This window comes from Pyrus communis, chromosome 13, assembly GCF_041283825.1.
Source record: "Pyrus communis isolate YQ-2024b chromosome 13, ASM4128382v1, whole genome shotgun sequence".
Taxonomy (NCBI): Eukaryota; Viridiplantae; Streptophyta; class Magnoliopsida; order Rosales; family Rosaceae; genus Pyrus; species Pyrus communis.
In genome coordinates, this window is record NC_142577.1 from 14,034,318 (window position 1) to 14,090,496 (window position 56,179).

Here is a 56,179-nt window from a genome sequence, read left to right on the forward strand (position 1 = left end):
GGGAACTCACGAGCAACTTCCCAGTGGGTCACCCATCATAGGATTGCTCTCGTGCGCTACTCGCTTAACTTCGGAGTTCCTACGGAACCTAAAGCCAGTGAGCTCTCAAAAGGTCTCGTGTTAGGTAAAGATGAGAATATACATATAAGGATCACTCCCCTGGGCGATGTGGGATGTCACAATCCACCCCCCTTAAGGGCCCGACATCCTCGTCGGCACACCACAGTCAGGGTTAGGCTCTGATACCAAATGTCACATCTCGGCTCGGGGCGGATCACTTCCCAGGCCCGCTCCACCATCGTAGCACGATATTGTCCGCTTTGGGCTTAGCATTCCCTCACGGTTTTGTTTTTTGGAACTCACAAGCAACTTCCCAGTGGGTCACCCATCATGGGATTGCTCTAGCCCCCTTCTCGCTTAACTTTGGAGTTCATATGGAATCCGAAGCCAGTGAGCTCCCAAAAGGCCTCGTGCTAGGTAGAGATGGGAATATACATATAAGGATCACTCCCCTGGGCGATGTGGGATGTCACAATACTCATGACCAGGTTAGGCTCTGATACCAAATTGTCACATTCCGGCCCAGGGCAGATCACTTCCCTGATTATGCAACAGGGAAAATCCTTACCCAAAAACCACGATGTCTTCTCTACCCACTTCTCAACAGGGAGATTCCCCTGATTATGCAAAACACGAAAAGTTTTCTCAATATGTTCTAGCCACCGCTCCGCACCCTCAAAACCCTCGTTGCCTTCGAACTTATCCAACTTCAAATTATACATAGTCTCCAGAGGAGTCCTCTGGGGAGGGCGGAGCGCCGAATGAATATCTGTAGCGATAGCTTCCCCTAGCTGAGCTACATCGGGGAAACTAGGCTCAGCAGAGCGACGTGGTTCCCGACGAGGCGGCATAATTCTGACAGAAGAGACCAAAACCATTAGAATACTCACAAAAGTACAGGACTGCGAAACCTAGGCTCTGGTACCAAACTGACACACCCCGACCGAGATCAGGGCATGCTGGCCGTCACGTGGAAGTGACGTAACCATGTGCACAGTGAGGAAGCTAAATAAAATAATAATAAAAGTACGAATAAATAAAAACCAGCTTTACACAAAGTAATAACATACATGTGCAAGTGTAAGTGTGAGGACAAAGTTCAGAGCACGAAGACCTAATGCAGTCCGGGCAAAAACAACACTATGTGAACACACCCGAAGGTGGTCCCACATTGGTGATAATCTGTCAGATATGCCAGGGAAATCCTCTGGGGAGCCAACAAGAATGCTAGCAAACTAGAACCTGGAGGGGCGCAAAACAAAAGTGTGAGCGGGCAAAAACAAAGCTTTTCAAAAATCATTTCAAAAACAAGATTCTAACCCCTCGCCGTAAAACCTGTATACTTCCCAGAAACATAATATACAAATATATAATCATGCTCAGAAAAATATGCCATGCCAAAGGTCTCTAAATAGAATGTAAATACTCAGGAAATATCAAATCAATGCCACGAATCTGTCAGCCGGAGTCACCTAACGTGACCTGTACGGCTGAATCTAGAGCTCAAATCTCCATCTCACTAACTGTACCTGCACACGAGTCGGAACCACCTAAAGTGCTCTGTACGACAGGACTGGGTGTAATATAAGTACGTTCAAGTGCTACGATCACGTGAAGGCTGGGCGACGAATCGCAGGTCACCTACGAGTCGGAACCACCTAAAGTGGTCTGTACGACAGGACTGTGCACCTAACTTGGATCCAAGATGAGCGTGTGGTGCGGGAGGTGAACATCACGTGAAGGACTGTGCCCAACTCTGGGCAGGAGCACTAACACCGGGGGTGCAGGTTATGAGCTCTCAATGCATCTCTAATCACTACTGAACGTAAACATAAATCATAACTCACCTGGCACTTACCTGGGCGTCCGCAGCACCAAACATATATATACATATGCAACTAATAATGTATAAATACATGGCAAACAATAAGCATGGCATAAAAACGTATAAATGTTTCAATTCCTTTTCTGGGAAAAACATAAGTATATAGGTATATACGGAAAACCAAAAGCCCACTCACTGGTATGTAGAAGGGTCGTAACTCCCTTGCCTCGAGTGACCGCGCTCGTCCTCGGGATAGGTCTCACCTATATGCGAAACAACTACAAAAACGTTAATTTTAATGCACATAACCAACCTTATGAAATAACTTCTCATACAAAGCTCAAATGGGGTGTATGAATACACCAACGTGACTTACTCAACCTCAGGAACATCCCCATATTTTTAGAAAAATTTTCTACCGCCGCACGCGCCCCCACGCGCCTGCCACGCGCAGGCACGTGCTTGGCACACTGACGGCGTCAGTTAACGCCGTCAGGAATATTCCGTCAACCTTAACAGATTCCGTTAACGCCGTTAGGAATATTCCGTCCAAACTGACGGAATATTCCGTCGTCTTCTCCGGCGAAGCTCCGATGTTGTCGCCGGCGCCGGAAAATCGCGAAAATTTTAAAATTTCGTTTTTCAACCAAATTTTACAAAATTGGTACCAAAATGAAGCTTACAATGAGAGGTACGAATCCATACCACTTCCAAGCACTAAAATCCACGGAATCTCGCCGGGAAAACACCACCAACTCCGGCCAACCTTGAAACTCACGATCCCGACGTCCAAAACCTTCAAACGAACCACCTCGAGCCTCCTAAGGACCTCACCAAGCTTCCTACAAGCTTTCCAAAAAACGCAAGAATTAACGTGTGCATGAACAGTGACAAAATCGGGGTATCCCGAATTCGACGTGAAAACGAAGGTATCTTTACCTGAAATGGGTATGGTTGAACTCCTACGGACCTCACGAGCATGAATATGTACTTTGTTCCTTCGATCTGTGAAGGTTTGGATGGTTTTTGGTTGTGTCCGTACATATTGGATAGAAATGGGAGAAAGAGAGGACTCGGGACAGGGGTGCAAAGCAGGGAAAGGGTGAGGGAGGTGTGGGGGAGTGTGTGTGGTCCAAAACCTGCCAACAAAAATCCCAAAAACAACCACACCACGAAATAACCACACTAGGGGCAAAAACATCAATTCACTCCTACGGTTTGAAAATCCGGAGCGGGCTGTCACACATATCTTCAAACACTATAGTTTAGTGTTATTCTCATAATTTTAAGGCCAAACCAATTTTATAATTATTGTAAGAGGGTTAGTACTTAATAGAGGTGTAGTTAAAAATATATAATTATTTATTTATTTATCCTTAGTGAAAGTTGCATAGATGCAAAAAACTATATCGCTAGTGGAGCCTGCCAATTTCCAACAAAAAACATAAGAAACATAAGAGAGTCAACTAATCTCTAAAAGCATATTAAAAGTATTATGTAACCACAAGCTCAAAAACATGACAGTCAACTCTAAAAAATAAAGCATTGTCTCAAAACTACAACAATAAAAACATGTTAAAGCTAATCAGTTTCATTCATCCCCCTCCTTCCCAGCTCTCCTTTCCTTTAAGCTGTGCAGTATGCACCATCCTTATTTACACCAATAACATTTTCAATCAAATTTTCCTCTCCATCACCAAAAATATAAAAATGTTCTATAATTTCTCTTTTTTCTATGGTAATATTTTTAGTTAGCTTATCCGTTGAAAATTTTATGATTCCTCTAACTAGTAATTCATGAAACATGTTGAATCATGTGTTGAAATAATACTCTCCAAGTACGATTTTCCATTAGCATCACTCTCAAAAAAACAAACTATATATTAGTCAGTTCTTTGCATGGCAGTTTTTTTTTTTTTTTTTAATTAACCTGCATGTGCTGGCATTAGCATATATGGACTGTGCTGAAGATCATTAGATTGATTGGGTGGTCAAGTGAGCTTAAAAAATACGGAAAACTGCACTTGTTGTCAATACAGAGCAAAATCCATCACCTGACTTTAATGAAGTAATAATATACAGCCTACAAATTGTTGCTACATAATGGTATTTCTGCGTGGGGCAATGCTAAGAAGAATAAATTTGTAGACAAACTTTTGTAAACGAAATGATATATGGAAGTTGATGATTCGATTATAACTTATGCATTGATAAACCTGCTTATTCCAATTGATGACAAATAATTTAGTTTGCAAATTTTATCTACAAATTTAATCTCTCTAGCATTACCCTTCTACGTGCATCGATTTGTTCATGGGTTTGTGCTTCTTTGGCCAATAAACCATTAATTTGAACTTCTCTAAAATATGTCCGTTACTTTAAGTCCACTTCCTTCCAATCTATATCAAATTCCCTTCAATGCTTCTTTACTTGTTTAAGTTGTGGTTATTTGACGAGGGGATGCAGTCACATACTCAACAGTATATGTGTTTCGGCCCAAAATAATATTGTTGGGCCGAGCAGCAGGTTGCGCTCGGCCCAAGGGTGTGTCAAGTACTATGGGCCGGGTAAATAAGTCCCGGGCCAGTTGGTAGGGTCGGTCGAGTGCTATCCAAAGGAGTAGTCCAGATAAACATAAAAGGGTCGGGGAAGTCCTGAAGCGACCAGGATTCCCGGTCAACAAAGAATAAAGCCTCGAAAGAGGGAAAGTTCAAAACCTAGTGGGAGTAGGTTTGTTCGAGGTAGAGTTGAAACAGGACAAGGACTCCCAATCCAGATAAGGATGCAATTTAAGGAATGAGGTGCTATAAATACAAGAAATCATGCAACGAGAAAGGATATTCAATCAAGCATACAATTGCCCTACGCAAAACCTCTCAAATACCTTGAGATTTTTCCTTTTCTTTTTCTGCCAACACACCTTCAGTTTGGATAAACAGCACTGTGGAGGCACCCGCGCGAGCACCTTCAGTTTGGATAAACAGCACTGCTGCCGCAGAATCAGCCGACCAAGAAGCACCTTTAGTTTGGATAAACAACACTGCGTCGAGGCCAGCCGGTTACCTATCTAAGTCTCGGCCGAGAAGGGTTTTCGAGCCCTTGTTGGTAGAGGTCACCTTGCTAGCCTTCCCGGCGTTGTTAGGTATTACGAATCGTGTTACTCGGCGTACTGGACGCCGAGTGATTTTATGATTGGATACTCGCGAGTAAGTTTCAGGGAAATAATCACAGTAACCGAATCAGGCTCCGACGATTGGTGAACTCCGCAGAATTAGTAGCCTTGTCTTCAAGCTATAGAACCCAGAGACCGAGAGCGTTCCTTCCTCGGTCGCAATCGTAAGATCGTGAAGTCAACGACGCGCTCAACGCGACATCAACGAATTCTACTCCTCGGCCAGGCTCGACCGACGAGTTAACACGCCTCGCATTCAACCGAAGGACGTAGTTAGCTTATTAGTTACTCGGCCTGCGCGCCACGTAGGTTTTGTAATTTTTAGAGTCAACATTTTGGCATGCCCGATGGGACATTTGTGCTAAACCTTCGGAGTTCATGACCATTGAGACACGGTCTGTAAAGAAAAAAACAATCATGGGAAAGTTAACAGCTGACTTACCAGTGCAAGGCCTTGGGCAAGATTTGCACCCTGCAAAAAATCCGATCATTGTTGCGCCACCTGAGGCCACAAGCGCGACACGCCGAGAGAGTGAAATCTACCTCGGCGGACAACCTCACAACTTAGAGGTCCCTAACCAATCAGTAGGCATGTTCGTGGAAGGAATAGTGGAAGATTGCGACGACGATGGTGGGGAGGGTTCTGATCCACTAACTAGGTCATTTCTCCGGAGGCGACTTGATGAACAGTATCGACAGGTCGAGCAGTCGATTGGTCAAAAGATGAATGATTTACTGGAGGCAATACGAAGTAACAACGACACACAGACCAGAATGCTTGAACTGTTGATTAGTAAAGCCTTCGAAGATGGTCAGGTCGGCCAGCCTCGGCAGCTTTCTACGAATGTTCCAATACAAGCCGAGAAAGGGTTCGCCCGGCCACAACCAATCAGCTTGGATAAAAGAGGTGGATCGGGCAATAGATCCGAGGGACCAAGCCAAGGAGAAGAAGCCGCTTCCGTAAACATGACCGAAGTCCAGAGAATGATTGACTCGGCCTTAAAGAAGGGGCTGAAGTTTCCAAAATTCATCCATCCATACCCGGCTTATGTAGAAAGGTTTGAATACCCACGAGGTTTTAAGATCCCTGATTTCAGTCTCTTCGCCGGGGAATCGTCTTTATCCTCATTAGAACATGTGGCTCGGTTCACAGCGCAGTGTGGAGACGTCAACAGCGACTTCTATAAATTACGGCTATTTAATTTTTCACTGACAGGTTCAGCTTTCGCCTGGTACATTAATCTCCCACCCAACTCTGTGCAGAGTTGGGAAGAATTAGTCGAGAAGTTTCATGAACAATTTTATAGGCCAGGGATGGAAATGTCCGTATCATCGTTGGCCAGGATGGCTCAAGCGTCCGACGAATCTCCAATGGAATACCTGACAAGGCTTAAGTCGGCTAGGAATTGGTGCCGAGTACCTCTCCCCAAAGTGGAGTTCGTCAGGATCGCCCTTAACGGATTAGACGTGGAATACAAGAAGAAGTTTCTGGGGGCAAACATTCGAGATACGTACGAACTTGCTCAACACATTGAACAGTATGATTATCTGCTTCGAGAAGAAAAGATATCAAAGTCACCATCCCGGGGGACATTGTATAAGAATCCCACGGTTAGCTATGCATTGGCCGAAAACGATGACCCTCAATATGCTAGTGTGGATGCGGTCGAGATAGTAATAGATAAACCTTACGTCTGCAAGGCTTTGGCTCAAGTGAGTTCCAAAGACACCAAAACCCGTTCGGCCGCCGAAGAGATGAGTAAGTCGTTGAAAGTATACACTTTCGATATCACCAAAGCCGATGCAATTTTCGATCAATTATTGGCAGCAAAGATCATCAAGCTTCGGCTGGGACATACTATCCCTAAGGCCGATGAATTGAAAGGAAAGATATACTGCAAGTACCATAATTCTAATAAGCATGCAACCAATAACTGTGTTATATTCCGAGACACAATTCAAAATTGGATCGAGAAAGGAAAGTTGAAATTTCTGGAAAAACAAATGGCGATCGACGTCAATCCCTTCCCTTCGACAACAATTGGCATGGTGGATGCCCATCTTCCTAAAAATAAAGGAAAAGCCGAATACGTCCTGGTGCAGCATATCCGTAAACGGAATAGTCAAACGAGACTAAAGCTTGATTTGTTTTCAAATGCACCACCTACGGAACGCTCGGGGCCATCCACCGATGAGCCTATAACGGGGTCGGGTTCCGACGAAGCTCATGAATCAAAGGTTTTATGCGACCATTGTAAAACACCAGTTGAACCTGGGAAGAAGACATCTTCTACACCCTCCACGGCCTCTACAACATCACCACAGGGACTTGGTAAAGGTCCACGACTTCAAGTGTTTGATAGACTCGGCCCACAAGTACGGTCGAAAGACCAGGCCCCGGTCAGGCGGCGTCTTGACTTCGACGTACCTTTCTATAACGAGGATTATTACTCGCGCAATACCAGCAGTTCGGGCTCGCCAGCTGATCGCAAAACTTTCAAACCATCCAGGACATCGGATCAACGCTGGTACAGTTACAATTCTCCAACTGGCCTGTATACGGCGTTGTCTAAATCTCAAAAACATCGTCCCCAACGGATAGATTGCATGTCTCGACGACGAGAAACGCAGACCAGCCCTGCCAACCGGTGGCAACCGAAGAAGGCCGTGGAAAGCATTAGTGAACGGCCAACCCCTACTATCATGACCGAGTTGGTCGAAGGGAGAAAAGTAGCAGCTCCCGGCGTTGAAACCACTATCGAAGAGTCTGAGAAACGTATCAAGCTCCTTCTCCGGCCTGGGGAGACGAAAGCTCGTCTCGAGTATTTTAGACAAGAGGCCGAAAGGAAACTTTCCCCGTTACCACCACGCGAGCCGATCATCAAAATACGACGCAATTTACACCCTCTATTCCTTGGTGAATCCCTGGAGTACATGCGAGAATTTCACAAGAAATATTCCGCCAATGACTTGTACGGACTACCCAAGGCGTGCTAGGAAGCCCTCGACCTAGCTCTAACTTGCCCAGATGCCGAGCAAATTATCCAGAAAACTTCCGACCCAGCGATTAAAGCTAGATTTCAACATATACGAGAGGCTCGAGTCCTTGGCTTTGAGGTCGACCCTTACACAGATATTGACGCCGCCGAATTACCCTTTTCCCTCGAAGACCTTCAGCATTTGCGCTATCATTTTGAAGTTTTCTCGACGGTATCTCTCTTCAGCCTCACGGCCGACGAGGAAAAACGGATAGCACGGTTGGATACATATCTAGACACGAGGAACGCCCGTATCGCCTATGAAGAACGAGCTCGTATAACGCAGGACCAACATAAATCTTCGGTAGTAAACATAGTTGAGGAAAATAGTCAAAACAGACTCGACTTGGTCAACACGCCTCAGATGCCAGTTCATGCCGAGGCACTCAAAAGTTCGATTGAGGATGTTCCGCCGACTGATACTAGGGTTACATCTGCAGAAGACGACGACCATAATCCGATGGGTCCCTCGGTCCTTGAACATATGGAGATCAGTATGGTTCACGTCCTACCAGCTGAATTCCAACCAAGTACCCACCAGTCAAATTTCTTGGACGGGGACGTGGTTGCCGAGGAAGCAACACAAGTAGATTTCGTCGCAAATGATGATGACAGGGAAGTCCGAAACGGGGACAACATTAAGGCGGCTTTGGCCGAACTGTTTCCTCGTTCCCCCTCGGTTAATCTCCAACACCTGAAGCCGTTGTACGTCACGGCTCACATCGAAGGATTTCCCATTTCTAAAGTGTTTGTCGACTGTGGAGCCATAGTCAACATTATGCCAATGTCCGTCATGAAGGCTTTACGTCGTTCTGATAATGAACTCATTCCGTCAGGTATCACTATGAGCAGCTTCGTTGGTGACAAGTCTCAGACCAAAGGAGTGCTTCGTTGGTATCACTATCACTATGATGGCGTTCTTTATTATTGACTCCAAGACAGACTATAACGCATTGCTCAGCCGCGATTGGATCCACCAAACCAGTTGCATTCCTTCATCACTATACCAAGTCCTTATCTTTTGGGATGGCAAATCGGTCGTAGTCCACCCAGCCGATAACCAACCATTTGAAACCAACATGATTCAGGCTCGCTATTACGATGATCACGTTGGCTACATCACCCTCCAAGGCCTTAACGAGGATGGGCGGCCGACGAGAATTTCGGTACAGAAAGTGATTGAGGTTGGTGCCAAGACTGTCCAACAGGATTCGACGAGACTTGGCTTGGCAGATTTAGTCACCAATGCCGATGATTGATAACACCAAGCAAGAACGGCGTCAGGCCGCGGTTTCATCTACAATGGAACGTCTGCTGGCCCATTGGTACGCCATTACCAAACACCCAAATTCCGGCATCAATTTAATCGAATTTTTGGCCGAAGCAGATAACGGCCCCGTTCTATCTTTTGATAAAGTTCAGGCCGCACCAGCCAAACTCGAAGACCATCGGCCCCAGGTTAAAGACCCATTAGAAAAAGTTAATGTAGGCACGGCCGATGATCCTCGAACATTGTTTATCAGCTCGTTACTCCCACCGTCCATGAAGGTCGAACTCCGTAAGTTACTCCAGGAATTTAGAGATTGCTTCGCGTGGAGCTACCATGAAATGCCAGGCCTCGATCGAAACCTTGTAGAGCATGAGCTACGCATCAAGGACGGGTGTAAGCCTTTCCGACAAGCCCCTCGCCGATTTTTGACCGAGGTACAACTCGGCATTAAAGAAGAATTAGTTCGGCTTCTAAAAGTCGGGTTTATTAGGACCGCTCGGTACATTGAATGGTTGGCCAATATCGTCCCAGTGTTGAAGAAAAACGGTGCCCTTCACATTTGCATCGATTTCCGTAATCTAAATTTGGCCATTCCCAAGGATGAATATACAATGCCAATCTCAGACTTGCTAATTGATGCTGCGGCTAATCATGAACTGCTATCTTTTATGGACGGCCATGCGGGTTACAACCAGATTTTCATCGCCGAAGCCGACGTCCACAAGACGGCTTTCCGCTGCCCTGAGGCACTTGGTACTTACAAATGGGTAGTCATGCCATTCGGCCTCAAGAATGCAAGCGCCATATACCAACGAGCCATGAATATGATATTCCATGACTTAATCAGTACAATCGTCGAAGTTTATATCGATGATGTGGTGGTAAAGTCTAAACACCGCCAAACGCACCTGGATGATTTGCGGCAAGCGTTCCTTCGCATGCGTAAGAATAATCTCAAAATGAACCCGGCCAAGTGTGCTTTCAGTGTTTCGGCCGGTAATTTCCTAGGATTTTTGGTGCACCATCGCGGCATCGAAGTCGACGAAAATAAGGCCCGCGCCATCATTAGCGCCCCACCTCCAACAACAAAGAAACAGCTCCAGTCGTTACTCGGGCAGATAAATTTCCTCCGCCACTTCATCGCCAATTCGGCCGGTAAGATGAAGGCATTCTCTACGCTCCTTAAACTTAAGGATACCGACAAATTTGAATGGCGCGAGAGCATTAAACTGCATTTGCGTAAATCAAGATGGCCCTTTCCACCTCACCCGTGCTAGTTCCACCTTATCGCGACAAACCCCTTAAATTATACATTTCGGCAGCCGCTGAATCCATTGGTTGTCTCCTCGTGCAAGATAACAACGTAGGGCGTGAGCAAGCTATCTTTTATCTTAGCCGAAATCTGAATTCACCATAGCTCAATTATTCACCGGTCGAAAAACTTTGCTTAGCTTTGTTTTTTGCCGCATCCAAGCTTCGGCATTACATGCTCCCATCAGTTACGCAGGTCATCGCCCAAACGGACGTAATTCGTTACATGCTCACTCGGCCCATCATCAAAGGCCGAATCGGGAAATGGACGCTCGCCTTATCCGAGTTCAGCCTTCAGTACGTAACCCAAAAGGCCGTCAAAAGGCAAGCTCTCGCCGACTTCTTGGCCCATCACCTTTCCCCTTATGGTTTTGAGGGAGGCGACGTCGACATCGGTTTAGTCACCACACGCGATAGTCATTGGACTATACATTTCGATGGTTCCAGTACTTCGACCTCGGCAGGTGTCAGTATTGCAATTCAGTCGCCTGACCACTGCCGATGGTATTTTTCTCTCAAGTTGAAGTTCAGCTGCACAAATAATCAGGCCGAATATGAAGCCTTCATTATCGGCCTCCACGTTTTACACGATCTACTGGCCTCCCGCGTTCTCGTCCTCGGTGATTCCGAACTTGTGATTAACTAACTGAACGACATGTTTCGTTGCATGAGTTATACTTTAGCGCCCTATCACATGGTCGCCACCTACCTGGCCGAGTCATTCGAACGGATCACATTTGAACATATTTCACGTATTCACAACACAGATGCCGAAGAACTCGCCCAGATCGTCTCCGGAGCACAACTCACGGAGGGCAAGCTAGGCCGAATTGCAGCCACAAGTCTGCGATCGTACCTAGCCTTGATCAATCGGCAAACTCTCCAACGCGAACACGTAATACGCACTAGGGTGATGTCGTTCCCATCCCTACTGGAACGAGGAGACTCAGTAGAAGTATGTGTAGTCGAAGTGGAACCAGATGATTGGAGAAAAACGATGTTGCGATACCTCGATAACCCCAATGGGAAACACGATCGGAGAACGAAGGTCCTCGCCACGAATTACGTGTCATATCAAAATGAGTTATATCGCAAGGGTGAGGACGGGTTACTGCTATTATGCCTCGGCCCACATGAGGCTGCCCAAGCAATGGCCGAGGTACACGAAGGAATTTGTAGGGCACACCAATCCGGACGAAAGATGCGCTGGTTGCTTCGACGGCACGGTTATTTTTGGCCAAGTATATTAAAAGATTGCATCGAATATGCACGAAGATGCATATCATGCCAAATTCATGGACCTGTGCAGAGAGCCCCAGCTGAATTACTCCACTCGGTTACTAAACCATGGCCGTTCAGAGGTTGGGCAATGGACGTAATTGGCAAAATCACGCCATCATCAGGGACGGCAAAACACGCGTGGATAATTGTGGCGACTAACTATTTCACCAAATGGGTCGAGGCAAGATCATATACCGAATTAACGGCCAAAGAGGTATGCAACTTCGTAGAGGAGAATATTATGACCAGATTTGGCGTACCAGAAATGATCATAACTGACAATGGCACCATATTCACGGTCGATAGGTTTAAGGAATACGCGGCAAGTCTGAATATCCGACTTGAGCAATCTACACCATATTACCCTCAGGCAAACGGACAGGCCGAAGCAAGTAATAAAGTGCTGATCGGTATCCTCGAAAAAACGATAAGAGAAAGGCCTGGGTTGTGGCATTTGAAGATAAATGAAGCGTTATGGGCATACCAAACTTCACCCCGGTCGACCACTGGAACCACTCCTTACGCGTTAACTTATGGACACGACGCTATGTTACCGGTCGAGTTGAGTATAAACTCATTACGAGTAATCGAGCAGAGTAGTTTGTTCAGTGTCGAATATAGTCAAGCGATGCGACAAGAATTAGAAGACTTAGAAGAAGATCGAATCGACGAGGGTAATTTATTGATAGCACGAAAGAAAATTACCGAACGAGCGTATAACCAGCGTGTAAGACAAAAGACATTCGGCGAAGGAGAATTGGTTTGGCAAACGGTGTTGCCCATGGGGATTAAAGACCCCCGATTTGGTAAATGGTCGCCGAATTGGGAAGGGCCATTCATCGTTCACAATGTTCTCGGCAAGGGGGCATATCATCTCAGAGATCGGACGGGTTCGGTTCACAAATTGCCAATTAATGGAAAGTTTTTAAAAAAATACTATCCAATTACATGGAAAATGAAAGAGTAAAAGAACATTGTATCGATAGCAAAAGAGCCATTGTATTGATAGCAAAAGAACAAGTACAAAAATAATTTCCTAAGGGGTCGAGGGGAGGAAAGTCTCAAGGCCAGCTTTTAGCTCCAGCCACTTCGCTTCGCTCAAAATTATCTCAGCCTGCCTCGTCTTTTTGTTGACCTGCAGTTGCTGGATGTGCCGTGCGCCGGCAGCGAAGGCTGTCAGCTGAGCCCTGTTGGCTTCGAAGTCCTTCTCAAGCTCTGAAGCGGCAGCAGACCTTTGCCGCTGAAGGTCAGAAATTTGACGCTGAAGGCCAGAAATCTGGCGATCAAACTCGGTCAGCTTCGCTTTCTTGGCTTTTATTTCCTCCATCTCCACTCGACCAGCCTCTTGCGCGACCTTGGCCGCCTTCAACTCATCCTCGGCCTGCAGCGCTCGTTCAAAAATATTGAAGTGTTGCTGAGTCCGCTCTAGAAGGTCGGTGAGGAAGGAGATATTCTCCGTGCTCAGGTAACCGCTGCTGGCAAGGTCATTAAGACACTCCCCAACAGAGTCAAGACCCTTGCATCGCAGAACCTGGGAGGCAAAAAGAGACAGGACTTCGTGCAGCTTCACGAAGGCTTGGGCCTCGGGCATGATCCCCGCTGGTTCAGCAGGAGCAGCAGAAGAGCTGGCCTTACCAGTCGTGCTCTAAAGAAGAGCATCGAGCTCCACTTCCCACGATGGCTACACATAAAAGGAAAACTTTGTGAAGAAAAATAAGACATCGTAATATAGTGCATAACAAAGGGATTGTTTTAGACCTGCCGAGAGGAAACTTCGACCATGCCCTCTGGGTCATTGCTCGAACCCAGGGAACTTAATGACCGAGCCTAGTGCCTTAGACCGCTTCTCAATTCACGCGACCGATGGAGGTTATCTACATTCGATGGCCATGACGGTGGCCAGGAAATATAGACAACGCCCGTCGGCGCATAAAATTTTCGGTGAAATAAACCTTCGGGCACCTGACATTTAATAGTTCTTTAAGAACATGCGTCATGATAAGATCAACGCAAAAGAAACAAGACTTACAAAGGCCGAAGAGACTTCTTGCGAAGGAATGGGGAGGTTCTCATCCTGCGGATGGATCGGCGTTTCGACCGTTGCCTCAGGATCAGCCATGGGCCTCTTTCCGCGATCCGCCGTAGGATGACGCGGTTGAGCGGTCGCCTCGACCACCGGAAAAGGATGGACGGGAGGAGAGTTGGCTGGTCGAGGACGGCGCTCCAGCGAGACTTCATCACTCTCGCTCTCGACGTCCTGAAAAGGAAAATTTTTTGTTACGACTAGAAGCCTAAAGAAACAAAGGATGGAAGTAGAATTATACCTCTTCCAGAAAGACCGTCGGTCGCTGAGTGGAGGGTGCCTCGACAGGTGCAGCCGACTCCCTCACGGCAGGCGCCACGACCGGCTCCGAAGCTGGAGCTGATACGACGACTGGATCGGCCGGGGTCCCAAGCAGGGAGACGGCTAAAGGAATCAGGTTTGGAGAAGCCGGTGCAGCCGGTATAGAAGGAGAGCCGGCAGGAGCAGTTGCCCCTGTGGTATCACTGGGAACAACATGGATCTCCCGGTCGCCCTTCTTTGCCAATTTCTTGACGTGTTTAGAAGGACGAAGAGCATCATCCTTCGGCTCGGCTTCTCGGTTGGGGCGTTTCGCGGGGACTGCCTGCTCGGTGGCGATGGTCCTCTTCGTGAGAACCAATGTCTTCGACCTCGCCACCGCGGCGACCACTTCCACCTTCCTCGGCACGCGACCCCCTGAAATGGCAAAGTAATTAATAGCCGAGGACAAGCAATTGAAATACAAAGAACGAAAGGACAATATACCTTGGATCGACTCCTTGGGTTGGGCCGATGGCGCTGGTCTGGGCGGGTCGCCGAAGATTCTGCTTACCATGTCTTCGGCCGAGACACCGAAGAAGTCGCTGGTGTACTCCTCCCACCAGTCCCCGAAGGTATCGGTTCCCAAAGATTCAGGAACCGTCGGCCAGAGCCGGAATTTCTTGCATTTCTCCTGAAACTCCTGCTCCGACGTCTTACATTCCCTCTCAGAGGAACCAGAAAGACGCCCTCGACTCAAGAGGGACCGAGAGGCAAGCAGGGGTACAGGGCAGCCTTGGAGGTAGCCAAGCTGCCAGGCGACAAAGTGGGGATGGTAGACCTCCCAGCTGGCTCGGCACGCATCGCAACCAAGAGGAAGATCGCGAGCCAGAACGAATGACCCCCAGCGTTGACGGATATCCGCATCCTCGGACTCGGCCCACGCTGCCGTAGGGAGCCTGATCGAGGCGGGGTACTTCTGGCGCCAGCACATCAGGAACTCGTCGTCCGAAAGAACGTCGAGGCCGAAGAAGTGTCTGAGGACCTCGTCAGCTTGGTGAGGAGGCGCCGGTCGAGAGGCCAGTTGAAGATCGAGGGCGGCCGAGCGCTGGAATGCGGGAACCTCGGGCCGAATGGTGGAAAAGTAAACTTGCAACCAGAGTTGGAATACCCAGAGGGGTCCGTTTTGGTACGGGTCAATCTTGCTAATAGTCGCCTCGGCCAAGCAACGATAGAGGTTGGCAAGTATAGCCGGGCTGAGCGCCAAGGAGCAACCATTAGCCAGTGTCTGGGCCACCGACATGTTCTCGACCAAGCATTTGTTTGACCTGGTACAACAGATGAATTTGTTGTACCAGTAGAAGAGGAAGGCCTCGTGTTCTCCCTTCCTAAGACTTTCCTTGCCTCGGCCGGCGAAGTGAAGGATGAGAGTGTTATAATTGAAGAAGTTCTTGTGGAGCTTCTGAACTTCTTCCCTTGAGGGCTCCCGGTCGCCCCGACTAAGCGTCTCGACGGCCCGTTCGTCGAATAACGCCTTCAGGTCGAGAGAAGAAGGGCATCCGGAGAGGGCGGCATCAATGGGAAGGCCGGTTAGAGAAGTCCCAAGGATGGCCGAAATGTCGAGGATTGTGGGGCCGAGAGGGCCGAAAGGCAAGATCATGGTGTTGGTAACCAAACACCACAAACTTAGGGCTGCCATGAGCAGCTCCTTATCCATGGCAATCTCCATGGTCGAAAGAATGATGGCATCATAGATACCAAGAGCCCTCCACTCCTGGTCGAAGAAGGTGCGCATTCGGTCAACCCAGGCAGCCCAAGCTGTGGTGGTCGAGGGCCAGGCTCCATGAGGCCGCGCCAGAGTCCATTTCGACCAATCGAACCCCTGCAGTAGGGGTATTAAACACTGCTCTTTGAGAAGGTTGGTGATGGACGACGGCACTGCGTCTTTGAAAAGAGGACCCAAAATCTGGTGGGTGGTGGCTATGTCGTTTTCGAATCGCAGCGTCTTGATAGCGCTCTGATCGATGAAATCCTTGCATTTGCTGCACTCGTCAGAAAGCTTTGAGATAAAGGAGGCCATTGATGGAAGAAAATATTTGGAGTTAAAAGAGGAGGTTGCAGGAAGAAGGGCTTGAAGGCTTTGCATGAACAATCAAGAATGATAAAATGAAGGATTCAAAATTTCTGAAGGCGTGGGATGCAAATGGCAAAAGTTTGGGTATTTATAGGCCTTTCAGAGTGAAGATCAAACGTTTGGTATTCGAAAAGCACTGGTTCGAATTAGGGGGAAATTTAACCGGGAAAAGGTCCCAATCATTTCGAATATTTTGGGAACCTGCGAGGATAGGATTGAGGTTTTAGGACGCACGATTGCGTGCGGTGGCGGTTTTAATGCATTAATTAGGAAAAGATGCTTCGGTAGATGCACGTTTTCGAGGGTCATGATTGAAAGTGGTTAAGACCAACAGAGAATCGACACGTGGCTGTACGTTGGGGGTAACGAGAAGAGTGCAATCATGTGTCATAAATATGCATAATGGTCATCAAGGAAAATAGTCCAAAAGGCAACAGGCGTTTCCGCTTCTTCAAGGTCGAGGCCCGACCAAAAGGTTGACAGTCGTCGACCTCAGAAGCAAGGGGGCAATGTTTTGGCCCAAAATAATACTGTTGGGCCGAGCAGCAGGTTTTGCTCGGCCCAAGGGTGTGTCAAGTACTATGGGCCAGGTAAATAAGTCTCAGGCCAGTTGGTAGGGTCGGTCGAGTGCTATCCAAAGAAGTAGTCCAAATAAACATAAAAGGGTCGAGGAAGTCCTGAAGCGACCAGGATTCCCGGCCGGCAAAGAATAAAGCCTCGAAAGAGGGAAAGTTCAAAACCTAGTAGGAGTAGGTTTGTTCGAGGTAGAGTTGAAACAGGACAAGGACTCCCAATCCAGATAAGGATGCAATTCAAGGAATGAGGTGCTATAAATACAAGAAATCATGCAACGAGAAAGGATCTTCAATCAAGCATACAATTGCCCTGCGCAAAACCTCTCAAATACCTTGAGATTTTTCCTTTTCTTTTTCTGCCAACACACTTTCAGTTTCGATAAACAGCATTGTGGAGGCACCCGGCGAGCACCTTCAGTTTGGATAAACAGCACTGCTACCGCAGAATCAGCCGACCGAGAAGCACCTTTAGTTTGGATAAACAACACTGCGTCTAGGCCGGCCGGTTACCTATCTAAGTCTCGGCCGAGAAGGGTTTTCGAGCCCTTGTTGGTAGAGGTCACCTTGCTAGCCTTCCTGGCGTTGTTAGGTGTTACGAATCGTGTTACTCGGCGTACTGGACGCCGAGTGATTTTATGATTGGATACTCGCGAGTAAGTTTCAGGGTTCGGCATTCCGACGGCCGAACTACATTTACCATCAAGACATACATCACATTTGAGTACCTGTGCCCATATAGTTTGGTCTCGATTCGACGTGCTTATACTCTCACGAATATAATCACAGTAACCGAATCAGGCTTCGACGATTGGTGAACTCCGCAGAATTAGTAGCCTTGTCTTCAGGCTATAGAACCCAGAGACCGAGAGCGTTCCTTCCTCGATCGCAATCGCAAGATAGTGAAGTCAACGACGCGCTCAACGCGACATCAACGAATTCTACTCCTCGACCAGGCTCGGCCGACGAGTTGGCACGCCCCGCATTCAACCGAAGGACGTAGTTAGCTTATTAGTTACTCGGCCTGCGCGCCACGTAGGTTTTGTAATTTTTAGGGTCAACAATATGTCAACCAATTATGTAGCATAGGCTCTCCATTGACAAAGATAGAGAAGGGGTTGTATAATTAGATTAAGATTTAGTTGGTAAAAACTCTAACGCTTGATTAAGTAACCGAAAGGGTTTTAATTTGCTTGTGTAGGTGGGCATTTCACTTAAGTGCTTATGAAGATTAATGATAAATAAATGTTTTTGCTTAATTTCAAAGCATCTTCACTACTCAAGGAATTATTAGCTTTTGTTGAATGTATTTGGTTAAGCAAAAACCTAAACGGAAAGCCAACTGTTTTGTCGGAGCCCCCATGTCGGGATGGGCAAATTACCCATGGATTTGGATAACCGCAGTTACCCGCTCATTTAAAGTTCACGGTTATAGTTATGGGTAACCGTTTAGATGAATAAACGGTTATAAGTATAACCATTTATCCGTAAAATTTAAATGGGCGGTTATGGGTATTACCCGCGGTTATAACAGGTATCCATTGGTTATGAGTATTACTCACGGTTATAACGGATATCCATTACCCATTTAATTTAATATATGTAAAATTAAAAAAAAAAAAATTAAAAACCGTAAATGAAAAATCAGATTAGAATTAACGTCAATTTTTTGCTGCCATGAAGTTGGAATTGAAAGAACCTGAGACGATTTTTTGTTGGTTTTGATTATTTGGAGGAGAAAATGTCGATGGAAAAAAGTGCTTGTGGGATATTTGAAAAATGTGGAAGATTGTGAACCAATTGATATTCTGTACTTTTGGAATCTGGTTAATTATGTTCAAGTTAAGAAAGAAGCTTTTAGTTCCTTTAACTTTACCATAAAGTTACAACTGACAAAGTTAATTCGCGTTATTTTGCAATTTTGAATCATATAGTATTTAAGATAATGATTACCTTTTGTTTTTAGAAGCTTTACGTTGTAATCATATGGATTATAATTAAAGATTTGCGAGGGTGTAGCAGAAAAATATCGTTCGCAAACTATTATTTCAATTATTGGAATTGTATGAGGACTTAAATGAGTACAATTGGGAAATACATGCTAAAATGTACCTATAATGGTGTTTAATTGTCAAAAAAAACGAAAATTATGACAAATTTTTCTTTTGTAATTTTCAAGTTTTTTTAAAAAAAAAAACATGTAGATAGGTGAAAAAGGGGTAAATGGGTAAAAAAAGGATAAACAGGTTCAAAAACGGGTAAACGGGTAAATGGTTATGGTTAAATGGGTAAACGGTTATAGTTAAATAGGTACATAGTTATGGGTATGGTTAACCGTTTATAAATGGTTATGGATATGAGTATAACTATTTATGCAATTACCCAACGGATAAACAGTTATGCGGGTATGAACATAAATAGTTATTGGTAAATAACCGCAGTTACCCGTCCGCCATAACCATTGCCCATCCCTACCCCCATGTCATGTGTTTTATATTTTGTAGCGAGCTTTGCATAAGATTAACTAAAAGCAGGTGAACTGAGTTGGTCCAGTCCCTTAAGTTATGTACGTTGCAGTTGGGCCACAGATCGGCTTGACCCAATCTGAATTTCTTTGACCAACTTCTCATTGCATTCAAAAAAAAAACAATCACATGGCCCTCCTTCCCCCCTAGTAAGTGATAAGAAAGCTTTTTGAAATTGTTGCAGTTATTATCATTAGTAATATGATTGTATAAATTCTAGTGAACATGTGATTTAGAAGATCATTTTTATAGGTTTTGTATTACTTGTAAGGCAAGTGAAGCCCATCAAGTTTAATATAAATAAAGATAAAGCAAGGAAAAAGAAACTTTGTGGAAGTCAAAGCTCGACAATTCTCAGGCTCGTTAACCACCACCACTAGTCGATAACCCAAGAACACAGGAGGAGATCAATGGGTCCCAATCACTCCTCAGTACAGCCACCACAGCTCGACGACACCACAAAATTTCAGTGAACTGTGACTTCTAAGGCGGTTTTCATCGTCCTCCTGCTATTTTCAAGCTTCGGCAAGGTATAAGTCTTACTCCACTTTCCAAGATCTACAACTTGGTATACTTTGAGTACATTTTGTTGTTGGTCCGAATCTGACGAGGTTTTGGTTGCCGGCCACCACATACATGGCGCGTAGCCAGTGATCTGATTCCTAGACTAAATTTCATGCCCCGATTCCATTTTTGCTGTCAACTTGACGAGATTCGACCATCAAAACATAGTTCAATAATTGACTGCCACTTGACCTTTGTTGTAAGCGTAGACCGACCGTTGGATCTCTAGCTATGAAATCATAATATGTGGTTGTGTAAGTAATGTGATGCCCTTATGATTTACAAATAAAAATCGGATGTGTGAAATCTCCGGATTGAAATAATTACGATTGTAGACCTTAGCATGGGTCACTTTGACCATGTGTTGAATTTTGGTTAACATGTTCCTATCATTCTTGGATATCAAAGTTACCATTATTAGAAACCTGATAGAACCCAGTGGGCATACATTCGGCGTGCCATCCTTGGTGATGCTCACTTCAGGTTGCATGCACGTGGAACCTTACCTTGATTTACGTGTTTGTTGGGTTTCTCAACAAATGTATTCGATAATTAGTAAGCTAAAGAATGTTTATATACCTTGATATATTATGTTTAAATGATTTATGAGCTACAGTTAACGTGCTTTCACATTTGCGCTTGCATTGGACGCAAGGTGAGTAGTTTGTTAATTGTCCCTACATAGATTATCAAATGATTATAATGATAAGAATGCTCTATTAAAGTATACATTACTACCTAGCTAGAGATAGAGTTGAGAGTAATGATAATGTGTAATTCTTGGTACGAGGAGATGAGTCGGTAACCATATTAGAATTATTTCTTAGAACTTGTACTTCTGTGTGACTAGATACTTGATTGTCATGTGGGATCGATAGTATGTGTGTACCACTATGTAGATCATGCTTAGTTGATGTGATGTTGATAATGAGGCTGCACCACATAGCAGTGTGGTAAATCGATGATCATGGTTGGTTAATTCGGATGGGGGGACTATATTATTATGCATATGCCTATAGTTCTGCTTGGCTAATCCGTATTGAGGAACCATACGCAATCTAGGAGTGATCGTGCTTAGTATATCTGTGACAGGTGATCATTGTCTAGTATCACAAGGATTGGTCATGCTTGGTTAATCCGCATTTGCGGACCACACTATTATATGTATGTCCATGGTCCTGCTCGATTAATCCATTACAAGGTGAACCATACGCATTTTAGAGGTGATCATGCTTAATATATACGCAATGGGTGATGACTAACTAGTTTTATAAGAATTAGTACCATTTTGGTGCTGCTTAAAAATAAATAAAAAACCGGGTATAAAAAAAAAGCTCCTTTTTTGCGTTTGTTAAACATCCAAAATCAATTTTTTTCACAATTTTGGACGAAAAGAAAGTCAAAAAGCCAAAGCAGCAAAAGCTAGATTTAAAAAACCAGCTTTTGGTGCTTCAACAACTTCTGCACAAACCTAATTTCCCCAGAGGCGTTGAGCCCTTCAATGAAACTTTCAAGCACCCAAAATGACATTAAACAATTAAATAATTTACACATCATACCAACTGGAAGGACGTCCTTCCTCCATCTCTCGTCTGTTTTCTCCCACTCCCATGATAAAAAAACCACACCAACAAAACACCACCATCTTTTCCGGGAGATCAGATTAGGATTTAGATTCCGTTTTTGCATTGTGGACTTGCCCAGATTGCACATACTCATGTGCTCTTCTGTAAATCCGATTATGCCCCCAAATTCAAAGCTTCGCCCATCTGGATCCTTATAAAATTTTCTACTTTTTCATATTTCTTCAAATTAGGAAAGCCCAGGTGACTAATCTGATCCTTATCTTCTTCTTGCATAACCAATCTTCCAGAATCCCCAATCCTTCAAATTGTAGGTTCGCTCCCTTCTCTCTCCCTCTCCCTGAAAAACACTTCAAAACCCAGTGAGAAAGAGGAAAGGTTAGGTGGAGAAAACGAGAGAAAAACCCAATGAAGAGGGGAAGATGTTAGATGGAGAAACGAAGGGAATGTTAGATAGAAAGAAAAAAAAGTGTGATCAATGACTCTAGAAATTCTAGAAGGATTATAAATAAATAAAAATTTATAAATAAAAGTTATAGAAAAAAAGGTTACAAAGACAAAATTATATTAGATTAAGTACATATCCCTTTTAGTCATTTAATATAACCACAACAGTTTTATATAAACTTTTACCCAAACACTGAAGCACTGTTTTTTTTGTTGAAAATACTTTTATAAAAAAAAGTTTACCAAACAACCAATTGTTTTATTTTATAGATGTTTATTCTTATAGCATAGCAGAAGCAGTTTTTTTTTAAAGCATTACAATATCAAACTAGCCCTTAGTCTTACTTAGTTAATTCACATTGGGAATAACACGCATTTTAGTAGTAATCACGCTTGGTATATCCGTGATGGGTGATCATTGCCTACCTAGGGTTGTAAAGAGCGATTATCCTTCGTAAATCTGTGATGGGCGACCGCTTCCTAGTGGGAATCCATTAAGCTAGTATGGAATTCTACTCTTACATGGTTCTGTTAAGTTGGTCTGAACCCTATATCCGATGATTCTGACACACCCTGACCCGGGATGTCCCCCTTGGATCTCGAATCGAGCTGTGTTGGCCGACACCCGAAGGGTGACAAAGTTATAAAGTGTAGTGATGTAAAAAATAAGAGTAAATTTAAACCTAAAAGTGCCTAAATGCAAGAGTGCACATGTGAGTGGGAGTGAACCCAATTCACACGTGATGTCAAAGCATAAATACATTACAGTAAAGGTAGGATAAGAATTATACCGTTGAAGGTACACTCCTATACCAACATTTGCTAAGAATCCTCGTCAATATTTAAGCTCTGCTACTAAAACCTGGAGGCGCAAAAAATAAGGGTGAATGGGACTAAAAATAAAGAACCTTTTCAAAACGTAATAACTCATCGCCGTAAAACAAGTATAGTTTCCAAATATATCATAAATACTAAAAATCACAATATTTCATCTATAAAACATATGATAACCGGTACCATAGCTTGCATAATTGAACATGTAATATCAAGTGCTCATCATATGATAACCGGTACCATATCTTGCATAATTGAACATGTAATATCAAGTGCTCATCGACATATGCTAACACACGAGTTCATGCAGAGATATGCTGACATGAACAGGACAGGGTGTAATAATGATTTATGCTCTAGTACTACAATCATGTGAAGACTGGCGCTATGCATGTCACATACGAGTCCTAATTGCCTACAACAATCTAGGACAGGACTAGCACCTACAATGGATCTAAAGTGAGTGTACGATGCGATGTAAACATACACATAAAGACTGACCCTGGCCCGTGTGAGTACTAACCAGTGTAGCACACGATGATCATATAACATAAATATGATCATGCCACAATAATTCAACAATTCTAGTCAATATAATACTATTTCTGAGCCGTAAATATAATTAAGGCATTCCCTATAGTCCGCTTACCTGTGCATCCCATAGGTTAATCATAATTTGCCAACAATACGACATTTCCTTATAATCGTCAATTTAATTATGGCAATCACGTAGAAAATTCATTAATAAATATATATGTGGAAACTAATAAATATATATACTATATAAAAGAAAAGACTCACTCATACATACTTGCAATGTCGTAGCCATTCGAACGAGTAAATACGGATTGCCAATGTTAACCGTATCTAAGCATAATAGAGACCCATTAGTAAAACTCAATTAAAAATTTTGAATTTGGAGAAATGGACGACAGATTCGGAATCAGCACGTCGAAATATGTTAAGAATAATCTGGGGCAAATTTTCATAAAATGTCAACTAAGCCGCCCCGGCGGTCAACTACGTTAAAAATTTGGAATTTGACTAAATGGATGCCAAAAATGGACTCGGGTGTCGCAATTAGCATAAGAGGTTTCCGATAAAGTTTTGAAAAAGTCAACAAAAGTTAACTAACGGTCAATAGTTAACTTTAACGGAATAGATGGAATATTCCGTTAAAGTTAACTGAATACTCCCTCCAAATTTTGAAATGGATCAGGGTCAATGGGTCATGGGTTTGGATCCGGGTTAGGTTTTTTTTTTTCATCGCCAAAACTACAGAAATAGCTGGATTTTCTGGATAAACTTTAAACAGCGATATCTCACTCGTTTCTCAACCAAAATTGTCCCATAATATATCAAAACGAAGCTAGGAAAGTGTAGAACAAGATTGTGGAGTTCAAAAAGTGGCCAAAGATGGCTGGAAAATGATCTGAAATGCGACTGGTCCGTCAAAAGCTAGGCAACTCACCAGAAAACTAGACAAACTTTAAACGTCCATAACTTTATCAATACTTAACGAAATTGAGTGGTTCAAAAACCAAAATCATACCTCGGAAGGAGAAAAACAGATTGGTAGCCTTTTTGATGGCTAAATCGCTGTGGTTTGACTGTAAAATGACCTGAAAGCCGCGCAGGTCTCCAAAAAACTGGGTAAAGTTTAAACATTCATAACTTCTTCAATTTTTAACCAAAATGGATGATCTTTATATGAAAATGAAGCTCAAAATGAGGAGAACACATTGGTACTAATTTGGAACCGAGTGGTTATGATATGTGATTTCTGGAAAGCGAGAGAGTTAGAGCAGGAGAGATGTGAGGGAGAAAAATAGTGAGAAGAGAGAGAAAGAGAGTGAAAAGGGAGAGTTTCCATGAAAAAGGGAGACACGGAAGTGCGGGGAAGAGTTGGATGTGGTCCCCACGCGGCTCGCAAATTTAGACTAAATATTCCTCAAATATGAAATTATTAAGGAAAATTTTATTTGAATCTATATAACTTCTTTATATACCCAATTTAAACTTTAAATATGAATTGTCTTTCTTATCCTATTACATAATTACCATCAAGTATAAGATGAAATGAACAATAAAACCAAAATTTATCAATAAACCCATATATACCCAATAAGAATCAATCTACTTCTTGCTGCCATCTAGGAACGTGTCGCGCCTTCATTGCATACTGATGGCTGAAACTTGGCATTTTAATCTGGGATAACCTATTACGGTAGTGGAGTTGGGTGAAGATGGAAAAGTCAAGTTAACCTGCCTCGGACCCAATTTGAGAGAGGATCAGCAACCCAGTACACAATGCCTCCAAATGTGTGGTTAATTTGGTTCCTTTCCAACAAAGGACAACAACATTTCATCAGATGGGGCATTGCTCAAAGCTACTCCAAGGGATGCCGAGACTCTCACTACTCTCTTGTGAGATGTACTTATACACCTGCATTTCAGTTCTAGGACTTCGAGTTGGCAAAAACGCTCCAACCTTGTTTCCCTCTTTCCTAGTTACAAGACTCTCATTACGTTGCTTATCTTCCTTGAAAATGCATAAGCCTTTGGTGCAGCAATATTATGCTTGTACTAGCTCAATGTTACTTCTGAGTTTTTAGAGCATTTCCAAATAAGATGTCAAAATATCTAAATTAACAATAACGGTAACAAAAGACAACATTAATGTTTTTCAACCAAGAAGCCAAATCTAATGTGGCATGACATGGAATGACATCTCTCCCCCTTGCTACCAAATTTGACAGCACCTTCAAAAATTTTAATTAATTATTAAATGTTATTATTTTTTATTGGTTTAAAGCATTTTCCTTTTATTTCTTTTCATTCCCAATGCAAAGAAAATACATATGAATTTTTATTTTATGTTTAAAATTTGACATATCGGTTGGAGAGTAAAACTTTAAAAGATGTCAAAGTGCCACATAAGCCTTCAAATTTAAATTTTAAATTTTAAATTTGACATCTCCTTTGGAAATGGTCTTAGATGCTTATGTTATTGTTTATGGATTCAAAGTAACCAAGGGTTCTTCAAACTTCAGATCACATGAAGGAAAAGCTGATCCAACGGACCATGTGAAACTTCTGGATTTTGTATTAAATATTGGAGGGATTTGATGATCCAATTTTGATCATTTGCAAAAAATGCATACTGATTGAACAAAAAATAAAATAAAAACATATGGGATTTCAATTTTTAAATTTTTTTTATTCATCTATATGGGATTAAGCAAAATCAACTGATGAAAGATTAGTTAAAACAGATATGGGATTGAGCAAAATCAGCAAAAAAGAAGGATTAAGCATGAGACAAATATGTGAGAAATATTGTTGTCTTTATGCCTTGAATGATTTTCAAAACACTGATTTTGATTTTTTTTCTTTTTCTAAATGAGTGTAAAGATAAATTTATATATTGAATTGTGATTGTGAGGGTAATTTAGGTAGTAAGCTTAGGTTTAAAGACATATTAATAGTTCAATTAAAAATAATATGGGTGTAGATAATAAGTTGGGTGTGAAAAGAGGTTGTATGGGTTCAAATAAAATTTCCCAATTATTAATTTGACATCGGTATTCAGTGATTCCTAAAATCTTCGTTATAACTTCAAATTCGATTCTGCCTACACTCATGCGTTCACAACGTCGAGTACTACACAGATAGGCTAAAAGAATGGATCATATGTGTCGCTATACGACAGTCAATTAAAGTTAGCCCACTCACTTCTAGGGCATTTTCGTCAATTCATTATTTTTAAATTAATAAAATCATAAAATTAGGACAGGTTGTTACAATTCCATTGAATTAGTTTGGAATCCTATTCCTAGTTGGTTCCGTTGAGTAGTTGTGATACCAATGATTCAGGCTTGTCGAATTTTAAAGAGTAGTTCTGGAAGGGATGATTAGTGATCTAGGAGAATTTGAGATGACATGTGCGACCGACTAGAAACACGATTGAGGATTTGTTATCATGGCTAGGAAGCCTGTGGTAGGAAATAGACGATGAACATTAGTACTTATGGATGTATAACATAGCCTGTTTAGTAAACCCTAGTTTATATTGTAAGCCCATAGTTTGTCTACGTACTACTCACACGAACTTTGCAACTTATTTGAGTACCCAACCCCAAATCCCAAACTTTTTGGGTGAAATCGACTTGCCACAGGCACATTCGTTGGACTCAGCTGAAACTATTTGATTAAAGGCGGAGTCATATTTCAAGGATTCCCTTACTAGTGACATTTGCCCGATGCAGCATTCCTATGGTGTAGTACCACTTTTGCAGGTTGACATGTATCATTAGATACGTGAGATTTCAAGGGTAGTTGTGTTGGGGTTGAGCATCTAGAGTGACTAGGTCCCTTGTCTTTATTTATCTTTTATTTCAATACTACACATTGCAAGCCTAGGGCATTATTTATTAGGAACTTTGTTTATGTATTTAATTGAAATACTGGGTCTAGTATGATTTTGATATACCATCGCGTCGTTACCATCTTGAACTCACGTGTTAATTCTGGACGTATATCTAGATCAAGGACACTCTTTTTGTTCTTATCATTAATAAAAATTCATTACGTTTTTTTGGTTAAAGAAAAAAATTGCAGATCCATTTTCATTAGTCTTCTTTTAAAATAAACACTAAAAGTTCATACTAAATGATGAAAAAAATAGGGAAAAGCAAATCTACTATTAGTTGGTTTTCCCATCCATTCTCTAACATTACATTTTTTCTCCCGACTTTTCAAGTATGGACTATGGATACATCAAACGTGTGAAAGGAATTCTCATTCTCAAATTTCATTTCCCATACATCAAATTCCTCTTTTTTTTTTTTTTTTTTATTTATTTATAACTTTTCTTTGCCAAGCCCTCTTAACTTCACTTGACCATGCATTATATTGTTTTGACGTAATCTGGAGCTGTCTCACGAGTGGTTCAAATTGTATGGCACGCGTTTAGAATATTAAAGGTCAACGTCATATGCGCATAAATTAAAAAAATTCAACCACTAGCTGCGTTGTGCAGTTGTTTGATGAGCGAAAAATAATCGAGCGCTAAACAATAAAGTTATATTTATTATATTTTTTATACTACATTTGTAATATCTTTTTGATAAAAATAAGACCACCAACACATAAGGTAAATAATAGTAATATTTTGGACAGTTTAGACGAAATAGAAATGGGGTCGACAATTTCATTCACTTTATAAAAATGTCAAACCCCTAAAACGAAAAGAACCGGAGACGGAACGCTGGGTCGCGAAGTGGGGATCACGATCCGGCACCTAGTTTGCTGGTCCATCACGTTTACTCCGTCGCAGTTCTCAACGAGGTTTCTTAATAAGGAGGGATTCCTTTGAAATTGTTGGGAGTTGCGTGGAAGGATGAGGAACGTTTTAAAAACTGGTCAAACTACTAGTCGTGGTCGTGGATGAGGAAAGCACAATGAATATTAAAGTGTTTTCCATCTTTTGAATTGCATTGCATGGTAGACCACCCAGGCTTTGACTCCATGTTTTGCAACGGCAAAGCAAGGTCAAGTAATTAGTTTAACCTTCCCTCGCCCACTAAATTGTCAACACCAAACAAACAAACAGTAAGCCATCTTCAACTAAGGGTCATAGGCTACATTAAAGGGATAGGAGAGTGAGATAAGCCTCATAATGCGCTGTCAATAATGTTGTTCAAATTCGTCTTTGACGAGAATCGAACTCAAGACCTCTCACTTACAAGTGAAGATGAATACACTCAACCGTAGTACTTAGTAGCACCATAGCAAGTTAAATTTGGCCCAAAAAAGTTTAAAAATATATATAAGAGGAATAAAATATAGCCCTGCATTATTAGATACAAAATTTTAGTCACAAAGTAACCTTTAAAATAGGAAAGTGTTATTGGCATTCCAAAAATCTCATTCTACACTCCTCACAAGTGTATTTTTCTTTTTAAATATACAAAGTTTGAAGTGTAGAATAAGAAATTTGGAGTGCTAATAATAATTCCCTTAAAATATTAGTTTTTAGAGGGTAAAACATAGCCCAAAGTTATCTTTAGTCTTTTGTGACTGGAGATGGTCTTAGTTTTTTAATCATTAAAACGTGGCCCATTTATCAACGCTATATCATATGGTTTACTAGAATAATCTAAAATTTTGATCTTCATAGCTTTTTTCATTCACAAAAGGTTTTAGGGGTCTGTATATTAAGGGCCAAAATTCATTTTGGTTGATCTTTTATTGCACCCCCATATGAATAAAATATTGGCGGAAATCTTGACTCCGCCATTGCATATAACAATTCTTCTAAAATTGCCTATACTCTAAAACTAACTTTCACTATATGATAAAACACAAATAAGTGTTATAACGATATCCGTGCTTGGATGGCAGCTCAAGATCAGCCTGATGAAAATCTTATATTCATTAAGGAGGTTCTTTCCCATGGAAACGCTCTTTCTTTAATCACTCAAAGTGAACATAGATGACTTTTAATTATTAACTAGCATCCTGCTACACGCTTATGTGTGTGTGCCAATTAGCGCTTTTTTTTTTTTTTACCTTTCTGTTTGTTGTTTTAATTTACTTATTTTAGATATATTTTTTTTTTGTTAAAATATAGGGAATTGTTATTAACACTTCAAAAATCTCATTCTACACTCCAAACTTTCTATAATAAAAAAGAAAAATATACTAGTAAGGAGTGTAGAATGAGATTTTTGGAGTGCCAATAACACTTCCCAAAATATATTTTGAAAAATAATGAACTTACCAACTAGACTACATGAATTTTTTTTTTAAATTTTTATGAAAGAAGGGCAATTTGAATATATGAAAGCTTCACAATTTTGTTGCTCCCACTTAATATATATATAGACAATCTCTACATTACACATCCACATTTGACAACCATCCATACACAAAACAAAAATGAAGAAAAATATAACATAGGAAAATATCGTATTTAATTAGTTGCAACTTGGAGCTTGCAAGCATATCGTATATGATATGATGAGATCTTGAAAGGAAAAGCAGATCATACAACATGATTATTCTTTATTTGGTTGATTTGAGTAGATTATATAGTCAACGTACGCAACTCAGAATGCCCCGTCCATTGGTCAATAATTAAAGCCAAAAAGTCAGTGCGTTACAAGACGGAACCCTCTTTCTCCTCTTTTGCCTCACGTGGGACCCATCACCAACCCCCCTCAGACTTGTTTTGTCTTCGTGTCATCATGTCCCATACAAAAATCTCCACCCTTGGATCCCATCCTTTGACTTTTACACCATCTTTTCGTTTCTTTTTTAACCCCCAACCCCAACCCCCTCCCTTCCCTCAAACTCTCCCAATTCATAACTCCATCAATCCTCCCTCCCAAGTCTCTCTGTATTCTCAAAGCAAAAGCCAGCTCCGATGGCTATAGATCTAGTTGGCTTCTCCAAGATGGACGATCGGACTGCCGTGCAAGAAGCTGCCTCCGCCGGCCTGCAAAGCATGCAGCACCTCATCCGCACCCTGTCCAATCAAACCCCGTCCCACACTCCACTCGATTGCCGGGAAATCACCGACTTCACCGTCACCAAGTTCAAGCACCTAATCTCCGTCTTGAACCGGACCGGTCACGCCCGGTTCCGCCGCGGACCGGCCAAACCAGCTTCAGATTCGGTCCATCCGAAACCTCAGACGACTTTGGCTGCTTTTCAAACCCCAAAATCGGACAAGGACAACTCCACTACTGTGTCCCCGCCGGTCTCCACTACGTCGTCGTTTTTTTCCTCAAACACAATCGGAGACGGCAGCGTTTCCAACGGTAAACCCTTCTCATCGATTTCTGTGCCTACGCCTCCGGCTTTCTCCGCTGGAAAACCGCCCCTTCCACAGTCTCACCGGAAACGGTGTCACGAGGGCGAACCCGCTAAAACGTCGTCGTCGTCGGGCCACTGCCATTGTTCTAAAAGAAGGTACTTTTTCTTTTCTTTTCTTTTTTTTGAACAAGAAAAGAAGGTATTGATTTTAGCATTTTTGTTTGAAGATTTTGTATTAAATTAATATTTATTTTAATTATTTGTAGGAAGTGTAAGGTGAAGAGGACGATTAGAGTGCCGGCAATTAGCTCGAAAACCGCCGATATACCTGCGGACGAGTTCGCCTGGAGAAAGTATGGTCAAAAGCCGATCAAGGGCTCACCTTACCCGAGGTATGATTATTCTTCTTTAAATCTCAACCGCACATCTTTTCAAAGTCAAACACAGATCTGAATGTTGTTTTTCTATGAAGCTCATAAATTAATTGGTTTGCAGAGGGTATTATAGGTGCAGTACAGTGAGAGGGTGTCCAGCAAGGAAACACGTGGAGAGAGCACAGGACGACCCCAAGATGCTCGTCGTTACCTACGAAGCTGAGCACCGTCACCCGCACCCTTACCCTTCCCTCACAGCCGCTAATGTGGACCCTGTTTTCCAGTCTTCCTGAATAGAGTGACGCGGGGTCCACAGTTTGATTCCCGATCGTCACCGTTGAAGGCACGCCGTGACAGTGGACAAGTACACAGCATGTGGACTTAGCGCTATTTCACAAGTCAAAAGAAAATGATGCTGAATTACAAAAATGACATACGGTGTAATGGAAACGGAGGGGTATATGATGTAAATTATGGAAGAAAAGAAGGGCGAAAGAGAGATGGAAAATGGAATATATACTTTTGATGAGTTATTGAATTTATTCAAATTTTTTATTAATTTACTTTTTTTTTAATATACGAAATTAATTGTGTTGGTGGACGGAGCATTGGATTCTTTGGTTGAAATCTTGGTTGCGTGTGGAAATAGTCAAAAAGGGCGCGCATCAGAATAATCTTTTTTCTGTTTTTTTCTTAGTTTTGATGTCGTTTTATGCTGAGAGTCAATTTAGACTATTCAGTTATCCGGGGTGGGGGCCATGCCAGCAAATGCGGATTGGTTGTGTTCGTTGACTTCTGAGATCGTAGTTGTGACTTGTCTGGCGTTTAATATGTCAATGACATGAATGATATGATATAGATGCGACTCTTTTAGGTTCTCTCAAGTGGAGGCAGATTGTCTGCCCCTTTTTAATTTCCTTCTATTTATACGGTCACGATTAAATTACGTCAATATTTAATATTTTTATTATTTTTATCTTATTATCTCTATTAAAAAATTAATATAAAATGTTGACATGATTTAACCGTGACCATATAAAATAAAAAGGGATAATAAGGGCACCCAAATGGGAGGGCAGACAATCTGCCTCCCTCCCAAGTATCTAGTCCTTCACTGTTTTAACTTGATTTTTATCAAAAAATATATAATTTAAGATAAGAGTTGGAGATGCTATGGATTAGGGATGGGCAAACAGGTCCTGGACCCGCAGGTAGGGGCGGTAATGCCAATTCGAGGTGGGTACAGGGCAAGTACATATATTGTAAATTCAAAACGGGGCGGGGCGGGGCGAGTACAAATTTCAAAGAAAATGGGCCCCCGGCCCGAACCTTTTCCACCGTTGATTATAGGGTGATTAAATCTCCACTGTTTATTTCTAACATTGCTACATGGGTTACATCAAATTCTCCTGATCCAGACTCCAGAGTCATCCCGAGTCCCCACTCCTTTCGAGTCCCCGACTCCTCTCGACCTCAATCTCGACCTCGACCTTGATCTCAACCTTGATCTCTACCTCGACCTCGATCTTGACCTTAATCTCTACCTCAAATTCTTTGTTTCAACAACCATTTCCAGCCTCCAAAACCTAGATCTCAACGCCTCCGGTCGTCGGGGGTCCGTCGGTCTTCAGATTCCTTTCCTGTGTTCAGCCATGCCCGGGAAGTACGACTCTCCTCCGAGAAGGAGAAGAACCTCAAGCTCTTCCTCAAAGTCGAATTGGACGAGCGCACGACCAAAAACATCATTGCCAACACCACCAACCTCACCGTCGTCATTCACGAGGTACTCAATTTTTGGGGTGGTGGTACGGTTGGGCTGAGTGTTTGTGGTGGTTGGTGGAGGCTTGGCTGGGGTTTATAGGGCTAGTGCGACTGTTCTGGGAATTTTGAGGGGATGAGACTGATAGTTATATTTGGGAGTTGCAGGTTAATTTGTTAAAGCAAGGAAAAATTGGACAAGAAACATGTAGGGCTATTTTAACTACTTAATCGTTGATTTTCTTCTTCTTTTTCTGCTTAATTTTTGAGGTTTTCTGATTTAAATGCATGCGATTCATAATCCCGCGGATATATACTTTTAGATTTAGTCTACTTATTTTGTTGTTCATGAATAATTCCAGGTCGTTGTTACTGATGGATCCAGTTTTTTGATTTGTCTTCGACGACTCTTCGACTAGGAATCTGGGTGGGATACTGAAAATTAGAGAGAGAGAAAAAAAAAAAAAAAAAAAACAAAAGGGTACCCATTGGACCCGTAGGAACCGGCCCATTTTATACGGGCCAGGTTAGGTCTGGTTCTCAGTTTCAAAATAGCCAAACCCGCCCCAGCCCGGCCCGTTGTATTTTCCAGCGGGTCTGGTCCGGTCCCTCCAATTTTCTGCCCGGCCCGGCCCGTGCCCTACTATGGATCTTATTAGTCGTACCTTACTTGAATTTTTTTTTTCTTTTAAAATAATATTTACAAACTCAATTTTACTTCCTATGCACATTTATTAATTTTTTATTATTGATCTTCTTCAATTCTTTCGATCCAGTGACCAAAAATTATGTGAGGTGTGTCAAAAGTAAAAATAGACGTATGGATAGCATTACTGTTTTTTTTTTTTTTACTCTTCTTTTGCCTTTAGTGTTGCACCTAGTGGTGCTCACATAAAGTCCTCATTTTAAGGACTTGTGAGTACCAACTCTATATCAACCATGGAATTTTATTAAATGAGATCTAGAGGCTCAAATTCTTTCACAACTTAAAACACTCTATTTATCACTCTTAATTTGACCCATTTTGTGGAACCTGTTTGAGTATTTATCACAAATAATCTCTGAAATTGACCCACACCATCAAGATGGTCCCTAAAATTGAAAATCAATGAATGTAGTCCTTGAAAATACGTGTCACAAATCAATACGATCCTTCCGCCACAGATATGTACATTTTTTTGTTATGTGCTCATGTGGGTTTAATAATTTATTAAAAAAGCTATCTAAATACCTTTTTACACAATTAAATTTTTTTAATCATATAGTAGGACCTACTCCGAGGAAAAATCATTTCCATAAATTCGCAAAGGCACAAGGCTTAACCAAGGCCTAAAAGGGGGTTTGGAAATTGTTTTCAACCAATAATAGACGCACCTTAGTTATAACCTCATTATCTCAAGGCATACCACGTTGTTCTTTGAGTTACCAGACCAGTAGGGAAGCGTCCAACAAGCTCTCCAAGATTAAGGTTGTGAGGATGTTGATCGCCTAAATGTTAATGGTGATGTCCCAAAAGTCATTGCCAATCAGCCAAGCCGTCACCAAAGGTGATCTTGATCCAGGTTCAATTCGATGAAGGGTGTCAAAGTGTGTAAAAATGAGTGTATTGAGAATTTTTTTTAGAGAATAGACAGCGAATGAGGTAAAGGAATGTGGACTGGGATCGGAGGTCATTGCAGAACTAGGTTTTTGGGTTCACAACTTTTTATTAACTATTAAATTATTAAACCTATTTGTAATTTTTTAAATTTAAAGTAGACTTTTGAGCTCAATTTATGTTTCACATCAGCATATAACAAATTTTTTGACAGAATTGTGACGGAAATACTACGTTGATTTGGGACACTTGCTTGCGGGACTACATTGATCACTTTTCAATTTCGAGAACTATTTTTTATGTCGCATGTCAATTCAGGGATCATTTTGATGTCGCATGTCATTTAAAGGATCATTTGTGAGAAAAAATGACTTATAAGACTCATTTATGTGTTATATCAACACTTAATGAAATTTTTAATATAATTATGATGGAATGACCACATTGATTTGCAACACTTATTTTCAGGGACTACATTAATTGATTTTCAATTTTAGAGACCATCTTATCGATGATGGTGAATTTCAGACCATTTGTGATAAAAACCCAACCTATTTTTCTTTTACCCTCTCAAATCTCTCCTACTGCCATCTTCGTCAATGTTTTTCCTCTTTTTGTAATAGAAGGTTGTGCGATGCCAATTTTATTCGTTCTTTTGTTTGATTCACAAAAATTTCTTCAGTCTCTGATTACTTTTATTTTTTATTTTTTTTAAATTTGTCCTAAATTGCAGAACACATGAATTTGTACGGCTTATTTGATTTTATTTTATTTTGATCAACTGGTTTTCTTGCAGTAACAGTGCATCTGTATTTTAAATCATGGCCTATTAAATCCACTTGGATAAATGAATTTCGGAAAGAATATTCAACGCTGTATGAGAAATAAAGTGCTTAAGATGATTTTGTTGGGAGTTGATTTATAGGCCATGAAGCTGTCAAGGAATTCTGACATGTTAGGAGTTAGGAGGACTGTGAAAGAAAAGAACATGGGAGAGAAAGAAACGTGGGTTCTCAATATAAAATGGGTTCAAATTAAAAAGAAGTGTAAATAAGATATTTTAAAATGTAAAATAATTTGGGCCATTATATCTTGCTGAATAAAATCCTATGACTTGGAGATAGAGTTGGTCGTCACAAGTCTTCAAAACGAGAATCTTAGGTGAGTATCACTTATGTTGCACCATAATTAGAATTATTTATTATCTAGTTCACTTTTTAAAGAAATCGTTCAAAGATTTTTTTTTATTTTTTTTTAATACATTGATATTTTTACACTAGAATGAGGGGGAGTTCGGCTAAACTATACAATGGGCAGTCTAATTTGGTATCGAATTCATCTATGAGATTCGAACCTAAGAAGGGGGAGTTCGGCTAAGTCATATAATGGATGGCCTAATTTGATAGCGAAGAGAAATACCACCAAACTGTAGTACTGAGTAGCAGAAATCGTCCAAAGATTAACTCTATAGAAAATTAATCAAATTAGAAATCTTTCAGCAGTCCAATAATTGTTGTCAATATTTCATTGTTTGACTGGATAACATGATGGTTGTTAAGTTTTATTGGATGAATGTAAGATGGATCAACATTTTTAAACTTGGTTCCATTTTAGCTATTCAAATCATCGCGTAGGATGAGAAGCAGGGTTGGGAATCTTAAAATGAGAAGGTTCTTAACGTGCATTCCCTTATTAATTATGATCTTACGACATTTATGACAAACTTGGTAAAAACCTCTCCAATGCACCAAAGTTTGGGACTCAGTTCTTATCTTTTAAGTCACAACGTTAATCAAAAACTTTTTTGATGCACCGTAGCCTTAAAACATATATTTAAGTTTTCGTGGAGTTCCATGTGAAAGAGGAGGAATTTAAAACAAACATTTGTTATATGGACACAACTAAGCTGAAAATAAGGGAACTTTAATGAAAAGCTCCCCGTACTGTTCACTTTAACGAAAAACCACATTTTTACTCTAAAAAATCAATCTTGGTACTATTCACTTACAACACATTTTTATCCTTTTCATTAAAACTCAAAGTTTTCAAGTCATTTTCATTAGTTTTTCTTGAAAATAATCGTATAAGTGGTAGTATAAGTAACTTTTTTTCCCATTTAAATGGAGCATCTCGTACTACTGTGAGTTATGTTCATGACTTAAAAAGCAATCTGTTAAGTTTGTGTTAGCTACAAGAGAATGAAATTGTGATTACTATCCAAGAGGGTGCTCGTCGAGTTTATGATCCAGCGAAAAAGGTGCAATCTGCTGCGAGTCAAAAGCATCTACACTTGCCTAATTTCCAAGGTGAATGATCCAACATGACTTTGGCTCTTTTGCTATGGCCAGTTGAATCTCAATTTGTAGAAGACTATATCTGAACAAAATGTTGACAAATCTTATTATTCTTCCTTCTAATGTATGCGAACATTGTGTTATTAGCAAACAACTATTAGAATACAAGTATGAGAATGTATTTTCAAAGCCAACTAAGTGCAGAGAAGTATAATAGACGGAGGTTTTGAATTCTTTCAAACGTTACCAGGCATTGAAACACAATTTCCATCCTAGTTTATGTACTCATTGCTGAATAAGGATTTCTTGTCAGTGTTCCACTTAGATCCTAATAGGAGAGACAAATGGGTTGAACATGTATATATACTAGGTCTTTGCTCTTGCAAAACATACATTCTATATTAAATAAAATGCATATTGTTGATTTGAGCATTAAGGTTTTTTCAGAGAGGAGAAGATTTGATATAGAAGACTGATGGCTTCATCATTGTCGATCTCTACATGAAAAGATGCATTATATTGAGGTTTGCTATAGCTTCTTCTTCGACTGCTTCTGTAAGTCAGTTTGGTTATTAAGCTTGTTCTTCGACTGCTTCTACAGTTTTGATACTTGTATGATTATGGTTCATGAGCTTAATTTGTTAACTTATGTTTTTTTATTAGTCTTACATGTGGTATTAGAGCCTTTAATAAAAACTCTCATGATTTTTCATTAGTGATTATAATAACTCTCATGTGGTATCAAAAGAGCGAAAGTTTTCGCTATGTTGGATCTATCTTGCAAAAGAACGGAGAATTAGATGAAGATCTCAACCATAGAATACAAGCTAGATGGATGAAGTAGAAAATTGCATCGAATGTTTGTGCTATAAAATCTTGTTCCCATGTTTCATTATTTAATTTTTCATATTATGTATTTTCGAGAAATTATTATTATTAATTTTATTTTTCGTTAGTTTGTGGACTTCTGGTTGGTTAGTTAAAGTTTGTTTTTTGGTAATTAGTCATTAAAAATTCATAGACCTTTCAGGGTCACTCTTAATATTTTCAGATAGAGTTCAATCCCACAAGCACGTAGGCAAAAGCCATTCGCGAAATGAAGTTATAACGAAGGAGAAATAAGTGAGCAAGGACGGTGGCAAATGATAGTTTGGTCCCTCCATTTATGGCAGCCCAACCCAAGTATGGGCATGATCTTCTATTTAAGGAAGGTCAACCCGCGTTCACTGACTTGACTGGTGATGCAACCCGTGTTTTACGTTGATTTCAGCAAATTGAGGCAGCATCGAACTTGGCCACCGCCCATGGTCGACTCCTCTCCTCACCTTGAGTATTTGGATAGAGTTCGATCTCACAACCACGTAGGCAAAAATCATTCATGAAATGAAGTTATAACGAAGGAGAAATAAGTGAGCAAAGGCGGTGGCAAATGATAATTTGGTCCCTCTATATATATCAACCCAACCCAAGTCTGGACATAATCTATTTAAGGAAAATCGACCAGCATTGACTGACCCGACCGGCGACGTGACCCATGTTTAACGTTGATTTTGGCAAATTAAGGCAACATCGATCTTGGCCACCACCCATGGTCGACTCCTCTCCTCACCTCGAGTAAAGCCCAGTGATCGACAGCAGTACGAGGTGGATCGACGAGGGAAAAGTTGGAGGATTTGATGAACAGCGATCTCGTTGTTCTTGTTGATAATGCTGGCGACAACCACAACCCTTGAGAAGCCCTCGACGCCTAAGGCAAAACCTCAATCTTGGATGGGACGTTCATGCAGCGACGGTGTCATGGTTGCTCTGCAAGTTTACTGTCCACCCGCGCCCAGGGCCAGCCCTAAGAATTTGGGGGCCCTAGGCGAGCCTTCGAAGTGGGGCCCTAAAATTCTCTAATCTCTAGTTCTTTGTCTATTGATTTATATAAAAAAGAATTGGCTAAATACATAAAAAGTTCTATTTTCACATCAAATATCATTAAAAATTAATATGAAAAGAAGATAAACATACAAACATTATTTAAACATTACATGATTCACGTTTTTAGACACAAATATACTAATTGTTTGTAGTCAACAATCTAAGATTGAGAGTGAAGAACAATAAAACTTGATAATCAAGAGAGTAAATAACAATAAAACTTGATTGACGAGTATAATAAATTCAACGCCAATTGTTTCTCTTGTGTTTTTTTTCTTTTAAAATCAACATCACACTAACGAATTGAATATTAAAATAATCCATTGAATAAAAAGTTATTGAAAAGAAATATATAAATTCAAAGTTTTGATTACCTTAAAGTACAATCTTTAAGACCATATGATAGTTGGTTTAAACATTCAATAGAAATAGAGAGAATAGGAAGTTGGTTTAAACATTCGATAGAAATGGAGAGAATGAGAAGTTGAAAAAAAAAGATTGCAAAGAGACTTGAGTTTTATAACTTTATATGCATTTGGACAGATGTATTGGAAGTAAATTTGAAAAACAAGAAAAATCTAGTGACTGAAAGACAATTTCATGTTTCGAACTCAACACCCCAAAAGAAAATTGAAGCCAACATTTCCATTGCACTAACAAATGAATTATGATATTTCTTACTTTTTTTTTTTTTTTTTTTTTTTTTTTTTTTTTTTGTATTTACATGTTAATTACATGATATAAAAAACATTTTGGGGGCCCTTCCGAAGTGGGGGCCCTAAGCGGGCGCCTACTTGGGCTACCCTCAGGGCCGGCCCTGCCCGTGCCTTCTTAGGTGGTTTTCACTATTTTCCGTCCAAATATGGACTCTAGCAGATGTATAACATTTTCTTCCCTCGATGTGAGCTTCATTGTGGTGTAATTTGTCTCGATTTGATATTGGTCGAATTCGGGCGAGGTTGTGGCCACAGACCACTACATGCAGTGGCCCATGGGTTGATGACCCACTTTGTTCCCTTTAGCTAATTTGAATGCCTTGAATCTATTTTTGACAATGTTTGACGACATTCAACCTTGTGAACCTAGTTTTGTAATTCATGGCCAGTCGACCTTGGTAGTAGACGACGATCTGACCGTTGGATCGTCTTGAAATTATACTATGTTGTTGTGTGTATTATTGAGGACCTTAGAAATTTACAGATCAAAAATCCGAGGGCAGACCTTTCAGATTGGATTACGTAGGGTTGTTAACCTAACATTGATCATGTTAACCGATAATTGACTTTTGGTCAATATGTTTCGAATGATTATTAAATATTAAAATTAGCATTAATAGAGACCATATAGAGCCTATGGGCTTATCTTAGTAGTAAGTCATCCTAAGGGATATGCATCTCGATTTGCGTGCCTTCCTAGGATTTAGTGTTTATTGGACATTTAGATCAATTAATGACATGTGCAACTACTGGTATGAAGAGATAAGTTAGTGACCATATTAGAATTATTTTGTATAACTGGTATGTCTGTGGGACTAAATATTGGTTGGTTAGGTATGTGTGTGCTTGCAATTGTGATTCATGGTGAACTGATGTGTGTCGTATAACATATATCGTGTATTGATGTAATTGCACTATCTAGCAATGTGGTACATGGATGGTCCCGCCTAGTTAATCCACTTGGGGGGACTATTCTATTATGTGTATGCCCATGGTTCTGCTTGATCAATCTGCATTGTGGGGCTAGATGCATTCTTGGAGTGACTTCGTTTGGTTAATCCTCATTGGTGGGTCATTGCCTACTTAATCACATTATGTCCATAGATGGTTCTGCCTGATTAATCCACATTGGGGAACCACACTATTAGATACATGTTTATGGTTCTGCCTGGTTAATCTGCATTGGGGGACCATACGCATTTCAGGGGTGACTCCGCATGTTTAATCCCCACGGGGGGTCACTGCTTATTTGGTCACATTAGATCCATAGGTGGTCTTGCCTGGTTAATCTGCATTTGGGGACCACGCTATCGAATGGATACTTACGGTTTCGTCTAATTAATCCGCATATGAGGACCATATACACTCTAGAATTGGGTTCCGTTGAGTGGTCTAGAACCTTATTTTCATTGGATTTCGTGGAGTGGTTCGGAATCTCTTTCCCAAATCGGTTTCATTAATGATCTGGAACCCTATCTTAGTTGGATTCCATTGAGTGGTCTGAAATCCTTATTCATATTTTGTTCCATTGATTGGGCTGAAACCTTATCTTCGTTAGACTCAATTGAGTGGTTTGAAATCCCTCTTCCTAACTAGTTTCGTTGAGTTAGTTCAGAGTCCTAGATTCTTGTGAGTAGATATTGCTCAAGGTTATGCTTGTGTTTGTAATTTAGGGTTACAATGATGTTACTTTAGAATCTTGGTAGAGAATTATGGCAAGCCTTATGGTGGTTGTCTTTATTACGATTAGTGAAGTGATGGTTGATCTTATTGATTGATTAACATGGTTAAATGTTAAATTGTGTGCATCCTTGGTCCATTGAAATATTACTAATTGCGGTTTCTTTATTGGAATCATTGGGAAGTATGTGAAGGATGGAATGACATATGGGTGCATCACTTACACTTACGTCAGGAGTTATCTAGAGTTTTATATTTTTGTGCTAGGAATTCCATGAGAAATGTCAGAGTTTATCAAAGTGTGAACTACAAATGGCTCTATCCCCTTCTTAGGGCACGTAGGCAATCTAACATAGAGGTTAGATACAGCTATGAAATAAAAGGAATAGTTACTACGCTATTGATCTGTAAGTTTATTTTTTGTCATGTCTCAAGAGCGAGGCATGATAATCGAACATGTACGTGATGACGTCACATGTCAATTCTGGACGTATCTCGAAATCAGGGTGTGACATGCGCAATCACCGTATGCCACTAAAGCTTAAGGGAAAATTTTATAGGACAGAATTAAGGCTAGCAGTGCTTTATAGTACATAATGATGGGTGGTCAAGCATCAGCACATGCTAAAAAATGAGTGCAGTGAAGATGGGAATTCTTTGTTGGATTTGTGAGTATATGAAAAAGAACAAGATTAAGAACAAACATATTCGAGGTAAAGTAAGAGTAGCTACAATTGAAGATAAGAGAAAGCCGGTTAAGGTGGTTTGAACATGTGAACCGAATACCTACTGATGCTCAGATTAGAAGATACGATTATGAGACAGTGGTTTAGAGCAAAAGGGGCAGAGGAAGACCTAGAAAGATTTGGAAAAAGACTCTAAGAAAAGACATGGAGTACTTAAAAACAACAAAAGATTTGGCGCAAAACTAAGCGCAGTTGGCATTCTAGAATGCATAAATGGAAATATGCACACATTTGTGTTTTGTTAAGATTTGGATTTTGCCTATTGAGGCTGGATAATAAAAGGTCTAGGATAATGCTAATTGAACTTGAAAGCTGTTTTTATCGATTTATAAATTGAACTAAAGCCTATATGGATCGTGGATTTCTAAAATTCAATTTGACAAATGATGATTATCGCTTTCTGAATTAAATTTATATATGATGCAAGGCTAATAATAATTATCAAGTTGTCCAAAAATTCAGTTCTAACATTTTAATGAAGTTGTTCCAAGATTCATTACATTAGTGAAGACGAAATTGCTAACGTATATATTAATCAAGACACTGAAGTTGCATGTGTTGGCACCATATTTCCCCCTGCGACTATGGTGAAAACAATGTCAGTTTAAGGGTGCCTTTAGGAAGCCTTGACCAAGCCTTTAGGCTATCTTAAAGGAGTTTGTTGTTTTCAAGTGTGCCACTATTGGCTCAGACCAACAAATTGATTGATTGTATGTTGTTTATTAAGTTGTTTGCTTGAGCCACAAGTAAATTGAGCTTCAAATCAAAAGACAAGGTCATAGAGGGGCTTAATCTATGTTAAGTTATTTTCTATGCCTTGTCCCCAAGAACTTAATAATTTCTTTGTGTTTATGCCAAAAGGCAGCCACAAACTAATTAGAGCTGAGTCTAACTTAGTTTGCAACTATCAAGTAAATATAAAGACTTAAAATAATGCAAATAATGACAGAAAGGAAAAACAGGAAATAAAGGATAGTTAGATGCTTATTAAATGTTTGTCAACAAATAATAACTTGCATAAAAAGGGTGATAACTCGAACAGAAATGGAAAATACAATATTCGGGGCAAAGTATAAACCTAATCGGGCAAGCTCCGATGCCAGTTGCGCAAGCTCCAGTGCCTGTCAGGCAAGTACCAATGCCAATCGGGCAAGTTCTTGCAAGTAAGGAGAGTGTTTGGAAAGTAAGTTCTAATACAGGAAATCAATACTATAAGCAATGCAGCAGAGCTTTTGAAGATTGAGTAAAATGAACAAGAAGGAAAGGAACTTTGAACTACAAAAGGAATTTGGAGATTGTAAGTGTGCTACTACTAGTTACCACTACCAGATGGGATTTTAGTGATGGGGGATTGCACTTAATTGACTTCTAACCAAGAGATTGTGTCATTGAGTAGGACATGCTCAACTTAAGTTCCTTATGTAGATAGATCGATCACAATCACAATATGTATGTTGAATCAAGCTTGCATTGAAATGACAATAATACTCCAAAGAGAGATAATGTATTGAAATGCTTTTAGCTATTAGAAGAGAGATTTAAAGAGGAATACTTGTAAAGATAACAAAGCTATGATGAATTGACAGAGGGTTTTGACTTTGATTGAAAGAAATGAATGAGCTTACCATATTGAATAAAGCTTTGAAATAAAAGGAGCTGAGCTTGCAAAATAGAATAAAGCTTTGAAATGAAAAGGGTGCATTTGTTTGTTTTCTAGAGAGATATTTGTTTGATTATTTGAGTTTCCTATTCCCTTTGCCTTTGCATCCTTTATAAGGAACTAAAGAGCCACTTGCTGAGCAATTTCCACCTCCTCCAAATTCACGGCCCAAAACGTGTGCCACCTAATGCAACTCAATATATCTTGATTTTCATTTAGCCTAATTGCACAATAACCCTAAAATTGCCATAATTTGGCTTTAGACCCAAATAAGTGAAATTTGGACAAATTTAAGCTCATATAGTATGTGTTTGTGAAGCTGATGAAATTGCCACAAGTTTGTTCTTTAAAGGATATTGTTGGATGAAGATTTTTGATGAGCAAGAAATTGGAGTTTTCTCTGACCTGATTGTCTTAAGATCATGAATTTAAGAGCATCCCTGGGGGTGGGGGGTTGTGCGTGTTGTTTATAGGAACTATTTTTATTAATTAAAAACTAATGAGTTTATGAGCAAATATTTTATGGAAGTCATGTTCTTTAGGACTATTTAGCTATTTCTTAGGAGTATCCCATTTGTTTGGAGTATGTTATCGTGCGATGTTGTTTTATGTTTTTTTGAAAATTTGGTCCTTTTGCACATATATTTCTTGTTTAACAGTAAACGAATAACTACTTCAGTTCCACGGCTTTTTCACATCTTTTCTGCTCCTAGTAAACTATAATTTTCAACAGCAAAAGTTGGGCGACGCCGACAAGCGAGGTGGTGCGTATGCCGACTGGGTTGTCCATGTGTTTTTTTTTTTTTTCCAATTCTTTTACAATCTTCAGTTTTCGCTTTTTAATCCTTAACTTGGTGGACAATGAAACCTGAGCACGTCAAATTTAAGTGACTTTGTTGTGTCTTTCAGCATGATCCAGAACTAAGTTAGGAACTTGGGCCACACCAAAGTTTTAATTTTTCCTGCAGTTCCGGCACTCAATAAACCGATCAATTGCGGACCAACTGATAATAGCCTCGTTTATTATGAGCCGAATCCAAGGTTGGTCTAACATGAACTATGGAAACAACCTTTTTATTAAAAAAAGAAAAAAGAAATATGGATGACTATTGTTGTTCCTGAATTTCTAATGTTCCCCATACAGTCTCTACTTGATTTTTCTTCGCCAGTTTTCAAATTCCATTTTCATTTCTTGATTAAGCAACGTTTTGACAAGATTTTATGGTGATCCAAACTATCGAATACTTGAGGTTGTTTTAACCATATCTTTAATTAAAGATGCCAAAATCAAGATCATGTAATAGTCGAAAAGCTCAAAGTATCTTATACTCGGATTCATAGTAGAATATTTCATATGAATATATATATATATGTATATATATATATATATATGCATGCGCTTGATCTGCAGCAAGCAGCACGGACATGTGAATGTGATGCCGCACAGTTTGTTATTTTTGCCTTTACCGTATTATACAATCCAATAAAGAGTGGATCATGTGACTTCAGTAGACTTTGCCTGTCACTGCAGTCTGCAGCTTAATATTACTATTAGTTTTAGATCTTAAGCAAACTGTTCATCACCATTGCACAAGATCAAATTCTTAACACAAGGATAAGTATAAAATCAGTAAACACTTTCATGGACTTATTTTCATAGAACAAATTAATCTATTGTACTTAATTGTTAGTCTGTATATTCTAGTGGTAAAACACTTATCCACACATGGGACGAAAAGAACTTCTCCTTCTCAAACTTTGTAAAATAAATCACTAACGTGTAATATAATACATACATGAACAATGGTGTACTTAATTTAATTTGTTTTCTAAGAATTACCATTAGTATGGCCAATTGGTGTAAAACATTAAATCTACGTGCTACTTATGAGGTGCAGCAGCGACAAACAACTTGAAAGTAAAGTTGTAGTGTGAAAATTAAACATGCAGGCCAACATGGTTGAGACATAAAAAAGCAAAAACTTAAAATGTCATGATATTCATGAGCGATGAGTGGAAGTCTTGTCACTCACTCACCCACTGGATCACAATTAGTTGACGAGTGCTCCTGTATTCTAACCCAGCAAAGTAATTTCCACCCAACAAATTTTGTAGTGTTCCCAGTTTGCCCTTTGAACAAAAACCAAAGACCAGAGAGAGAGGAAAAAGCAAAGTGTTGGAGCTGTTATGTTGGCAGCTACCCCGACAACCCCATCTCCTTTTTCACCGCCTCCCCGTCCCTTGTAACTGTCCTTCTCCATTTCTCTTTCTTTCGCTCTTCGAGATGTTGACATAGAGAGCCGTTGAGGAGAGAGATAAACATCAAGGGCAATGTGACGGTGTCCCAAACAATTGCACCACGCCACACGTTGACTTTCTTGGTGTTGCATGACTGATTTAAAACATTGTCCGATTTCGTTTATGGAGAGAGAGTGTTCTGCAGGAGGCGCAGGTAGGAAGTAGTTGGGGTATCAGTGGACAGTTCTGCATATTTATCTGATATTGTTTTTTTGTTTAGGTTTAGGCTTCAACCTGAGGGGCGAAATGAGAAGTTCAAAATTTGCTGGGTGGGAAGAAAAACACTCCAATATTTATTATTTCTTTAATATTTCCTTGTCTTGCATCGCACTCTTCCAACACTTTCGGTTGCTACTTTTTCATCATTCCCATCTGCAGTCTTGTTTACATATTAGTGTGTAGTGGTGTATATACCCTCAATCACATCGCATCTCTCTCTCTCTCTCTCATGCTGATATCTGCCTCTCCTTCAGCACCCTCCATCATAACACCCTCTCGATTTCCTCAGCACGCCTTCTTTTTCCCTTTCTGGCGACAATTTATTAATTTACACGACCTAGCAAGCTTAATTGCTTCAGCCAAGAAAACTTTTCTAACTCCCAAGTCCCAAGAAAAAATGGGTCTTGAAATATCAGAAGACCAATTCAAGCCAATAACTCCAGTGCGAGTTGTCATTCCTATTCCACGAGCTTTAAACAACACAAAGGAGGAGGAGGAGGAGGAGGACGAGGAAGCGGCAGCGGAGGAGCTTTTGCATTTGGAACATGAAGAAGAATGCCACACACCCAAGTCACCTGCTGCTCACGTGATGGCGAAGCAACCACCATTAGTGTGTCCACCACCACCCAAGAAACCTCGCCAAGCTGCCAGAAGAAATTTTAGGAGGTTATGGCCTTCACAATCACAATGCTTTTTTAAGGTTCCAGACGATCTCGAATCACTGTTTATGGTTATCACTGGTACAAATACTCCTGCCAAAAAGATCAGAACCAGTTAAGGTTGTGATATTTATGCTCGATTAGTACGTAGTTTTTGAAATTAACATTATATGAAGTGCGTTCTTCTTGGAAGAGAAAATATTTCTTTTATTTATTATTTTTGTATTTTCGGATTGTAATTCTCCAACACATGATCTCTTCTCTTCATCCTTTTATTTGCAACCCAATTGTTATTAGCAACAATACAAATCGCTGTAAATGGCAAATGTTTATGTTGTATTTCAATTACGATTGGCTACAATTTTTTATTTTGTGTATTTTTGGATTGAAGACCATTCTCCCTTTAGTTTTTTTTACCTCTCCTTTCATACGATTTTGAAATTTTGAGCAACTTTTCTTCTACAATTAAGCCTGAGATGCTAAAATTAGGTTTATGTGGAATTTTATGATATAATTCTTTTCTTTTTTAGGAGATAAATATATAGAGTACAATCCTGATTATGTTTAGCATACAAAGTAGGAAGTTCTTTCTAGAAAAAGCACATGTTGTGAACTTCTTTTAAAAAGTACTTCAAATGCATTTTTTGAGAGTACTTGCATTTTTATTAAAAATTTCAATGTTATAAGAACAGAAGAGATTTTACTGAAATGTGTTTCACAGCAAAAGTTATTTTTAAATAAGCAATTCCAAATGAGTCTAAAGAGAGATTAGGGTTTGCTTAGCGAAATGTGTTTGTGTCTTGTGGGACCAGGAATTTTACTAGGACGGAATAAGGCGGATCAGATTACAAATACCTGGGGAATAGTCACAGACTCAAAGAGTCTGATCGGTCTAAGCTACCTAAATGGGGACAAACGATGCCACACATTCTATTGATAGTAAGCGAGGTCCCTTGACCTTGCTGAGATTGACCATGCTTGCTCTTCAAGGTACGGAAACTTGATCCAACTGGGGACCAGATTGGTTTCCTATAATCTTGGAGATTCCTACAACCCTACAAGAAAACAATATCTTTGCTAGATATCCTTTGGAATTCTCTCGGTTTAATATGGATATCATTATCCTAAAAGAACTCTCTCCCGACTAGTTTAAATACCCTCATCTAGGGCATATCTCTGGTAGTGGTTTCATACGCATACTTTGCTTAATAGCCCATTGCTTGAGTTTTATATCATATTTATATTGATTTGACCGTCGAAGAGCCTTTGGTTGGTACCCAAGGTTATTCGTAGTTGTTTGCTCTTGTTTGTAGGTGGCCGAATTTGCACAATTCAACCACCTACAATGGTGCAAAACTTTGGTTCCAACATGTTCCGTATTCTAATTTTAATTACAATATGAAAGAAATTTAAATAGGAAACATATCATCAAATTATAATAATAACCAATGTTCTAAAAGACGCTAGAAGCTAGTCGGGCGACGGGCTGAGGCCTAGCGCCTAGCGCCTAGGCGCCCAAGCGAGGACTAGGTGAGGGCCTAAGCGGACTAGGTGGATTTAAGTAAGTTTATTATATATTGTATAAATAAGTGTCTATTTATGCTTAAAAAACATATATAATTATGTTGGTATACATAAATTACAAAAATAAAATGAGATATATATATATTATAAAATATTAGACCATATTAAAATCATGGGAAATAAGCATATAATGAGTATTCATCAAAGTATTCAACAAGTCTCTTACATCTTATTGAAAAATTAAAATGCAAAATGAAGGTTATCGATTTTCTGCCTAAGTGAGAGTCAAGACCTAGGTGGGTTTAGGCGGGCTAGGCAGACGCCTAAGTGGGTCTAGGTGCACTTTCTTAATTTTCAAACGCCTAGAGACTAATCGAGGCTACAGCCAGCCGCCTAGCACTTAAGCAGCGCTAGGCGGGGATTTTTAGAACAGTGATAATAACAATTAATCAACAGCCTACAAGTGAGCTGACATTATCAACATCCCTCAAGATGGTGCATAGATGTCGCTACTACCCAACTTGCCGAATGAGATTTACCCAAACTATATTTGTCAAGGTATCCGCCAATTGATCTCCTTAATAAATTATCTTTCTAGCTCAACATGTTTGGTACGATTATGTTGAACTAGATTCATCACAAACTTACAAGCAAATCCAAGTTCTGTAAGTAGTCTTCTAAACCAAATAACTTTATAAGTCCCTTAGCCATTTCTCTATACTCAACTTGTCACACCCTGATCCCAAGCTACGTCCAAGATCAGCACGTGACGTTAGAACGTAATTGTACAACTTATACAACATAGCAGTTAACATATAATTTACATACTGGTGGGGTCTCTTCCACTTATATACAACACACAAGTCTGCAAAGTAACTGTAAGGTACAAGGTGAACCTAGTCACTCCAAGCGCTCAATCTCCATCACTACTGCTAAAGACACCTTGTACCTATCAAAACATGCCAAACTACAAAAATGCCATCTACACCATGGAAATGGTGTATCGGGAAAAGAAGGATAAGCTATGAAGCTTGTGTGAGTGCCAATAATATGATGTATGTGATCAAAAAGTCAATCGATCTCATTTATAAAACATTTCAAAAAGGAATAAGATTATTTCTCTTCCTATTCTCATCCTCTTCTCTCCCCTCTTCTCACAAATTGCTTTTTTTCTTCTTTTAGTTATTAAAAAATTAATACAAAACGTTAACGTAACTTAACCGTAACCATTCAAATACGAAGAAAGAGAAGGAAAGGAAGACTAGGAGGAAGAGAGAATCATATTCCTTTCAGAAATCCTTTGCATGTATAAAGTAATCCTCGCTCCACAAATCTCGATAGGATACACACAAGCATTCAGCCGACTTTTCGTCCATACAAATAATAAAATAATAGGGCTAGAACCACCCTCACAGCCTTGTTCCACACCGCTTGTGTGGCAGTCGACAAACTCTTGCTTGGACAAAGCCATTAATTTACCAGTTGTAAGCTTAGTAATTCCTTCCATGGCTGCCACTGCTGAAAAAGTCCAACATCCTGCAAGCATTTTATTACAATTAACTATCATCTTGTTTTTGTAGTATAAATTAAATAGTGGTTAATTTAACGGACATAGATTCGTATTTGGAGTACAAGAAACCATTTGGTTAAGCTCCAAGATTGTCTACAAATAAAATTGATTACCACATTGGCCTTGATCCTTGATTGGTGTCACAACTCCTTTCTTTCTCCAATCTACAGTTGGCGCTGTTGTAGCATTTTCATATGGGATGTGTTATCCACACCCTTTTTTTACTTTTCACCACACCTTTTTAATTTTCGATCATCAGATCAGATGAATTGAAAGATATCAAAGAATAAAAATTAACAGGAATGTGTAGGAAGTAAAAATTTATATGAATAGCACATCCCTTTTCGTATTTGAAAGTAGTTTTTGTGGAACATTCGTGCCCCATGAATCCATTTCTCGAGGCCTTGAATTCTTCATTTGTAAGGTCTGCAAATTGATTGACGCTCAACTTGTAAGGTTTGCTTGCATCCCTATTGGAAGATTCTATAGACCCCACGTTTTCCTTGAATATATTGAATATATTAAAACGTTTCTCCACCTCGTTAATGTCGGTATATGCACGTCCATAACAAGTCATTCATTGCTCATATTTTCCGTACATTGATGCATCTTGGAGAGTGCGAGACGTGGCTTGAGAAGACAAAGCCCCCCCTAATAAAGATCTAGGCCACATAAATACAGTTGCAGTAGTAAGTCAATATTTGCTCATTCTAATTGCTATAAGTAGCAGGACCTGCACCAATGAAAGTTCAATTGCAGTCCCTTGAAATGTTTCGATAACTAGCGTTGCAGTATCATTAACTTTTGAATCCATTCCTTGTCCATTTCTAGTGATCGAACAACATTTCGATGCTCTGAGAAATTATATCCATCATAATTCGTAGACTGTCGCTGTTCAACATTGCAAAATATACATAGAAATTAAGGAAAATTAATGAAAATAACTTGAAATTTTTTGAGTTTTAATGATGAGGACAAAATAAAAGGTAAAGTGAATAGTACCAGGATTGATTTTTTTGTGTAAAAATGTGGTTTTTCGTTAAAGTGAACAGTATCAGGAGCTTTTCGTTAAAGTTTCCTAGAAATTATGGGACAAAAGATGAGTCTTCCTAACACAACACACCCTTAAGTGACGCGAATTAAAAGAACCACCATGATAAATACACATGTCATGACAAACATCAGAAGCCATGTGAAACAAGTAGTCTTGGACGTCTTCGAGTATATACCTGCTGCCCGTGTAGTGGCGTGACCAGTGCTTGCCAAGCTACTTTCAACAGCCTTCTCTGTAGAATCAAGTATCTACACACAAGCCATAACTAATTTATGAGATCAAAATACATGTCATTCCATCAGCACTCCATTTACATCTAAGACACACCAAAGAGTAAATAGATAAAAGTTTTTTATGCAACAATCGATGTTGCATTATTGCTGGGAACATTTTCCGATGATCGTCATATATCTGATGATAAAAGGGTTTTCGCTTGTGACAACGTACGTTCTATTACAATCATGACTAGCATAGTCAACAGCTTATATAGGAATACATATTGTGTTCCAAATTTTTCAGAGATCCTATCAAAGATACTCAGCAGCGTATCCTTCTTTTCCTATTGCAAGCCTCCCCAAACCCCTTTACTGTAAACTATTTCTCGACAAAAATTAAAGCAGTTCTCCTGTTACCACTTAAATTCCTCGGCAGATTTTTTTTATTTTTTTTTATTTTTATTTTTTTAGCCCGTCTCTTAGGAACTCATTAGAGTCCCAACATTCGTTTCTTTGTTTAACATTTTCCTTTTCAAGAATTTCTCCTAATCTCACACCCTCTAAATCCAAAGCAATATTCACCAAAACTTCCCTTCAGTGTCGCCCTAAACAAATCAAACCACAGCCAGCTAAATCCAAAAAGTATTGACTCTATAGACATTACAACATCCTGCAATAGATATTTCAGGGTACTTACTTTTTCAGTGTTTTCCAGGGAGTGACTCATCATGAGACTACTCTCTTTGAGCTGCCTCGCCAATCCAACCATTTCATCCGTCAAATCCTCTTGAAGCTTTCTGTAAACAAGAGAGAAAAGTTTATAAGAATCGAAAACATAATGTGGAAAGGAAAATAATTAACATTTGAAAGTCTTAACAGCTGAATTGTGTGTGTTCTACTTTATGGACATCAATTGACTTGGGATTGAGCAAATTTCCTCTCTAATAGTAACTGTATCTACTCTGATGTAAGGTTATCTGGTTCAAGGTCACGTTATTCGAGCCACCATCTGTTGGCAATGGTGTACAAACATGCAGAGGGATCTTAGAATCGCTGCAGATGGCAGGAAAGACATGGGTTGGCCATGGACTAGGGTATGGTCCTCCTAGTTCCTTAAGCACTCTGAATAACAGAGAGGCTGGGGTCTGTAGGCCAAGATTTATCTTCGGGTAGCGTCTTGCCTTAGTTACCATCAAAGTAAAGCTAGAAATTGTACAGAATGAAGGAACACATCCCAAAGTTGCCTGACTATTGTTCTAAATTTATATGATGTCCCAAGTGAGCATCCGTGTCCTTTCTATTTTTACAAAAACCATATGCATTTTTTTAAGCAAAAATCAACTTCTATTTTTACTAGAACAAAAGTAACTTCATATTGAAAACACATATAACTGCATCGCTGTGTTAATTAACGACTGACATCCTAGAACTCCCGTTTTCAATTTCATCCAGTCTCATGACTCCAGTTTAATAGAAAAAATTTGAGATACTGTGAATATACCTATGCTTTTCAATGTGTGCTTGGGCTGCAGCATCCAGTTTGACAGGCCCTGAAGAATCAACACCAGCAGTCTCACAAGTTCCATCTTCAGTACTTGAGCTAGGCCTGTTTAACAAAAACATAGTTAAAATAAAACAAGTTATTGCAGACAAAATATCACTAAGAAGGAGCTGAAACCATAGTGATCCCAACTATCATTCACTTACACAAATCTCCTTCTCAAACCTGGAGAAGGGGGAATCTGATTGTCTCCAGTATCAGAAGAGTTTGCTTTGACAGAAATTCTTGCAAGGGGCTCTTCGGGCGTTTGAATATCAGGCTGGGAATTGGCGAAAGAAATCACAGTTAGGAGCAAGGAACTCCATATATTGCACATATATACATTACATTCTTCGACTAAAAAACAAACAATACATTACATTCTAAAGAAATATTTGCTTGCCAAACTGTTAATCAGGTATACTATGCCAGATTCACAATATTCGATATACCATGTCAGATATCTAGCAATAGAACATTATCCATATATTAGAGATTCACTCTTGAGATGCCATGAACTGACACAACAAATTACATGTAGCATGAAATGGCGTGAGCACTTGAACTATAAACTATCTCTAGAAATTGTTCCCCGCATAAGAACTAAAAGCTGTCCAACCATCCATCACAGCTGAGAAAAAAAACCAGTAATATGTTACTTGTCATGTCAACCAATCTCCCAAGAAATTTGTTTCAGCCTAACAATATTTTGTTTCTCATACTTTATCGTTATAATTTCCCGGCCTTCAAACTAAATCTACCATTAGTAAAATTGATTTGAATCTTAGAAATTCACAGAACATTGTAAATTAAAGTACACATTTTGCAGATGTAACTGGTTTAAAGTGCATAAAACCAACACTTCAACAAAAGGCAACGTGTATGCTTTCTAGATCATATGCACGCACTGGTGAAGCAGCTAATTTGGAAGCAATGGCTTCAATCTTCTCTGAATAGTCACTTAAAACAGCCTTTGAAACTCTGGGTATAAAATTGAAGATAATGATATCAATTAGTAAACTAAGAATGTTGCAAACTCTTAAGTAGGGCACAGTATCAAGAAAATACATAGAAATAGAGAAGATGAAAATGTTGATCTGTGTAGCTACCATTAGTACCCAGTATCAAGAAAATAGTGTTTGGAATGTGAATCAATATTTCCATCATACCTAACAAAATATGTAACAGTTTGTAAGGTAAAAGAAAGGAAGCATATTGGAACATGCATCAAACTATTGAACAAATAATCGTTAAACAAAAGTAAATCAAGGGAGAAAATAAAACACATACTGACCTTGGTAAGCCTTCAGGAGTTCTCTCTTCAGCGAGTTGTTCTACCAGTTCTCGTAAAGTAGCAACATACTGCAAAGTAGCAGTACTTAGTCAAAACACAAAAAAAACAAAAAAAACCTAGAACTGTAAATATCATGCCGAGAAACCGGAAATGGTTGGCACAAAGCAATTACCTGCAAATGGATAAAACTTTGTAACCTATAATTCTAATAACAACATACATGTACAAGTTTTGCCTGGTTCTGTTGCTGAGGCGCAGCCGCAAGCAGCCTCTTCAAATTCACCTCTGTTTTACTGATTCTCATCCCAAAATCCTACACCATTGAACAAACATAAAACAACAAACGATTCAACACTCAACCAACACCCATGAAACCTTCACGTTTTAGTAAATGATCTCTATGCTTTGTTTTTTTTATCTAAACGTCCTATTATCAAACAGCTATTGGAAATGGTTTGAGTTATAAAACCTGACCCTGAACAGGCCTGACTCTTATCGAATAGCTCTCGAAACTTCGATATGCGAAAACCGAAACAAAGAAATGGATCCCAAATCTCATCCCACAATGAACAATGAACCAGAGTTACATGAACAAAAACAATAGGAACATTTCAAGCTGTACAAAACTAAACACATCATACATCCAATCCCAACCCATTCAAAATTCCAATACCCAATTGTAAAGAATAAATAGAAAGTGTTCAAAGTCTAACCTTTTAATTCGCCCAAACAAATTCCAATTGAATCGTTCGTCAGTCTCCCGCAGCTAAAATCAGGAATTGGGTTCTCTTTGTTTACTGGATTTTGATTCCGAAAATGGGATTTATTCGAATTTGATGATTGCCTGCGAACAGGTTGCGAATCAGCCGAGGAGATGAAGGGGGTCAGTTTCTCTGGTGTTTTCTTCTTCGATTGCAGACCAAAGATTGATGGAGGTTGAAGGAGAAGAATAGGAAATGAAAAAGTTTCTACCACACGAAACTCGACTTTTATGTCACTTTTCCTACTCGAACTCAGATTCAAATTCGCCACAATCCCTACAACTCGATTTTTGTTATATTTTGCCTAGATCCTATCTATTTAGTTTTCTTTTCTTTTTTTTCTTTTTTTTATCGAACCTATCTATTTAGTTAATTAACCATGAAATTTATTTATCTTGCATGAGTGGAGCCCAATTCTAAAATAAATGGTTAATTGCAAGAGAGTGAGTTTTGGCGCAACAGAAAATTGTTTTTTTGTGACCAAAAGGTCACGAGTTTGAGTCGTGAAATCAGTCTCTTTGAAAGTAAGGGTAAGACTGCGTACGATAAACGTTCCCCTCCCCAACTCTCATAAAGCGGGGAGCATTGTTAGCTTGGGGTCTCCACTAAACAGTTAATTGTAAGCGGTTAAATGTTTCTATTGGAACCAAACTTGCGCACATTTGCAGACTAGGCAAAGTCCAGTTGGTTGAATCCAAATAGGATATATATCTCCAAGAATAAGTGTAGTTCTTGTTGTACTTTTATGCACAAACAGAAACGAATTCTAAGTAAGTACCAAATATCAATATCGTATATGAAAGCTAGAAACAATCTCAAAAGAACAAAAGAGATTCAACGTGGTTTGACGTAAAGCCTACAACCACAGGTGAAGCATAGCAAGGAATTTCACTAAACAAACAGAGATTACAAAAAAGTGTTTAAACTCTCATAACTCAAATCCCACAAATTACAAACCTTAAACCAAACAAGTAGATAACCCAAAACAAATGGAGAAGATTCTCCCAAATTGCTCTCTAACTCACAATCTCACAAATTAACTTTCACCAAATTACCACATGAATAAGCCACACAAAATAAATCAACCTTAATGTCCTATAAATAAACCAACTATAATGACCACGTACATAGAAAGAGAAGGAGAAAGAGGAAGAGAGTACATGGTCAAGCTTTATCCAATAAACCCTAAAGAAGGTACCTCTTCTTTCTAGTAATCAGAGTAACAGAGCTCAATCTGTTCCGAAACTATATAAATCGCATAAAGAATGCTTGAGATCATGTCGCTTTACCCCTTTTTTTTATCGACAAAATTGTCTTGTGTGAGAACTCAGGGTTTAATATCATCCGTTGATCCATTTGGGAACAAGTTTCATAGCTGATTGGGCTCCAATGCATTTCAAGAAAAACGTGGCTCTATTGTCAACGCCTATCTATTAAAAGCACCTAAAGGACAGAGGCAAGGCAGTAAAATTGTCCTTACTATTTATTTTAAATAATTGTTTTTGTGCAAATCTATCTGTTTGAAAAGAAAAGACGAATG

At 39.9% G+C, this 56,179-nt stretch overlaps 2 protein-coding genes across 10 annotated transcripts; one reads left to right on the forward strand and one right to left on the reverse strand.

Moving 5' to 3' along the window:
* The first annotated feature begins 30,275 nt into the window (after positions 1–30,275).
* Positions 30,276–31,690, forward strand: LOC137737979 (putative WRKY transcription factor 11). The gene is made up of 3 exons (XM_068477572.2): positions 30,276–30,913; positions 31,024–31,149; positions 31,253–31,690. Exons 1-3 carry the CDS (start codon positions 30,366–30,368, stop codon positions 31,422–31,424), a joined length of 846 nt encoding a protein of 281 aa, XP_068333673.2. The 5' UTR covers positions 30,276–30,365; the 3' UTR covers positions 31,425–31,690.
* A 17,802-nt stretch (positions 31,691–49,492) lies between these two features.
* On the reverse strand, positions 49,493–54,956 carry LOC137737498 (uncharacterized). Of its 9 annotated transcripts, none has more exons than XR_015955146.1 (10): positions 54,592–54,956; positions 54,099–54,191; positions 53,879–53,946; positions 53,493–53,565; positions 52,752–52,864; positions 52,546–52,650; positions 51,742–51,841; positions 51,005–51,077; positions 49,889–50,201; positions 49,493–49,741 (listed from the first exon to the last, which is right to left on the reverse strand). XR_015955146.1 is itself a non-coding variant. In XM_088683228.1 (10 exons), the coding sequence occupies exons 2-10, from the start codon at positions 54,180–54,182 to the stop codon at positions 50,486–50,488; spliced, it is 690 nt and encodes a 229-aa protein (XP_088539354.1). In that variant the 5' UTR covers positions 54,183–54,191; positions 54,592–54,955; the 3' UTR covers positions 50,471–50,485. The 9 variants fall into 9 exon arrangements, 5 of the variants coding, with proteins under 5 accessions (XP_088539354.1, XP_088539352.1, XP_088539355.1 ...); XM_088683228.1 differs by lacking the exons at positions 49,493–49,741; positions 49,889–50,201 and adding exons at positions 50,471–50,508; positions 53,703–53,753 and having other exon boundaries at positions 54,592–54,955; XM_088683226.1 differs by lacking the exons at positions 49,493–49,741; positions 49,889–50,201 and adding exons at positions 50,541–50,629; positions 53,703–53,753.
* Between the last annotated feature and the right edge of the window lie 1,223 nt (positions 54,957–56,179).

Excerpts from the sequence above, each read along its gene's own strand:
- LOC137737498 (XM_088683225.1), bottom strand. The coding sequence starts at position 54,182 with ATGAGAATCAGTAAAACAGAGGTGAATTTGAAGAGGCTGCTTGCGGCT. Across the intron at positions 53,947-54,098 it reads ACCAGGCAAAACTTGTACAT|TATGTTGCTACTTTACGAGA; the intron begins GTATGTTGTTAT and ends GCTACTTTGCAG. Across the intron at positions 52,865-53,492 it reads CCAAATTAGCTGCTTCACCA|CCTGATATTCAAACGCCCGA; the intron begins GTGCGTGCATAT and ends GCCAATTCCCAG.
- LOC137737979 (XM_068477572.2), top strand. The coding sequence starts at position 30,366 with ATGGCTATAGATCTAGTTGGCTTCTCCAAGATGGACGATCGGACTGCC. Across the intron at positions 30,914-31,023 it reads TGCCATTGTTCTAAAAGAAG|GAAGTGTAAGGTGAAGAGGA; the intron begins GTACTTTTTCTT and ends AATTATTTGTAG. Across the intron at positions 31,150-31,252 it reads AAGGGCTCACCTTACCCGAG|AGGGTATTATAGGTGCAGTA; the intron begins GTATGATTATTC and ends ATTGGTTTGCAG.